General features: G+C 39.4%; 1 protein-coding gene and 1 long non-coding RNA gene across 2 annotated transcripts; one reads left to right on the top strand and one right to left on the bottom strand.

Annotated features, from left to right (window-relative positions):
• Positions 1-55596: 55596 nt before the first annotated feature.
• LOC119774155 lies at positions 55597-59672 on the bottom strand. The gene is made up of 3 exons (XR_005279492.1): positions 59351-59672; positions 58592-58656; positions 55597-56623 (listed from the first exon to the last, which is right to left on the bottom strand). It is a non-coding gene; the product is annotated as an uncharacterized LOC119774155 (long non-coding RNA).
• Positions 59673-61936: 2264 nt separating this feature from the next.
• Positions 61937-64186, top strand: mafba (v-maf avian musculoaponeurotic fibrosarcoma oncogene homolog Ba). Its single transcript, XM_038271460.1, has one exon. The coding sequence runs from the start codon at positions 62434-62436 to the stop codon at positions 63655-63657; it is 1224 nt and encodes a 407-aa protein (XP_038127388.1). The 5' UTR covers positions 61937-62433; the 3' UTR covers positions 63658-64186.
• Positions 64187-72089: the final 7903 nt, after the last annotated feature.

The following is a 72089-nucleotide window of genomic DNA, read 5'->3' as shown; positions in this document are numbered from 1 at the left end:
TTGTTTTACATTTTGTCATGTTGCCACCAAAAATTTCAGTTTTTCATCCATATTTACTCGACATACAGATGAAAGTAGTAAAATAAATTCTGACAACAAATTTGCTGTGAATTCCTCAAACCAAATGTTTCTAAAAGCCATTTTTCAAAATATATAATAGGAACTGTCTTCTGCAAACAAGTAGATACTCTGCTCAGATTAGACCTCCATGGACTTTCCTGTCTTCATGGAAATATGCAGCTTTAAGAAAAAGCAACATCTTAGTATAACCCATAATCTCCACAGAGGTGACAGCATTGTGATGTGGGAACAGGGAAGTTGCACAAAGCTATGAGGAGGATGGAATAGGAAAAACTTAACAAAAAAACAAATAGAAGATGGTCAATTACCTAAGAATAATTTCTGAAGCTGTATTACATTTGAGATTGGAGCAGAAGACCAGCAGGACAATGATCAAAGAGTCTGGTCTAAGATGCTACAGTTTAGATAAAAGCATATTTTTAAGTTAACATGGCAAAAATCTATCTAATGGGGTTATATTTGAATTTGTAATTGAAACAAAATGTGGCTTTACAAACAGTGCAAACTTTTTGAATATGTTACATCATATCAAAAACATCTTCAGTTTTCTATACCACAGCTTTCCCTCTCCTCATATACAACCAGACGAACCTGTGTAGCTTAAATTCCTCTAACCTACCTACCCGCCCACACAAACACACACCTCCTCGACCTCCCACTTCCCCTGGGAGGGTCCCCTTCAACTCCAGTCCCTCATCTCCACCCTGCTTTCCTCCGTCTTTCTTTGAAAAAGTGCCAGTGCTTGCTAATCTGTCAATCGGATGCTGTCCTGTGGTGTCAATGACGGAGGCGGGGGGCTGTGGTGGTGTTGGTTTGACGGTGGGCATACATCTCCAGCAGCTTGCCGGTTGGATTTGCTTGATGATTAACCAGGCAGGTAGTGAGTGGAACTGCTGACAGCAGAAACACACTGACAGCAGATTTGAAAGACAATGGTAGCGCTCCCTCTACTTTACTTGTCACAGCAGTCAAAGCACCTTCTCAATTAACTTGTGACGTATCTGGAAAGATGGAGGGAAATATTGGCTAAATCAAAAAAATGTCGAAATACAATTTTTTTTTCTGAAGGTCTACACATAAATGACCTTTCATTGAATAGATTTTCCCCTAAAGCAATAGCAGAAGTGTAGCTTTGTAAAAAAAAAGTGATCTAAATATGCAGTTGAGATAGATTTTTGTTAATGTTTTGACCTTAGGGTTAAAGCATAGGAGTTTCTGATGGACCTTTCTGGTCCATCAGAAAATCTGAGCCAGAGCAGCATGCTTAACAAAGCACAGCATCGTCTTGTCTAACAGATTGATAGTCCAAAACTTCCCAATTATTAACCGGCCCTGTAGTGTAACAGTTGTTCTCAGAGCTATTTACCTCCCTCTACTTCCTGTGCTTTGTACCATGTGTCTTTATAGAGGGAATGGACGATGCAGGCAGATCTGTCAGTCAAACCACTCCCCCGCCAGGGTGAGCAGTGGCTGCCCACAGACAGCCGTTCACACACCTCCACCAGCTCTGGTTCCTCTTCAGCTCAATGAGTAACTAAGCTGCAGGTACTGAATCAAACTGCTGACAAGCACGTGAAGGGGAGTGGAGGAGCGTCTGTGTGTGTGGTGGGGGGATGTTGAAGATGGACGGACAGAAAAAATAGAAACTAAGGGGAGGACAGAGATGACAATAGCATCATTTTACATAAGACGGGGTCTTACTCTGATCTTCCAGCAAACCTCCCCCCTCCCGCTCCACCACATAATTTCTCCCTCTCACTCCTTAAGTGGCATCCTTTGATGGGATGTCCCCATCTCTAATCTTGAGCTCTTAGACAGATGAGCTCTGTCAGTGCTGTCATCACTGACCAGCTAAACATTAATGACTTACTCGCCTGACAAGAGTTGGTGGGGCAGCGGAGAGGTGAAAAGGGGACAGCTCTGGACAAAACCATGGATGAAAAGGCGAAGTGATGGCCTTATGTGAATGACAGATTGTCTTTTGTCGCCCCCAACATGTGTATATATATGTGTGCCATCAGCAGATTCCTGGCTTGGTGCTAGGCCCTGATTTTTCCACTCCTCTGAAAAGATGAGCGTCTTTGCTTTGTGTTCCTGTTGCCCCCTATTCTTCCATTCCTCTCATTTTTGACATTCTTTCTCCATACTTTGAGGACTTTTATACATAGAGCCTTCCATACTTATTGGCACTGCTTTTAAACATGTATTAAACATTTAAAAATTTGCCATTTTTACCATTGGTCCATTTACTCAGCTTAATAGATAACGGTTTTGAAACAATCGTGGCTTTGCAAACATTTCTGCATTGCCTCATGGAGTTTTCCGAATTTTGCTATACTTTTTTTTAGAGTTTCCCATCTGGCAACATGGCAATAAGAGTTGTCTTAATGCCAGAAAAAGCCCAACAGATTTTACCGTCACAAGTGGAGCATTATCGCTTTCACCACAGTGCTCTGCTTGACTTATATCTATAAATAGTGTTATTATGATTTATGTAGGGCATAATTCATGTTATGTGGACAAGTAGACTTGAAAAAGTAAAAGAGGAAAGAGATATGAAAAGGAAAAAAGGGACAAAAGGTAAAAGAAACGGTGACAGAAGAGAGACTGATGAAACTTCATCAGTCTGCTTCATCACCTGCAAAGACAGATGTAAAAAGAACAGCACAACCAGCTGATGTAGAAATACAGATACAATATAGCAACACCTTAATACCATCACTGACGTAAATACAGTGTTAATCAATACAAAATTTATTAAGTGGTATCTGAAGATAAATATTGGTTAGTATGTAACCAGATCCAGGCATCTGTAGCTGTTTGTGAGAGTTTTGCTATACTCTATGCTAAAACTACAAATGTCGTAAGTATTTTTTCCCAATTAGATACAATGTCTAAATATTGTGACTAATCTATCTGATCTCCAGTTGGATCTCTTACAGTAGCTTCCTGTATTTAGGGCTGTCTACCTCTTCACCACCTTACCTGTGACTGCTAAAGAAAAACATTCCCACAGTGATGTTCACAGATGTTACCTCCACACTGAATTTTGCTATTTTAAACACTTACTTTTATGCTCATCTGTCTTAAATGTTATGTTATTTCTCTTATTTAACATGTGGAACAGTTTTTGAGAATACATGTTATTTTTTATTTCATTCTAATTACCTTTTAAGATTCTCAAAGGTCTGCTTTTAGTTGAATGGCAGGTTTCTGTGTTATTTTATAGCCACAGTCTTTATTTATATTCTGAATGGTTTACTAATTTACAAATGAAAATCTTAACTACTGTATGTGGTATGCTTTTGTACTCAGCTCGTAAAATAAAATAAAAAAAACTTTCTCCAACCAATTCCCCTCTGAAATCCCCTATTTAGTACATAATTTTCAGCTGTGTAATTTAATCTCAATACAAATGGAGAAGCTCTGAAAATGCCTTACAGTTTTGTTGGAGAACATTAGTGAAAAGCAGAGTTAGATTATACAGCAATATAAAAACCTTTGGCCATTTTACAGAACATTGCAGTCATTCATAGCAAAAGACGCAGAAACACACGTTACTGTAACTGTCAGGTAGATGTTTCATAAAAGAGAGCATCAATAATAGAAACAGCAAGGAGGTCAATGTTAACTTTAGAGGAGAACCTGCTGATCAACCTGGCCTTTATTTGGCAATGGCAAGAGGAATTTCATTGTTGAGGAGAAAAAAATATATATAAATATTTTTTTGCAATGTGTGGAGAAAGCATTGGTTTAATAAGATGGGGAAAAATCTGCAGCTTCCTGCTATAGGCAGGGAATGAACTGTCCACATATTTCATACTATTTACAACGCCATTCACCTTTATTGGTTTGATGTATAATATGTTCTGGTAAAAAGTGGGCCCATGTAGAACCCTAAATGTAACTAACATTTTCTAATAATGAAATGAGATCCAACTAAGACTTACAGGGTAAAACCAAGAGAGTCCAATTAAAGAAGCCTACTGAGAGCCACTCTGTAAACTCTGAGGCTGAGCAATACCCGTTAGGGGGCCATATAACTCGTGCCATTTGAAATATCAACGCAATGTTCATAAGCTGTATGTAACGCAATTTCTTTCTGTATGCACTCTGTGCATACAAAATGACAAATAAAGAAGTCTAAGTCTAAGTCTATATGCATACATATTGACTAGATTAGGTGGACCAACTCAACATAAAAGAAACACATTTCAATATTTAAATTTGGTTTAAAACATATCTTTATTGGATTTTTTTAATGAAAAAAAATCTAAGTTTAATTTTTATTTATCAGTGACTGTGGTGTTTTACCTGTGATAGACTGGCAAGTGTCCAGGGTGTACCCCACCTCTGGCCTGTAGATAGTTGGAGAAAGGCACCAGCGCCCCTCTGACCCCAGCAGGGACCAGCGTTACGGAGAATGGATAGATAGAATGGATGGATGTAGTGTTTTCCTTAGTTACATATATCATCACAGGGAAGCATTTTTTTTAAAAACATAAGTGAGAAGTGAGTTCACTCATGTATACTCTATAGATTTTATACAAATGCAGGAGCTTCATCAGTAAAATCTTTCTCCTGGATTATGAGTCTCTTTAGACACTGTGGTCCCTCTCTCTATTCTCCCTTTGGTCTCTATCTTCCTCTCATGCTCTCTGATGTCACTCAGGCCAGTAACCTGTTTTCCTCAGTTTCCTTTAAATAATTAACTCTCAGACTCACTGGCGTTAATGGATGCTGCTGAGCAGAGAAGATATCAGGCTTCTTATTGCCCAGGTTTTGGATGTTAACCTTAGCCTTTGATTCGGAGCTGTTGCATAAATAGATCTTGTTTCCTGCTTAGTTTAAGAAGTTCTTATAAAAATATCAAGTATCTAAAATTTTTTCGTTCACTTTTTTTCAATCATCACAAACATATATTGGGATTACAACAAAAACTTTTTTTTTTTTTTTCCAAATTAGTAATGTACGTTTATGTCCCTTTTTTTTTTTTAGCCATCAGTATTTTTGCTGTTGGAGTTTCCTTTGATACATCTCTTTGCTATATTTGAGTCATGAACCCTCACAACTGAGGCAAATGAGAGCAACGGTCTATTTTCTAAAAGCTGAGTTCAGAAATCCAGGATAAGAGATAAAGCCTGAGTTAATCCCTTTCACAAAGGCCAGGCCAGGCTCAAGGAAGGTATAAGTGATCATGCTAAATGCGCGTCTACAGCTTTCTTCAAGAGGGTATAAGGTCATAAGGTCAATCATAGATTACTTCAAGATGCCTAAATAGGCTAAAATATACATTTTCTAAGGACTTTTCCAAAGAAAAAATCATTATTTGATGGGCAACTTGTCCATTTTCTGAAATGAGAAACTATTAACTAAGAATTTTTGAAATAAACACAAATCTAGAGATTTGGAATTTTTGTCCTGGCATTCAGTTGCTATGGTGTAGTGGTTGAGTTTGTAAGAGCAGTGTTGAAGACTCTACAGTAGGTAGAATCCCAACCCCATAAAGAGTCTCATTAGATGTAAAAAAAAAAGCAGCAGATTTTGTTTTTACACATCCTCTCAATATTCATAAAAAAATAATATGACTGGGCTAAAGAAGATAATCTCCTGACTTTACAGCAGCAGAAAATCTGGCCCTTAGTTTAAAACAAGGGAGGCCTGTTTAATAGGGATCTAGGGAGGGAAAGGATTTAGAGTCACTGACTGATCGAGGCTATTTTACATTTTTGTTGCTGAAATAGACATCAGCATCACAGATCATCTAATTTTATGTGCATAATCAATTCATGTTGTTGATAACAGGCCTAACCATAACTCACTCTAAACTGAAAGTTTGTTTTTTCTGTTAAAAAAAATCCCCTTTATGTGCTCCAAAGGTTTTATCTTACTGTTTGAGCAGTGGAGCAGCCACCTGTTCCAGGGTGTATGTTTGTGATGTTAAGCTAGATTTATGTTACACACAGTATTGTAGAATGAATCCCTCTTTAATTAAGGTCATCCTTTGGTGGCCCTGCAGGAATTATGAAGAAGAACCCAACACTGATCTTCTGTGCACTGGTGAAATTGTGTCTCTGTGTGGTGCTGAACTCTGGAATGAAGCAGCCACCACGTGCAGCTGATGTCATCCCGCAAAAAAGCTGGGAACAATCATGTAGGTAAATGTAGGAAAAAAAAAATCTAATTTGGGCAGGCCATTGAAAAGAAGGGCAGATGTGTTTTGAGCTTTTTTATGGCCTGACTTTATGGAAAACACCTTTGCTTGTTTATTGGCCATTGTTTAAAAATCCCTTTATCACATGTAAATGTCTATTAAAGGAATTTATGTCAAACTGAGAACACCTGTCACTATTTCAAACACACATCAAACTATAACCAGAGATGGCAAAAGTACTCACTTTCCGTACTTGAGTAAAAGTACAGATACTTGTGTTAAAAAATACTCTGGTAAAAGTGGAAGTACTGATTAAACTTCTTTACTCAAGTAAAAGTAACAAAGTACAGGCTTGTAAATTTACTTAAAGTATAAAAGTAAAAGTAGAAACCACTTTTTTCATGCCGTTGCCTACATTTTAAATGGATGTCTGCCAATAGGACTAGATCTCCGTTGTGTTCATTTTCAATCATCTCTTCGTCCATGCTACTATGCTAACGCCACCGCCACCAAGCTGCAATGATTTGCCGCCAATGAATACCGCCGAATCTGTCGATTCATCTTGTAGTGGTGCGTCAAATGCAACGTAGATTCCCATCCAATTAGATTGAATTTGGTATTGATGACGTGAAAAATAATAACGGTAACTCCATTGAAATGATTCAAAACTAAAGTAACGAGCCAATTTTTAAAAATGTAAGGAGTAGAAAGTACAGATATTTGTGTAAAAATGTAAGGAGTAGAAGTAAAAAGTCGCCATAAAAATAAGTAGTAAAGTAAAGTAAAAATATCTGAAAAATCTACTTGAGTACAGTAACGAAGTATTTGTACTTCGTTACTTCCCATCTCTGATTATAACAAAGAAAATTATAAAGTCAATATTGGTATAGGCTACAACACTAAACAAAACTACAGTATAAACGCAAAACTTTTGGTTGAGATTAACCCAAAGATGTAAGAGTTTTGCCACATACACAATATCACAATTTCCCTCAAATATTGTTCTCAAACCAGTCTAAATCTGCGATAGTGAGCACTTTTCCGTAGCTTAGATAATAGAATGAAATAGAATAGAATAAAAAATCCCTAAATTGTACCACCGTGGGGAAATTCTGATGTTTATAGCAGCAAAAAGTTTATATAAAAAAATTGTCACACAAATGTAGACCTAAGAAAAATGTATAAGGATAACATACTAGTGAAGAGTTTAAAGGTGAACGATAAAATAAAAATAAAAGTGTTTCAACAATATAAAACTTTGCACCTGGAGAATAAATAACCAGTATAGAGCTATTGACATTTTTACAGTAATAGATATTTTAAAATATCAGCAACATCAGAGAGGTGCAAAATGACAGCAGCATGTTATTTAACTGACTAATCCCACCTCACAGGTGTACCATATCAAGATAATGATTAGACACCATGATTAGTGCACAGGTGTGCCTTTGACTTTCACAATTAAAGGCCACTCTGAAAGATGTAGTTTTATCACACAGCACAATGCCACAGATGTTGCAAGTTTTGAGGGAGCGTGCAATTGGCATGCTGACTGCAGGAATGTCAACCAGAGCTGTTGCTTCTGTATCAAATCTTAATTTCTGTACCATAAGCCATCTCCAAAGACGTTTCAGAGAATTTGGCAGTATATCCAACCAGCATCACAACTGCAGACCACATGTAACCACACCAGCCTAAGACCTCCACATCCAGCATGTTGACCTCCAAGATTGTTTGAGACCGGCCATAGGGGACAGCTGCTGAAACAATCGGTTTACATAAGCAAAGTTCTGAACAGACTGTCAGAAATCATCTCAGGGAAGCTCATCTACATGCTGGTAGCCCACATCGGGGTCTCCACCTGATTCCAGTTCATGGTCGTAACCGACCCGAGTCGGTAAATGCTCACATTCGCTGGTATCTGGCACATCGGAGAGGTGTTCTTTTCATGGATGAATCCCGGATTACACTGTTCAGGGCAGATGGAATACAGCATGGGTGGCATCATGTGGGTTAGCAGTTTCCTGATCTTAATGTTATGGATGGAGTGGCCCACGGTGGGGTTATGGTACGAGAAGGCATCTCTTGTGGACGAAGAACACAGGTGCATTTTATTGATGGAATTTTGAATGTACAGAGATACCTTGACGATATTCTGAGGCCCCATGTTGAAAGGAACTGTACAAAATTCTTGGAAGCTGAAAATGTCCCAGTTCTTGTGTGGCCGGCATACTCACCGAACAAGTCCCCCGTTGACCATGTTTGGGATGCTCTGAATCGCCGTATACGACATGGTGTACCGGTTCCTGCCAATATCCAGTAACTTTGCACAGCCATTGAAGCAAAGTGGACCAACATTCCACAGTCCACAATTGACAACCTGATCAACTCTATGCGAAGAGGATGTGCTGCACTGCCAGAGGCAAATGATGGTCACACCAGATACTGATTGGTTTTCCGCGTCCCCAGACCCCCCTCAATAAAACAAAACTGCACCTTTCAGAGTGGCCTTCTATTGTGGGCAGTCTAAGGCACACCTGTTTACTAATCATGGTGTCTAATCAGCATCTTAATATGACACATCTATGAGGTGGTATGGATTATCTCGGCAAGTGCACACCATCACAGATTTAGACTAGTTTTTTAAAAAACTTGAGGGATATGGTTATATTGTGTTTGTGCAAAAAGTTTTAGATCTTTGAGTTCATCTCATAAAAAATGGGAGCAAAACCAAAAGTGTTGCATTTATATTTTCTTGAGTGTATGTTGATTTAAAAAAGCAAAGTATTTGACTGTATTATAATACATACTGCATTTTTTAATGCGAAGTGATAGAAAATATAAAGAAGCACAGAGAAGAAAACTGACTCACCGACAAAACTTGGTTGAACGGGTATGGCAGGGTAAGGTAAGTCTGGATGTTCACCTGGTCTGGAGCAAGTTAGCAGTACACCACAAATAACCATGGTGAGTTCTTTGTTACTCCTTTTGTGAAACCAGATTGAAGCTTAATTAATCCAGAATATCCTAGAAAATGCCAACTTAATCCCTATTCCTGGTTACGGTATATAAAGTTCATTTTTGAACAAATGTATATTTGACAGGTTGATGTGGAGACCTTTCTATCCATAATAAGTAAAATCATAGAGTAATTGGAAAATTGGAAAATACTCTGGCTGTATTCAATAAATCTGTGACTGTACTAATTTGCTTGAAGTGTGACAGTAAAGCAAAAACAGTAAATCTTTAATGCTACAAATATTAGATCACAGCCCAGGTTGACCACACTAAACCATATGCATGAAGGACAGCAGGGATGGAGCATGATCCCACTTTAAAGGGTATCATACGGCCGGCGCCTACCTGTACATCTCAACACCATGACCTTATGTATTACTCTGAATTTTGATTAGCATTCCTATACATAAATAAATAACATAATAGTTACCATCTTACATTTCATATCTCATACATTTCTGCGGAAATAAGACATAATATTATTAGGGGATTATTACTATCCACTCTTTACTATTCTTCAAATAACTAAACTGAGAAATAACCTTGTTTTTATTTGCCATATCTTTTTTTACTTATTTATAAAGAATAAGAGTACATGCTCTGTCTCCTAAATAGAAGTGACACATAATTGTAACAAAGGTGGTGTGGTTCTGATGCATCTTTTCATTATTTTGTGCAGCATCATCTTCTACACAGACAAGCTCTACATTTCCTCAGAGTAGAGCTGCAGGCCTCCTGTGGAGATGCCGCCCACTGGTTCTGCCTACCTCTCCCCAGGCAGCCTCTGTCTCTTCTGGGTTCCCAGAGCAATGATTAACCCTGGTTCTGATCAATGCTTCTGCTGACTCTTGATACATCACTGGAGCCTTTCAGCTGCCATGTAAAGGAAGCGTCAGGTCCATGCAGCTCTTGACAGTCATTCCACTCCATCACCCCCTCTTAGACTATATACACACAGATGGATACAAACATTAGTTGTCAATGATGTAAAAATCCCCAAATATTTAAGCAATGCTATGGAGTTGTAATACTTTTACACAGTATGTTACAGAGAGCTTTTATTTTCCCATTTTGTCACCGTTGCTATATATTTTTTGAACTTATTTCTATCAGAAAATATAGAGGAAGTCAAAAATATTAGGGGCAAGACGTTATAAACTTTACGCACAATTGTAGAAATCGTGGAGACAAAATAAATATTAGAACGTATAGAGGGACTGTCACTTATCACCTGGTGGTCTTTTAATCCGACAGCAGGGGAAAACCCCGATTTCCTGAAGATGACAGGAGGCACAATAGCAGAATGTTCTGTCAGCGTATCCTACTCACAGAGCCGGTTAATGATTTAGTGGCCATAGCTGAGCTGGAGAGAGGGATGAGTAGTGTGAAGAAAAAGAGGAGGAGATTGGCATTAGGGTACAGTCATTCTCTCATTACAGCCACATTAGAAATAATGGTGTGTTTTTTTGTCATTTAAATTACCTTAAATCTAATCCCCTTGTTCAGCCATTACATATCTCACATGTTTACCCTGAGTCCATAGAATCAGGCACCCTGTTAGCAACCTGTGTTCACTGGCCTCATGAGTTCCCAGCTGAAAAGTAAAAGAGTGTGCAGAATAATAAGAGCCCAATGCAAATGTGATAGAGATTCATCTGTCTTATTTTAGACATTGTGCATCACATGAATTTGTGTCACTATGAAACTTTCTATTTAACATGTTAGCATTTCTATTTAAATAATGAAAAATAAATAGATTTCATTGATCTCATAATGGAGAAATTAACTCTCAGCATTTAACCCATCCCCTTTGTGTCAGGGGTTGGTTGTGGTTTTTAGACCCAAATGCAGAGACAGGGAGGCAGAGGTGATTTTTTGCTGTTTTAATGAGTGATAACAGTAAACAAAGGCAGGAATCCAAAATCCAACTTAAAATGTAAAACTTAACCAGAACCATGGAGACATTAGGGGAAACGACCACGAGAAGCCAGGGTAAGACGAGGAACCAGTCATGAGGAACTGCACAAGGAGAGTATTTATGGAAGACTGAACAAAGAGGGGACTAACAAGCAGATTGGGAGCAGGTGTGAAGAGAGCAGTCTAGGAAGGAGCTAGGGAAAAGGAGACCAACTCAAAAGAGTCAACAAATAAAAACCTAAGAACTCAAATATATCCAGAAAATAACAACTAAATAGGACCAATAAAACAAAAAAACATGGAGCAAAGTAAAACATAACAAAACCAAGACCGTGACACTTTTGGGAGCAGTGAGCTGTCACTGTGCAATCGGGGTTAAGGGTCTTGCTCAGAGAGCCAGAGTGGCAGTCTGGGGGAGTGGGTTTCAAACTCACAACCTCAGGATTCCAACCCCTATGCCCTATGTCAGGCATCCCCAAACTCGGTCCTCGAGGGCCGCTGTCCTACAGGTTTTAGAGGTTTTCCTGTAGCACAGCTGATTATCATGATTGTAGTAGTGCAGAAGCCTGTTAATCAGCTTTCAATTAGAATCAGCTGTGCTGAAGCAAGGAAACCTCTAAAACCTGCAGGACAGCGACCCTCGAGGACCAAGTTTGGGGATACCTGCCCTATGCCATAACCACTAGGCCGCCACTCCCAACCTCTCACCTTTGATTTAACTTTGAACCAATCTTTCGAAGTCAAGTTTACAACAAGTACGAACTAATACAAGTGACCAAAAATATAATAATTGGGATTAATCTATTATATCATCAATTTTTCATATTACAACATCTTCTTTATTTAGGCCTGTTTGCTTCCCTGATGAATATATTTTCAAAGCTATAAAAGAAGGCATTACGAAAGTGCATCACAATCTCACCGCTAATAAAAAAAAAAAGAAAATCAATCTTCATTTGAGTACACTTCTGAAGTAGAAAGAAAAAAATTCCTAACCTAGACCTTTTTTAATCTTATGCTTCACATTTTTTTTTTTACATTTGATTAAATGAGCTTTAAACTTTAATGAAAGGCTATTGTTTCACTGTCATATAGAGACCTATTTCCATAAATTGTTGTTTAGGATGGGAAAGGAAAGAGAGCAGCCTTTAAGTAAGGCGAATAAGTGTTTTCTAGTGTCCTTAGGTGTCAGTTTGAATGCATATATAATTAGACAAAGCTATAACTGCTGGGTTTAACTGTAACAAACAAGTCCTGTTAAGGACTCATATTTCTCTAGACATACTGTAGAATGAGGGGTGTAATAGTTCAGCACCTTGAGATAACCAGGCCTCTTAGTATTAGAAAAAATTAAAAGCTGTCTATAACAAAAAATATATTCCGTATTTCCGACACAAATGCAAGCATGTACATTATTCTACTGGAACTTCAGCTTAAACTCTTTGATTTGATCAAATGAGACCAATGTAACTTTCTGGGAGAAAACTCTCTAAAGTGGGTCTGTCATAAAACAAATGAATATCTATACAAGCATCTTAAGCTCATTATCAAGCAAGGCGGAGGTGTGTTGTTTCAGTCCCTCTTTGAAGGGTCAACATTTTTTGTTGAGTGCATGATGATAAGAAAAAAAGAAAGAATAAAACAAGGAAATCTAAGTGTACAAAAAACACAAGAGTGAACTACAAAAAGAAGTCAACAATGAAATTAACAGGTAAAATGAGGAATTGAATTTCAAAAGCTTAATAGAACAGAATTATGGCCACCAAACCACAGGTTTATCTATTCCACAAAGAAGAATGGTCAAAAATCTGTATGTGTGCTTCACACTTGCAAAATGTTAAACTATCTAATTCATGCCAATTGTCACAAATTTTTTTTATTATAGCATGTGTATTTGTATATTTTTTGAGAAGTATTACCACTTTGATGCAGAGCTAAAGCTAATGATGTTTTTGTCAGCATGTACAGTTTTATGAACATTATCATCTAGTGTTTTGTGAGGTAAATCTGATGATAAAGAAACCAGATATTACAGTAAATGTCTTTTTTTTCCTGCAGGGTTTTATTCTGACCATGAACGAGTTTGTAATGACTAGAAAGACCTTTCCTCTTGCCTAATGCTTTAAAGCAGTGGTTCTCGATGCTGGTCCTCCAGTACCATGTATTAGATTCTCTCTGTTGCAGCACACCTGATTTAAATGATTACATAGACTCCTCAGCAGACCTCAATGGCTGCAGATGGCCGATTCCTTTAAGTCAGGTGTGTGGCAGCAAGAGACACCTGCAACACACAGGGCAGTGGTATTTGTGGAACAAGATTAATAATCACTGTTCTAAATTATTTTCTGCAAACTGCTAATAGTTTAAATTTTTTTTACATACAATAATAAATTCATCTTCATCAAAAAAAAAAAAAAAAAAAAAAAAAAAGGACAAGGAGCGCCCTTTAGGGATCGGCTGGGTAAAGTTGCCAAGGTGAATCATATTTCTAAAAGGTTATGGTTTAAAAACCATTACAAATGGATAAAAGACCTGTTAAAAGGGCAGAGGAAGTTTTGGCCTGGGCAAAGTTTTGAGCAAATCTTCTACTCAGTCACCCTCACCTATTTAGGTATATAAGCCAGTTCAATATAAAATCATGGCGAGAAAATCACTAGGTTCTGTCCATTGCTGTTATTAGGTAATGCTCATCTGAAAGTAAAACTATCATGGTTAAAGTCTTTAAGAGTATGTTTGTTAAGCTGACTGCGGGCTAAAAAAGAGTGCAGCTAATTAGAATGCTAAGTTTAGCTTTTTCTATGTAGGTCAGAACTAAAGAAGATATATTGTGCACAATAAGCATATCTAAATGTTCCACTATATGCGGATTTTTATTTTATATTTTTGAGTTAGTCTTCCACCACTACACATATTGGTCAGAAAACTTTTAAAATGAGCGATGGAATAAACTTAAGATATATTTGGTTTTTCTACTTGTGACTTAAGTATATTTTCCTTTTATAATATCTTCAACTGAAATGAACTTAACTTCAGTGCGTTGAAACAGTGGAGCTTTCGCAGTGTCCCAGTAAACAAGTTGTTTTTGCTTTAAAAAAAGTTTGATCACTCTGTATATTTGCATAAATACTAGAATAACATAAAACCTTATACTCAAGCTTGTCATACTGTGGGATTCTAGTTCTAGCCTAAGCCTAGTGTCCACATTTCAGCCTCCTCTTTCAAACTTTCTGAAGGTACACAGGACGGTACTTCCACCCTTCCTCTCCAAATAAGGACCAAGTTAAAGTATTAACTCATGGTGCTTAACAATATTGCTGACTGGTACGTGGAAGCAGGAGGTATCAAAGTCATCATGTAGAAGAGAAAAGCCCTTTTCACTGGGTCTATACAGCCTGTCCACTCCATCTTACCAACCCATTCATAGCAGCTACCCAGAGCAACGCTCCAGACACTCCCATCCTCCCACTTATCACCTCCCTCATTCTACCCTCATTTTTCTTTAGCTCTCTTCCTTTCCTGCACTTCCTCATCTGACTTTTTTCACACTCATCATTCCTTGATGAACATGATATTAAATAATTCTTTGATTCAACCAGGAAAGCATCCTTTAGACTCTATCCCCTCCATCAGCCACTGTCCCTCTGTCTCTCATCTGTCACCTGGATGAGAGATCACATCCACAATTGATAAGGTTGGTTAGGTGGGTCATAAAAAGTTTATGCTTGTGATGCTGGAGTCTCATTTATTATCCCTGCTAATGTAGCAGCAGGAATTGACAGGAGGAAGGGGAAAAGGGGGGTGAGGACGGAGAGAGTGCGAGTAGTTGAGGCAGCCACTGCATTAAGGGATCATTACTGCTTTTACTATAGGTTCTGTCCCTACCTTTCAATTCTGGAAAGGTCCTTTTTGTGCTTTATGGCCTTGGTCAAGCTTTCTGTAAGTAAGTGTTTCATAGCCGCTAAGAGCTCAAGATGCTTCTGGCACAGGAGGTAGTTACCGTTCTGTAACCACATAACCATTGGCTCAAGCCCTAAGGATCAGACATCGGAAAGCCGGTTGGAGTAGAAGTAACATAATTGAAAAGTTACACAGAGCAATCTTTAAAGAATATATATCTGCTATATATATAACTTCAGATTTGGCTAAAGCTTCCTTTCGTGGAATTACTACAACCCTAAACATACTGTAAGACCTACAGTAGATAGAAAGGCTGAGTCAACATGCAGAACAAAAACTGCAATTTTGAATATGTAGTAAGATTGAAAATTTCTGTTTGTAGATGTTCTTCATTCAATTTGAGTTTTCAAATTTTTATTCAGTTATATATTTAGTCTATTATAGATAATCCCACATATAGTAATATCCACCTGTATATTATATTCGGTACATATCCAGCTGTAAATTTAGTTCATAACACTAGTTATCTATATATTATATTCATAAGACAAATCTATCAGTAAATTTCTGTTTATAATGACATTCATCTCTATATTTATTCAGTAGAAACCCATATCCTGTACTTATTGAACCATTATTTATCCTGCACTTGCTGCTATTGCACTTCTGATTAGACCTAAACTGCATTTCGTTGCCTTGTACCTGTACCTGTGTAATGATAATAAAGTTGAATCCAATCTAATCTACAGTAAAGTGAATTAAAATGCCTGATGAAATGTGACAAACTATAAAAAATAGTGCAGGACAATGTGCTCTATTCACCAATAAATTGACCCACACCTCAGGCTTAAAATAAAAAAATAAAAGTCAAATTTGTAAATATTTCAAACTCCCAAAGTTTGTTTCTAAATTATTCCTCAGTAAATTAGCTTATCAACGATTGTTGCACAAAAGATCTCAAAATTTACAGTTTTGATTGAAAAAAAAGACCATGAAAAAAAGACGTTTGTGTTTTGGGGGGTGGGTTGGGAACTACCCAGAGGCATACATAGTGATAGATTGGCCTGGGAGCGCTGTGATGCAGATCCACTCATCAAGATTGATGTTCTGCCATTCTGCTTTAAGTGCAATTAAATTGGCCCCTGTGTTAAAAAGCCTGGCTGATAACGTGGCTGAGGCTGGGATTACGCTACATTTCCCCTGCGCTTTCCATCCACCTGCATTTCTTCCACAGCCACTCACAGATTTACTTTACATCCCTGGCTGGGATGGACAAAGACCGAGTTGTTCATCAGCCGCTGATTTACAACTGTATTTGCTGCTTGTGTGTAGTTTTTTTTCTCCACAAAGTAGTTTGTAAATCAATGTTCTCTAAAAGTTTTTAATCACTTTTTAGTTCTTGTCTTGCCGCAGAATTGATCAATTGTACATTAGTGCATGTTTAATGCGTAATAATGCACAGTGATTACTGAGAGAAAGGAAGCATAATGTCTGCATGAACAATTCTAACATAACTCATCCCTGGCTGCCAGGTTGACAAGCTTGTCTTTTTAGTGCAAAAGCAATACTTTGAACTAAAGAGAAGGTCATCCACATATACATCGCTGCTTGTTTTCCTCTCTGCAGTCGATAGGAACATATACAGTTTGCATACAATCAAAGCGACGGAAAGGGGCATAAACATCTGATCATGTTCTTATTTTTCAGCTAAATGAAAATATTTGTAACAATTCAAATTGAATGTCGATCACAGGCCAATCCATCTCTCTTTCTGTCTCAGTTTCCATTCTGCCACGGGCCTCGCCCACCGCCGTCAGTGTCAAGTTGTTAACCCCATGTCAACTGTGGCGCAGGGCGCATTTGGACCCGGGTGATGGATGGGTCTTGGTGGACTTGTCCCACGCAAACATATTCTCAGAGTCAGCTGAGAGAGGTGCAGTTAGTGTGTGTGTCACCCCCTCTCAGCCCACACATGCATGTCAATCCAGGGTAACATCACGCATTCAGGCAGACTCATGAGTTCCCCCCGTCACCTGCTTGACACCCAGCCTCTCCTGTTTAGACACAGATGGGTGGAGCACTGACCCTAATGCTTCAAACAAGTGAAAATATGTTTCTTTCTGAATATGGTAAACTTGACCCACATGTTTTGCATCAATGCATTTTTTCTGTTTAACCATGCAGCAAAATTAAGTCTTCCTGTCCACCCCAAGGGAAACATGGACTAATATAAGTGAGGACCATTACTCATTACAATGATTTAGTAATTTCTGTGAGAAGTAATAAGACCACTTGTCAGTTAACATACCAATAGCCTGTTGTATAACATTTCTCCTGTAATGAGTTTTTCAGATACATTTCTTGTTTGCACAGAGGAATTCTGAAAACATAGAATATTAAAAAAAAATGTGTCATTAGAACCAATAACTTAAAGTTGGTTTCATAACTAAGATAAAGGAGCACAATTTAAAGTACTTATAGGTTTGACTTTTATGGTTTGATATTTACAATTGAGAAAACTTCCTGGATGGGAAGCAAAACGTCTTCAAACTTGGAAAACAAATTCTAATCAGGAGGGTATTTACCATTAGGCAATAAGTTCCTGGGGGCCCCATAAAACGCTGCTTATATTTTTGGTGAATACAACTATTCCTTATTTGTGCACATTAATTATGTTTTTGCTAAAAATACTTTTGCTAAAATGATATGAGAATGCTCATAATGTTAAGTGTGTCTGAACACGCCCCCCTTCAGTGTTCACCACATTGGATCAGTCAATTTCCTGCACTTGTTCAGAAAGGTCCAAACAGACCGCAACAAACCATTTAAAAACAAACGGGGCAAAGAGCAGCGTTGCCAACTTGGCGCTTTTGTCTCTATATTTAGCACCTTTCCAGACCCCTCCAGCAATTTTGTTTTAAAAACACACCTAGTCCAAAATCTAGCGACTTTCTTCTGCTACTGGAGACTTTGGCGAATACCAGTATTATTCTCCAAAATGGCTAAATCTGAATTGGCATAACACCAATCAAACTCTTCTTGTGGTTACTGACCAGCTTCGAAATATGTTTCCACTTGTTTCAGTAAAGTTAATCTTTACCTCCCTCATACCATGGTTTTCATATTTTTTTTTAAATAAAAATGTCAAAAATTTCATCAATAAAATTTAATGAAACCAACTGCCCTTTAGATGTTAATTGTCGAACAGGGTTGGGTTGCGTTTATTGCGTGAGATTAAATTAAATTATAACTACAGATAATATTAAAGTAGCTGTCAGTTTGACCAGTCTATTTCTGGGCTAACTGACATCGATGTAATGCAAAATATGTGCATATTTCCTTTAATAGAAACAGTTTTATTATCTTTTTAGGTGAATGTGAGGCTGATTTGAACTAAAAGACAGCTGCAACCTTACAATACTCTATGCTACTGAGCACATGTTTTGGGGCAGACATAGCATGGGTACATGACTGATCACTCATCAATACCCCGAGTTCGTCCAGAGCCATTAGTCATCCCCACTACGTGCTGTCACTCCCCACAGCTGTTTGGCGTCTCTCTCCTCCACTGCTCATTTTTCTCTTTCTGCCCAAATCACCAGCTTCTGTGGCATTTTTGACATGGTTTATGAGGAGTGTGGGTGAAAGTAAAGATATAGATAAAGAAAGGGAGTGCTGAAGCTCATGTAGGATGATGGGTTTACCTACATTCTGTGTGGTGTTTTTCTCTGCTGCCTCTCCAAATAGGCGGTTGTCATAATATGTTGCAGAGCCGATTCTGGCTTTAGGTCAGAGAACCCAGAAGTTCCTTGTTGCAGTAGCTCTCTCACAGGGCACAATGGGAGGGGCGATCCATCACTTCTGTCCCTAACGGAGTGGGGGTCAGAGAAGGTGGAGGGAGGCCATGGGGCTGGTCCTGACTCTGGCAGCCTGATAGAGGGTTATGAAGAACAGGATGGGGCTGGTTAAAGTTTAACCAGCTATCTTCCTACACACTGAACACACCATTCTCTGTTGTGGGAGATCTAGATGTTTCGTCAACCCAGGCCCCGTGACCTAACGCCCACTGGGACCCCGTCTCGCCCACTTACCAGTCAGCACCCAGCTGCATCAATATGGATCACCACATCAAGGCGACTAACTTTTGCCTATAGCGTGGGAAGAAAAGTGACTCTGAGGTCTCTTCTCCATCTGTACATGGAGTAAGAGGCTATATTAACCCAGCCCTCTGCACGCGCCATGCAGCCTGTTTCGACTTCATAAACCAAAAGGCCTTCACTTCTATAATGGCACCATTGCTGACACATTTTTACAGTGGATCAATCGTCAAGGTTGATTCTTGGGACACTGTGCTTATGCCATGAAACTGATGGCCCGTCTTTTGATAGTCACTTAACCCATTTGCTCACTTCAACAGAATCCCCACCCCCAGCAGGTTAACAATTAACTCTGGAAATCATATTTCCTTGTTGACACCTTCAATCTTTCACCCTCCTGCTTTTTGATAGAAATGCTATGACAAATGGCATGTGAGCAGACTTTGGATGTCTTAGGGTCACATCAGGTGCAGCACAGGTTGGAAGTGTTATAATCCAATGTGTTCCTGTTCACTGGTCCAATCATCATCATTGATTGAAGCAATAATGGAGAGGGTCCCACTTTTTTTTATAGAGCACGAGAAGAAGGTGGGGGTTGAGTAAATAAACCCTGAAGAAAAAAGGAAAACACTGAGCAAAACCTAATACTCTACAAATCACCTTCTATGTTTCATTTTGATTAGTATATCACAAAACTCATGAATTAATATATATATACAGCTTTTACAGGTGATTGTTATTCATTACCTAAAAGAGTACGTTTTTTTTTTTTTTCATCAAAACTTCTTTTTTGTTCTTATGTGGGATTCACATTTATTTTGTAACCACCAGGTCCAATGTGGCACATTAGTTCGCTGTACCTCTGCCAAAAATGGAGTGACTTTGGCATCGTGCACCAAACTGGCAGTTATATGAAAGCATTAAAGACAGTAGGTTGCATTTCCCTTTCCTTTTTCTTTTCATTTTTCTTTTAACTATTTTATTATGATTTTTCTATTGTATCCCATCCAGCAGTGTTGCCCTTAGAACTGTTGCCCAAGTGCCAAGCAGAATCTGGAACATTACAGCTTTTGCTATGTTGCTCTGTTAAATACTATATCTATGTACATATATATATATATATATATATATATATATATATATATATATATATATATATATATATATATATATATATATATATATATATATATATATATATATACGTCTGTGTGAGTGCGTATATACCGGCTTGTGTTTTATATCTGTGTATTAGTAAGCGTATCAATCCAAACCAGTAGGTGGTTATATAAGCCTACTTGTGAGTATTAAATATTCTCCGTAAGAATACATGGACCTGCCCCTATGGGACCAGAGGCAGACATAGATCAGAGCTACAAAAGTGCAAAGGACCCGCAGAGCCGGTTAGCCTCAGGAGGGCCACTGCCTCACCTTCCATATATGAATACACATTTCTTAGAGAACACACCCATTTTAAACAGTATATGCCCAAGATTTGGATCCAATGAATGAGACAGTGGAAGTCATATGATAGCTTGATTTGATAAGATCTGATGAGGGGACTTGGCTTGGCACACATACTTAATAATGCAGCACTTTCTGCCCATTCGAGAAGATAAAATTGAAGAGCTAACATTGATAAGGGCGATGGGAGGACAAGAGATTTGGGAAATTGGCTGAGTGCGAGGGGGATATTTGGAAATGAAAGAAAACACACCAGGGTCGAGACTAGAGCAGAGAAAAGGTGAGAGGAGCAGTGGAGCTGTCCATTCATACAATCCAAAGAATCTGTCATGTGTCACTTTGTGTTTTCTGTGCTGCTATGTTGAGGTGGGTCTGACAGCCAGGACTTTCTCTCCTTTATCTATGCTACAAATGACATTACCAAAATTGTGTTTGTTTCATTGGCTTGATTTTGGACTCCTGGGAAATAGACAGGGTCAGGCGGGCCAGATAGAGAAGGGAAAGACTTACAAAGAAAAGAAATAGGGAATTAAAAAGAAATACAAGAAAGATTTATTCAAACCCTCAATATGTCCAATGCTAACTAAACATACACTATATTGCCAAAAGTATTTGCTCACCTGCCTTGACTCACATATGAGCTTAAGTGACATCCCGTTCCTAATCCATAGGGTTCAATATGACGTCGGTCCACCCTTTGCAGCTAGAACAGCTTCAACTCTTCTGGGAAGGCTGTCCACAAGGTTTAGGAGTGTGTTTATGGGAATTTTTGACCATTCTTCCAGAAGCGCATTTGTGAGGTCGCACACTGATGTTGGACGAGAAGGCCTGGCTCTCAGTCTCCGCTCTAATTCATCCCAAAGGTGTTCTATCGGGTTGAGGTCAGGACTCTGTGCAGGCCAGTCAAGTTCATCCACACCAGACTCTGTCATCCATGTCTTTATGGACCTTGCTTTGTGCACTGGTGCACAGTCATGTTGGAAGAGGAAGGGGCCAGCTCCAAACTGTTCCCACAAAGTTGGGAGCATGGAATTGTCCAAAATGTCTTGGTATGCTGAAGCATTCAGAGTTCCTTTCACTGGAACTAAGGGGCCAAGCCCAGCTCCTGAAAAACAACCCCACACCATAATCCCCCCTCCACCAAACTTTACACTTGGCACAATGCAGTCAGACAAGTACCGTTCTCCTGGCAACCGCCAAACCCAGACCCGTCCATCAGATTGCCAGATGGAGAAGCGCGATTCGTCACTCCAGAGAACGCGTCTCCACTGCTCTAGAGTCCAGTGGCGGCGTGCTTTACACCACCGCATCCGACGCTTTGCATTGCACTTGGTGATGTATGGCTTGGATGCAGCTGCTCGACCATGGAAACCCATTCCATGAAGCTCTCTGCGCACTGTTCTTGAGCTAATCTGAAGGCCACATGAAGTTTGGAGGTCTGTAGTGATTGACTCTGCAGAAAGTTGGCGACCTCTTCGCACTATGCGCGTCAGCATCCGCTGACCCCGCTCCGTCAGTTTACGTGGCCTACCACTTCGTGGCTGAGTTGCTGTCGTTCCCAAACACTTCCATTTTCTTATAATACAGCTGACAGTTGACTGTGGAATATTTAGGAGCGAGGAAATTTCACGACTGGATTTGTTGCACAGGTGGCATCCTATCACAGTTCCACGCTGGAATTCACTGAGCTCCTGAGAGCGACCCATTCTTTCACAAATGTTTGTAAAAACAGTCTGCATGCCTAGGTGCTTGAATTTATACACCTGTGGCCATGGAAGTGATTGGAACACCTGATTCCAATAATTTGGATGGGTGAGCAAATACTTTTGGCAATATAGTGTATACATGTATAGAAACTGTATAATGATGAGGATTTTACAATCTAAGAAGAAACACTTCTATGAATAATGCAGTGAGCATGTTTTCCCTTCAGTGTTAACAAACTACACCCCAAGTGGACTGGGAACTGTAGGGATTACCTCCTCCAGCATAAATACCATGTGTCACGGGTTTCTACTTCTGGACTCTTAGGACCTGCTCAGACTTCTAAATATTTCAGCAACAAAAATGAACTCCTCTCTCAGGGGGGCAACCCATTGCCTGATTGCCTAGACCTAGATTTAATAGCCTGGGTCTGGCCCAGGTCAACCTGGACAGGACATGTATCTCCACCATCTACATCTCAGCATCTTTAATGTTGACTAGCAAGGTCCAAGGAAGCAGCAGGACACAAGCTTTGCCATAAAACAACATAAAACACATTTTCACATGGCAAGGCTAGACAAGGACTTTGTGTCACTACATATGTGACACATTGTGAGACCCCCACCCCCACCCCACTACGCATACACACGCACACACGCTCATACAACACACTTTACAGCTCACAATCAATCTTTAATGAACCACTGAATATTAACTGGATTTGTACCAGCCAAGTGTCAACTCCTATGAGCATGAGGTGGAGGCCCAAGGTTTATCAGACGACATGGGTGAAGCAAACACAGGAAAGTTTTCAAGGTGGGGGTGTGGTGAGTTACATGCGTCTTAAATGTAAAAGGAAGATATACTCAATTACAATTACAATCATTCACTAAGAGAAGGACAACCAGAGTAATTGTAGTCTTCGTACCACCCTTGAAGCTACACCACTCTGTGCATTACAATAGAAGTTACAGTGCTGGAAGACTGATGACAACAAATGTGATGTGAATATAAATTTAGGAGATTTTAAGTTATTTCTTTTTTTACTTTTTAAAGCTGTTAAATCACAACTGATACTGATGAGTAACACTGACAAAAAAAGTGTCCCTTTTGCATACCTGGAGCTCAGACTAGCCCCTGAAGCAGTGAAGTTGCCCTTCCCACCCCCCCAGACAGTAACCCCTGCCCGGCAGGTTCTTTGTCACTATGCTGTCTGCTACTGATTAATGGACATGGGTTGTGATTAGAAGACTAAGACATGGCTGAGGTCCTGATCTCAGTGTGTATCAGGGCTACAGATAGCCCTGTCATGAAGTCATGGATCAGACCCTGATACTGAGGATCAGACGTGGGGGGCATGGGGATAATGGGACCTCTCTCTTACCATTTAAAAGAGAACATGTTTATGGCTACTTTGAGGAAATTGATTTGATTGTGCCAGGAATGTATGTGTGAACGCTGCTGGCACTTTTATTGGCTATTAGTCTTTTAGGTCACAGCTGGAGAAATGTATGCCAATGTTGGGGGTCAGTAGAGTGGGTGCTGGGCTTAGGTTTAAGTGTTTGAAAGAGTTAATAATAGTATGTGTGTGTGCACAAGAGCAAGTGCATTTCCCAGTTGTACATGAGACCAGGTTGTGATAAGTGAGGCACTAGAGGTGCACTTTAACAGGGTGTCCATCATTATGTATGAGCCAAATGACTGAAAGCTCATAACCGAGGCACTGTTAGAAATAAAGCTTTAAGATTTGTTAGGACACATTTATCCTCTGAATTAATTTCAACAAGCAGCTGCTTTTATCTGCTTGTGTTTTTTTACACTCATGTACTTTGACTCCACTAAATGAGAAATGTTTAAACTTGAATCTAAGCTTACGATGGCAAGGGGCCAAAGAAACAAAAGGAACTTTGTTCAACTGGCCTTTAAAGATGCCCTTAAAATATGTAACTATGGTTTACAGCAATTATAATTATATAAATATCTTGCAACACTCAAATGTTTCCTGTAAGTCTGCACCAGCTTAGCATATATTGTAGCTGGTATTTTGGCTCATTCCTACATGCAGATCTCCTCTAGAGAAATGATGTTTTGTGGCTGTCGCCGGGCATATTTCTATTGTTTGAGGTCTGGAGACTCATTAGGCTACTTTGTATACACTTTATGGATCCAACCCTTTCTTGCCCCAGCAGTGTGTTTAGGATCATTGTCATGCTTGAAGACTCAGCCACGTTTAAGGATCAGTTGTCATGTGCCTTTTGTAGACAAATAACCCAAAAATATGATGTTTTTACTCCATGATTCAAAGAAGCTTCTATAGTGCTCTTGGGAATTGTTCTTTCTCCAAACGATGAGTTGGGTTTAGGCAAAAAAGTTATATGTTGTTTTTTTTTTTTACCACATAAAATCCCCCCAATCCTCTTCTGGATCATCAAAATGCTCTCTGTCATTCTTCAGAGAGGTCTAAGCATGTACTGGCTTAAGTTAAGACAGGCCTAAGATTTGATTCCCTCTCAGGGGGTTTACTGGTGGTAGCCTTTGTTACTTTGGTCACTGCTTTCTGTGGGTCATTCATCAAGTCCATCTGTGTAGTTGTAGTATTTCTGCTCACCACTATCATGATCAAGAGATCTTGCCTGAGGCCTCAGATAGAGGGATGTTATCACTGGTCTTGAATGTTTCTTTCAATAGCTCCCACAGTTGATTTAATCACACCAACTTATTTGTCTAGTGTAGATTCATTCTTCCCAGCCTCATTAAAGTCTACAATTTTCTGAAGAGCTTTTATATAGCTTCCTTGTTTGTTTTTGGGTGACCAAATATCTATTTACCAAGATAATTTACAAATAAATACCTTAAAATTCGTACAATGTGTTTCCTCATTTTTTAAATACTTTTTTATATTATGTCTCATAGTTGATGTGGACCTGAAAATACAGAGCACTCTCATCTTTCTAAGCAGGAGAATTTGCAGAATCAATGATTATGAAATACCTTCTTGCCCAACTATATATTTCTGATCATAAGGAGGAAGCTAAGAACACAGACAGAATTAATAAGAGTTTTACATTGGAAAAACCTTCAATCTCTAGCAGAAGGGAACCTGACTTCTTTGTGCTTCAATGCGGTATATAACTATTACTGTAACATCCTTCAAGCAGTGTTTGGGAGAGCCCTCTGATTTTTTTCCCAAATTTTGCTTGTATTTAAAAGAGTTCGCATTACAACTCACTCTTACAAGGTTTCCAATGGCTTTGAGAGACCACAGGCCCACCGCATTGCAAAAACACCACAGTGCATGACAGCAGGAATCAAGTGTTTTTTTTTTACATACTCAAAATGTTCTGGCCAGACCAACTCGGTGAGGTGGCTGCTGCAATTCACACTCTTGTTCTAATTTGAATACAGGCAGTGGTTTTAGTTAAGGTCTGCACGAATTAAGCAAACCACAAAAAGTCAATATCTTCAATGCCCACTGCCAAACAACTGGTTATAAATGGGCTTAGGGACCCCAAGTTGCACCTCCATGCTATAGTCCACTAGTTGAGTTTTGGCCTTTCCTTTTGCCTTTCTCACTATCAGAACTGCCCGAGGTCCTCATCCAGCCTCAGGTACACAAGCCAAGAAAGATGGGTACGTTAAGACTACTTGCAGATTGATGCGTGTGTATGTTTCTACTTCCTCTGATTTGCAGGTTGTTAACTTACAGCTGGAGCTCCTCAAGTCCAATCTGGAAAATATTAAACAAGAGGGGAATTTACTCAGGCAGAAACCCGATTGTTTTGCCTCATAACAGGGTAATCAGTTCAAGCAATGCTGAACTCCCGTGGAACTTGATGTTCCATGTCTTTGCTTGAGGAGAGTTTCTGCCTCCTCACTGTTGAAATTTGTTGAAAAACTCACAAAGAAAAGAGCTTCCATGATTCTCCTAATTTCTCCTAAGGTTGGTTCTAAGGCTTATTTTGTCATGACCACCTGCTGATTTAGCCACTGTCAGCATACTCATCTTCCTCCTGTGGAACTCCACCATGAGTCTGTTAGTAAGTCCAGTGCATCATTCACAATTTTCAGTATTCCTCAACCATAATCTACACCTTACATAAGGACAGATTACTTCTACTTTCCCACTATTGCACTGTTTTTTTCCTTTGAAAGCAGAGTAACTATCCATTGATTATTTGTTCTTGATGTCCATAATAGCTGTCTCCAACTTAGCCAATATTCCAGATTGTCTGTATCACATCATTTTTTGCATTTCCTGAAAATAGAAAGTTGTGGATTACTGATGGGAATTTCTCAGACACTCTCAGACTGTCACATAAAAAGGCAAAGAATGACCTTGCTATATTACTTGAAAGTTTTCTTTAGGTGTTTGTATTTTAACAAGATCGTTAGAGGTAACAACAATACTCAAACCTTCATATATATATAGATGGAGACTGGAATAATAACAACATTAGTTAGATGCACAGAAGAAGCAGGTAGAGCAATAACCAATGACTAATTCAGATGACATTCAAAGGAACATTATTATAAGGTAAATGCCATGTACTTTGATAGCACTTTCTTAAGTCCAAGGTCCTGAGCAGTTTACTCTACTTTCAGTCATTTACGCTTTTATTCACTCACTGATAGTAGTAAGCTACATTTCAGCCAAATCTGCCATTAGGTTTACTGACAGAGGGGAGCCCGCCATACACAAGGGCCAAAAGGCCCCCTGAAGACCATCAGTAGGCGATGCGGGTTAAGAGTGTTGCCCAAGGACACAATAACTAAGACACATGGAGCCGGGGTTTTGTACCCGTGATCCTCCAGTTGCAGGATAAACACCTGCATCCATCGGCACACTCACTCTAAGTTGAATACAATAACAATTAAAAGATCTTTGTCTTTTGAACATATTACACTTTTCAAGGAAGAAAACAGACAAAGTGGTTTAATATATTTTAACTGAAAAATGTATATTCATTTTTCAAATTATATACAATCCTACCTGAAGTCATGATTGATCTGTGTAAGGTTGCTCCACATTGAATGCATCAAGGCAAATCTAATTCCTCTGTCCATCTTTTCTCTTGCTACCGCAATCCATCAGCTTCATTTCATCACTGCTGACATCGGTGTGCACGCTCACAGGAAGGTTCAAATGCAGATGTAGCTTTTTTCTGTCTAATTTTTTTTAATGTTTTAGCTGTTTGTGAGATACTTGTAGTTATACACAGAAATACTCAACCTGTATTTTGCTCTATTATCTCTAATCTGTATAGTTTATGTGTATTTATGGTTTTGAAATATTGATTCTATTATCTAGCTGGTAAAGGAAGCTGGAGCTCATGTTCATTTTACGGTTGTAGTGTATTTGGAGGAACACCCACCTTCTGAGGCTTCAATCAGATTAAGCCATAGAGAGTATGTTAATGTTTGTGTGTGAGTTATCTGTCCAGCTCCAGGGGGGAAAGGCCTCCTGCTCCTCTCTTTAGGTAATGGAAGTAATGTGTCCATAATCCCAGTGAATGACTAATAAAAGAGAGTAGCGCCTTGGGCCTGTTCCCTCAGCAATATTATGGCTAGGTATTAAACTGAGTGCCTGTGTAATACTGTCAAGTCACTGTTTTCTCAAACATCCCTCACACAATTCATTTATTCCTTCTGCCCCTGCATATCTCTATATTTGCAAGTGAAAGCTGAAGTGTGTTTTTTATGAGCTCAGATTGTTCTCATCTGAGTGAAAGCTGTTTATAAAGCCTCGGATGCGTGAATCATCAGATCGCAGGCATTGTATTCATGGACACCCAAGGCACTCATGAATGCTGCTTTAATGGAAACCATACGCTGCTTGAATACTAATAAGCCATGACACGCTAACCCACAGCCCTCTACCCGATACCCCTGTGCTCTTTTTAAACTCTCTTTAATGGCAATGTAAGTGTTATACAAGACCCTCATTAGACACTTTAATTGGTTTGGTTGGTGTTGACAGCGGCGTTGAATGGCTAGGCTAGACTACGAAGTCTGTGGGGTGGTTTGTGTTGGTCAGTGATAGGGTGCCGTGGGTGACTAATGTGGTTGTAGTAGACCCTGCATTTGTGATGAGTAGCTTATTGGAATGGCGGTGGGTTGGGAATGTCCCTGTGGCCGTATGAGGTCATTATGCTTTGGTCTGAACATTATGAGTAAAAATCAGAGAGTGGGTTGCAGTATACTAATTAGAGACCATCTGAATTTTTCACATTACAAACCTCCTGGTTTGTATTGATTACTTCAGCTTTATGGGGATGATGTCACTTGGATCTGTTGTCATGAGGAAAGCGTACTGCTAATGCTAATTTCCAACATCATTCAAATGTTTTCTTTTGGTGCTTACAGAGAACAGTAACACAGAGCAGATCACACATACTAGATTTTGAGTTCTTCAAAAATATTTTACAAATAAAGTTCATGAAATAATGAATGAAGAAATTTCAACTGCTGAAAAAGAAGTCATACAAATTTAGGCATATACTTGCAACAAAGGTGAGCATAACAAATCTACAAGGTTCTCTGGTCAGAAGAATAACTTTTTTTTGTTATATATACAAAATGCCATGTGACTACAACTAATACTAAACATACAGTCCTTACCATGAAACAAAGCAGTGGATACATGATGCTATGGGCAACAGTGCCAGAGAAGCTGATCATAATTGATCGATGGATAGATAGGGCTACATAAACTACTTGTCCGTACGGAAAGAAAACTACACATCAATACTGTTAGGCTGTGTTCACACTGCAGCCTGAAGTGACCCAAATCCAAATTTTTGGCCCATATGTGACTGCAATTGATCTTTTCATGGCAGTCTGAACAACACAGATCTGATTTTTTCCAATGCGACCCTGAGCACTTGCCTATGTGGTCTTGAATCCGATACAAATCTGATATTTTCAAATGCGACCTGTGTCTGAATGGCCAGGTCTCATTCATCCGACCTGAACGCCATTAATACCCGACAAAGGTCACTATTCTGGGTCTTGCTATAAAGAAGCGGCAAGAAAAACAACAACCATGGCAGACAATGATGCAGAGAGCAGTATTTATGTTTAACCAGCTTGAAAAGATTGTGTTTTTAATGGTTGAGAAAGATCGCTACATGCGCTCTGGCACTACCATCCATGTTTACTTCCGTAAACACAGAGTACGCTGGCCTGTGAAGCCATTGTGTCATTGCAGTTCACACAGGAGATCACATACAATTCGCATATATTTGGAAATGTGAACGGCAACGCAGTAAAATTCAGATTTCACAAAAGAATTGGAATTCAGCATCAAGGCCTGCAGTATGAACGTAGTCTAAGAGGCTGTGAAGAACTTGAGACTGGGAATGAATTTTATCTGCAACTGAGAGGGCATTCTTTCACACAAAACAGGACATGCAATTGATTTGTTTATTTTAAATGTGACCCTGCTAATTAATGTATGCCATTAGCTCTGCAGATGTCTGGTTAGGAACCATAATATCATTTAGATGTTGAGCCAGGAAAAAAGTTTGGGGACCACTGTTTTAGATCAAATAATATACATGTGTTACAATGACCAGAGGTAACTAGAATCAAGAACCTGGTGCAAGACCTGAACACTGATGTCCACAGATGCTCACCTCCAAAACTAACTTGATTTGAATTATTGTCTAAGAAGAAATGCTCCTGTCTGTAGATCTACACGAGTAGTAGAGGCCTACTCAAAAAACTTAATTGAATTGAATATGTAGTTAAAGGTGGTTCCTCAAAGTGATAACTCATGGAGAGCAGGGCAAATACAAATTCATGCTACATTTTGACCCACCTGTTGAAGAAACCATCCATCCATCTGCTCCTGCTCATCCATCAGTGTCACAGGAGGCTGGTGCCCATCTCTATAAGCCAGTGGTTCTCAAACTTTTTCTGTCATTCCCCACTTTGGACAAGGGGGAATTTTCAATTTTCCCAACACAATGCTAATGAAATATGCAACAATCTTAAAATTTTCCAATTTTTTTGAAGTAACAAGTAGTATCTAAATACAAACTATCTACATCAAATAACAGCAAGCTCAAAAATAAAGAAAATAAAAATGCAGCTGTGTCAAAATTTGTATCAAGCTCAAAGATAGAAAAAATTAAAGTGCCACTCTGCAATCTGTTAATAAAAGAAAAGAAGTGAAATCCATCTGGCAATACAGGTCTATTTATCCCTGCATTAGTGGCTGCAATGAGCCTGTTTTGCATTGCACAGTTTCTCAAAACGGGGTTGCAGGCTTGATACTGCCACTCTCAAGTCATGCTCAATGTTCAGCTGAGATCTGTATTTTGTTTTCAGTGAAGCAACAGTTGAAAAGCCCATCTCACAGAGATATGATGTGGCAAAGGGAAGAAGAATGCACACAGCTCTCTGCCCGATGAGTGGATACTCCCTCTCCACTCCAAACCAGAATTCACTATTAGTCTGAGCATTAAACCTGAGCCTCAGGGTGGAGTCAGACGTCATTTCAATAAACTGGTCCTATTTATTTAAGATAAAATATTTCAAATTCAGTTATTTATGATCAACCTGCGCCGTCAATCCCGGCGCATGTGCGCTTTATTTGCAGTCTGGACGCTGAGGGTAAACATGATGTGTCTCTGCAGCGCTGAGAGGGACTCCTGCGATAGCGGGGGAGAACGGGGTTGGGACAGAGGCGCCCCACGGCAGCACCTGCCGCTGGAGGACAAGAAAAGGAACGATACGTGCTTTCACGTAAGAGTCTCCAAAAGTCGCTAATTTGTCGCTAGTCCCTTTTTTTTAAAAAGAGTCGCTGGAGGGGTCTAAAATATAGGGACAAAGTCGCTGAGTTGGCAACACTGGGGCGCGAAAGTTTATTCCGTTACAAATCTAATATGCCGACGTCACGTCAATCATTATTTTGGCACTTCAGTTCCAGGTGAAATTTTTCTCATATCTAATGTTCTTTTAATTAGACTGCATGTAGGCTATTAATGATTACTTTGTGGGTTTGATTGGTCTAAAAAGCGGCAACATACAGCTATAAGGACAGTTTGCTCTCACACATTCTACATTTATAGTCACACACACACACACACACACACACACACACACACACACACACCGGAACTTGGCGCGCCCCACCTGTCACGTCTCAATTCCCCACCAGTGGGTCGCGCCACACACTTTGAGAACCGCGGCTATAAGCTATGGGTACAATCTTGATTGGTTGCTAAGGCACACAACATATGCACACACTGACGTTAAGGGGATATTAGAGTCACCAAATAACCTAATAGCCATGTTTTTGGACTGTGGGAGGTAGCTGGCATAGAAAGAGCCAACAACTCCAGAGGGAGAGAATGCAAACTCTATGCAGAAAGATCCTAGTCTGTGAATTAAACCCAAGACCTTCTTGCTGCAAGTCAACGGTGCTACAAATTGCTCTGTGCAGCACTGTTGCAGCAACTGCATTCTGAAAACCATGCAGTTTCAGCATAAAAAACAGAACTGAGTTTAATTCCTGCATTTATTCTCAGTTAATACATTGAATAATATTTAAGTGCAAGACTTTAAGGTCAAATCTGTGCTTCTTTTTTTTTTAGAAGGGATTAATCAAAATTTGTTTTCTGAAGGACCTGCATCTAAAGATGAACATATATTTTAAGACGATGAATGAGTCATAGAAAAAAAAGTACAAAAAATGATACATGCAGACACTAGTTATTAGAAACTACATGTGAGAGGGAGGTATGGTGAGGGCCCACTCAAGCTGATTATACAACCATCGACAGGGATCCAGAAAAACAGGCACTCACTTTTTTCTTGATTGAATTAAACACCTTTTATGGGACAAATCGATAGGACAGAGATGATGAGGGGTGTGCTGCTGTTGTGGGTAAAGAGGAGGGGGGATGTCAAGTGTTATGATATGTGGAGGTGCAATCTGCCTGCACTTACTCCCCCTCACACCAACTCACACACGTATGCTCAGACGGAACCTCAAGCAGACAGGTGAGAGGTCTGATGTTGTGTTGTAATTCAGGCAAATCAATGCTTTTAAAGCATTTAGCAATGCTTGGTGATGAAGAACAGGCAGAGCAGGCCTGCTAAGCAATATACATCCCAGACTCAAATCAATCATAACAGGCTGAGACAGTGCAATAAATGAAAAAAATCAAAATGGGACTTCACTCATTCACTTTTTATGGTTTGATCAAATAGGATTATGAACTGCATATAGACAAAGAAACAAACGAACCTGTAGCATACCCAGTTTCTAGAAAAAGTCTTTAAAAAGGACCCATACAAGACAGTAACACAGTTTAAAATTCATTATGCTGTGTGGTTAATATTTGATTAAAATTTCTAGAATTCTAATATTCGTAAGGTTTTAGGATCATTAATGCATTTATGGCTGAAACGAGGATTTGCCACGTTGAAAATAAAGAACCAAGCACCCTTTCTAAAAAAACACAAAAAAAAAAACTAAATATTCTTGTTCTTGTAAAGTTGTTCTAAAACTTTTGTAACATTTAGTAATGTTTCAGCCACAGTTTGCATGACTATTTCCTAGATATCTAATAATAGATCAGCACAAAGTAGTCCATAATTCTAAAGTGGAAGGACAAATACACAGACTTTCAGCTTTAGCAGTAAAAATCTGGTAAGTGTGGAGTGCATTTGTATGAAACCCCCTGGGTCATTGTGATGCTTGCTAATGTATTTCGCAAAGGGTTTGGTTCAAAGCTTATCAGGATGTTGTCAGGTTGAGTGGAGGTTTGAAGAGGACTGAAATGCAGAGAGAGAGGGAGGTGGAGATGAGTTTTTGCTGATTTAATGTAGATCCAAAAGCAACAGAAGGTAAAGTCTAAAAATAAAACACAGCAAAACCAAAAAACAAGAGACATTAGGGAAAACACACAGGAGGACCTAAGGAACAATGAGGAACAAGCAGTGAGAAACAGCACGAGAAGTTTATACATGGGAGACTAAACAAAGACTGGGCTATTAAGCTGACGAAAAACAGGTGTGGATGGAAGCATCTAGAAGGGATCTAGGGGAAGGAGACTAACAGAAGGGGCAACAGAGGGTAGACAAGAAACACATACTAAGAGCTCAAATACAACCAAAAACAAATAGAATGGCACAAAATGAAAATGAAACCCTTGAAGATTTAAACAGAACCAAAACCATGACAGTTGTAACTATCCTGTAATATCATGTAACTATCCTGTAATATCATGTAACTATCCTGTAATATCAAATGGGCTGAAGAGAAGGAACGTTGCTTGTCAGGATCGATCAGTGATGACAGGGGTGACTGTGGAGAAAGGATCCTTATAACTTAATGCTGCCATTGTCAGAGTTAATAGTGTAAATTATCTTCTAAGAATCGGTTCTTAACACATTCTTTTAATAATGTATTTCTTCTTGACACAAATTAATAAAGGTGTTCGTCCTATTGGTCTATAAAAAAAAAAAAAGAAGTCATCTCGATTTCTGGTTGGAGGAGACCCTGTTTGAAATCTTTCATGAACGGGGGACCCAGTATTCAAGGCAGACAGACAGACAATTCAAAAGGGTTTATTTGAAGTAACAGCAGCTTGTGCATCTATCATATCTGCTGCATCTATCGCATCTATCAGAACCCCTCTGATGTCATCACACTAAGCACAGGCTCCCCTCAGGGCTAAGTCCTTAGCCCCCTGCTGTTCACGCTGATAACACATGACTGCATCCCCAGGTTCATCACCAATCACATCTTGAAGTTTGCAGACAACACCACGGTGGTGGGCCTCATCACACACGACAACGACCAGGACTACAGAGAGGAGGTGGAGCAGCAGGTGGGCTGGTTCAAAGACAACAACCTGATCCTGAACGTGTAGAAGACGAAGAAGATCATCGTTGACTTCAGGAACAACTAACCTAACCATGCTCCTCTGCTAATCAACAGCTCAGCTGTAGAGGTGGTCAGCAACACCAAATTCCTGCATGTACTTCCTGCAAAGGATGAGAGCCCACCTGCTCCCACCCATCCTCACAGAAGCACCATAGAGCATTCTGACCAGCTGTCTCCCTGTGTGGTGTGGAGGCTGCAGCTCCTCAGACTGGAAGAAGGTAAGGAGAGTAGTGAGAACTGCAGAGAAGATCATCTTGGCTCCTTTTCCCTCCATAAAACACATTTCATCCCAGCGCTGCCCGAACCCTTAACACTATAAATGACCCCTCACACCCCCATCATGGACTGTTTTCCCTGCTGCGCTTTGTGAAGAGGCTACGAAGCATCCGGTGTATGTCCAGCAGATTAAAAAAAACAGCCTTTTCCCCATTGCCACTAGACTGTTCAATGTTGAATTAAAAAACTGGAAAAAAAAGCTGAATGTTGGAAAAAAAACTGTATATCACATCACAGTCTTATGGTTACATTTGATTACCATGTTTACATGTGATCACTGCTGCACTTTAAGCAATGGAAATGTCTTGAGAGCTGTACAAAATAAAATTTTGTTTTGTATACACAAGTCTAAGGAGAATAAGCAGGAGACCAGATCCGGGCAGACAAAGGAGGGCAAGATAATCCAGAGGGAGAAGACAAAGCTGGGTTCGAAGACATGCTCAGGATTCAAAACCAGAAAATCAGAAGTCTGAAGCGGTACCGAAGGGAATTCCAGACAGTTTCAGGAAGCAGTTCCAGGTTAATTAATCAGGCAGGATCCAGAAGGGGTCCAAAAACAGGTCAGGCAAACAGGTCAGATGGGAACAGGAGGGCTCAGTGGTTGGGAGACAGAACAGCAAATCAGAAACACCAAGGTAACGCTGGGAACACTTTCCCTACTGGCTCAAAAATAATCTGACCCTGATGACTGTTAGAGAGCTGATTAAATAGAAGCTGGAACAGGTGGATCAGATTAACGCTAATGAGAAAACTGGCGGAGCTAGGCAGGTGAATGAAATGAGCAATCTAGCGAGTCATCAGATCATGACATTTTGTGTATTCGGTTTGTTCTTACATTTCTTTGGTTTGGTTTTAAAAAACAGAATTATTTGGCTCTAAAAGTAAAAAAAAAGAAGCTGCAATTTCACAGTTGATATTGCTTAATAAAATTGGAAAGTAGCAAAAGCTACGAAAAATTTTTGATTTCAGGGTACATTTCCTTGAAAGGTTTCTGTCATACCAAGGTTCGTCAGAAAATTTAAATTAATTTACCCACTCAAAAAGCTGTTCACAATGTTTTACTCTTCAGTTTTCTGTCTAAATATGTGTCAAAGAGTTAAGGGTTGTTTGTTTATTTTTTTTGGAACTCTGGGTGATTTTCCACATGTAGGGAAAACAAAAAGTCAGGGGTAGATTTTAGATATCACTGGTTTCAATAAAGTCTGTGTCTCAGTGGAATAGCATTTATTTTTTTTCTAAGGTTGTATGCTGTTCTCAATTCGCATGGGAACCAACAGAGCATTCAACCAACTTTAGCACATAAACAACTGACCACTAGACAATAAAGGGAATGAAGAAATAAAAGGTTCGATTCATCAAAATCACAAAAGTCTCTACCATCCAGTAAATTAAACAATATTTCATAATCACTCTGACATTGAGACAAGAGACAGCAATTTGGAGCTGAGAACCCCTTTTCAGGAGAGAAGCATAAACAAGCCACAGACACACATACAGGGGTTCACGCACATAGACACACAATTGTACATAATTATCAAAGCGGACATGCTCTAGAGGCCCAAGACACTCCCTGAGTACCTGCCCAATCAAGTGTCCAACAACACACACCCACCCAGCCTTCATTTATCTTGTCTGTGAGTGTTCGTATTTGTGTGTATCAAGATAATTACCACCATGAACCATCCCACACAGAGACCTAACCCAGACTTTGTGGCGCTGTCCAGGGACAGGGGAGGTGGGTAATTAGCTTTCCATTATTGCAACACATAGACACTCACTGAACAAGGTGGTAGGAGGGTTGGGAAATCAGGCTTTAGGACTTATTTTGGGTCTGAGGACACAGTAGGAGGTCATAGTTGAAGATGTGTAAATTAATGAACTGCTGAGCCACTGGCAGGACTGATATAGAGTGACTAGAGGTTTTTACTTATTCATACCCCCTGATTTGTCACCTATATATCTTATCAACTTAAAACCTGGCCATTCTAAATAGTCTAATATTAGCCTATTGCAGGTTATTAACAGTATTTTCTTTTCTTGTAATTTCAAGTTTTCAAGAGTAATTTAAAAGTCCATATAAAGACTGCAGTACATATCAAGCATTCTAAAATTATTATTATAATGGGAGCCACTAATAAAACATTCAGTCCTTTACTGATGAAATTGCATCCATATAAAGTATCTGGCTTGGTGACCTCAATGTTCTTTGGGGCAGATAGGTCAAAGAGAACAATACAAACCCTGGGTGCTTAGCCATCAAAAAATTTGATAATGTAAAGGAATCATATTATCACTGTGAAACTGAGAGGCTCCTATATGGATATTTTCCAAATGAAGGGATGCAATTATACCTTCTAATATTCTTTAATGGACTTTGGCACTTTGGACCAATTGCAAATGTTGGAAAGCCAGTTATTGGAGATTGTGAAATGGAGAAGCACAGAGGTAGATGAAATTTTGCTTGATAGCTTATAAGAAATAATACTCAATTGCTGTTGAGATGCAAAGAAAACAACTAAACAAAAACTATCTTTCATAAAAAAAAATGAGAGTCAAGAAGCCTAATGGTTTCCATTTGTACAGTCAAATACAGTTTCCAAATAAAGTATTTTTTTCTTGTTAAATTTAAGAACATTCAGGAAAAGTTTTGTTTAATGTGTAATAGTAGGATAAATAATATTTTTCTAGTATGAGCGATACTGCAGATGATACTAAGCCTTATTTATTTGTAATAACAGAGTAAATCTTCACCAGCAGGAATAATAGGTTACTTGAGGCTGAGCTCAGAAGTGGCTTCTTCTATGCACTTCTATGGGGGTGAACGTTGCTCGAACCACCTTAAGTAAGTGGAGTTACTAAGGACAGGTAGAGGTTGTCGCTTTCCTTCTCTACACTGCCTGGCAAACAGTACAATTGAAGCTTGAACTGCATGTGGGAAGGTGCAGCACCTACCTGCCGAGAGGAGTTTAACTTGTAGCTATCGCTTTCAAATCCAAACTTGAAATCTCTCTAAATATCATGAATAACTAAAACGGTGTGAAGTCAGTCAACAGAAGCATTTCCAAATTTCAGGACTCTACATGTAATCTAGGGGCCTGTAGTTAGAAAGTACATTTTTGTTTATATATTTTGTGGCAAGTCCATTAACAGGGCACCAGAAAGACCATGTCCTTATGATGAAATAAATGTTGCTGCTCTTTAATTAGGTCCCATTTATCTCACATTATGAGAAAATCAAGCTTGGGGAGGAATCCAAATGAATATAAAAAAAAAAAATGTTGAAAGCCAAATTACCGGCGGTGTCCTCAGTAATTGTCTGCTTGTCACATATTGTTAGTTTTGGATTAGTTGCTGGAATAATTGTGTTTATACTATAATTGTGATAATTGTGTCCAATTACACAGTTACCGTTTATCTGCCTGAAGGGAGAGTAGATAGAGGTGGGTATGGCGAATAAGACATTACTCATCCATGACAGTCTGAGTCAAACACAGTTTTGTTGCTATCCAAGAAATCTGTCCTTTGGTAGTGTTAATGCCACAGTGGAGCTTTGTGGGGTGTGCATGTGGGTTTAAAATGTTTTAAAAGAGCTCATAATTTCAAGCTGCCCCCCAAAAAGTTCTCCAACCCATCGCTGGTCCAGGTGTTATCTGGAGGTGTATAATTGTGTCAAAACCCTCTACACTGTTCCAAGTGTACCTCCCTAAAGCAGTTAGACACCTCCCCCCACACGGTCCTGGGCATCATCATTTTTCAGCAACCATCCATCTTCGGTCTGCGATTAATTCTGTTCATTTCCAAGCACAGGCCATAAATCCTGGCACACTTAATTAATTTCACGGCCAACTTGGGGCTCCCGTAAAGCGGGGATTGTTCTCGCAAAAGCCCATATTAATTATGCTATTTTACAACCATCTCATTTAAGGCTATGTTTCATCTTTCATAATTACATTTTCAACAACAACAGGGGCAACAAAAGGAGCGTAATTATACATTTCGTGGTACAGTCTCCTGTAATAAGTCAATGTTAGCATCCTGCTTGCACTTTGTGGCGCAAAGGTGTTGAGGCATGGGGCAGAGTTGCAGGATTTGCAGGATCAGAATTAGCCTTGGTGTTTTACAGTTGTTAACTCAGTTTGGGTGAAGGATTCATTAAAATGCAGAACATATTGAATGCAGGTGTAAATTGTCCTGATGAATTTAGACAAGATTATTGCCACATCCAGAACCTGGTGATCATCATTCTTATGTTAGAGCTAGTTTAGTCTCTAGTCGAAAATGTCAGAAGCTTTGCTGATCTTCTAGTGGTGGCCAAACTGGCCTGTCACAAGTTCACCAGGTCATAACAAGTGCTGGTGCTTGTACTAACAGCCGCCTACACATCCTGCCCTCTGCCCAGCTGTCCACCCACACACATTGGAGTTGAGAATTAATAATGAACTCAAACACATATGTTCACCACAAGAGCTGCTATAAACATACTATGATGGCTGCACTCATGTGGCCATGGCTGGCTGGTGGTGGGGTTCTTCATGCTTGGTCATAGTGTGTCAACTTTGACTAGTGATCAGTTGCAGTGCTGCTGTTTTTAATTTCTGGTCTGACCCTTTTTTCTTAATGATAAAACCAAAGTAGGTTTTGTTAGGTTATTATGGTCATATAAAGGGCATTGGTATCTGAAAAGTTGATAAATTGTCACTTCATTTGCATAAAAACCCTTGAGATGGTGATAGAAATGAATATAAGCATAATATTTTATTGCAGCTAAGCATACTTTCTGTGTTCATAATGCCTAAAAAGTAACATTATAAATGTTTTTGTTTGCACTGATATTGACATCTAAATCATCATTTCATGGTATAGATATATGCTTCTTTAAATTCAGACATATTACAACCAAAAATAAGTAAGTACATTATTAGCAAGCAACACTGCATAGGGAATAAGAAGGAAATTGGTATATGTCATTAAAACTTTATGTTACAATTAATTTGTCCTCTGCATTTTAACCATCCCTTTGAGGGTAGTGAGCAGCACCCAAGGAACCTTGTGGGGTTAAAGGTCTCTCTCACAGACCTAGATTGACAGTCTGAGGTTTGAGAAAATGATCTTTTGGCCTCTCCAGGATGCAAATGCCATGCTCTCTCACCACTAGACCAATAACCCCTACTGTATCTGAAGCATTTATCAACAACTGCTAACCTTAAAGACTAGATCTTCAAAGATGTTTTCCTGATTATTTTACTTAATCAGCTAAAGCTCAGGTAAACTATATGGAAAGGACGTTTTGTCTGTGATTAAGCGGTTCTAACACAGAAATATACTTTAATTTATATCCTCAGGATGTCTTAAAACCAGCAGGTTGCCAGTTTGAACCCAACTCCGGTTCCTTTTGTTTACAGTATTTTGTTGGGACCTTGAGAGTGACACTGCACCTCCCATGCCTGCTGTTATCGTGCAGAGGGCCTGGTGGTGCCTTTTGAACATCAGCCTCGACTGTGTCTTTTTTGCCCTTGAGCAACCATAGGTATAGTGTGGCTTAAAATCATCGCCAAGTGAATGACTGAATATGTGAGGTGCTATGGGGACCTTGGACTTTATCAATTCCAAGTTCCCCTATACATGAACAGGTCATTTATCATTCCTACAAGATGAAGCTGCCACCACCGTGCTTCACCATGTAAACAATGTACTTAAAATACTGTTCTATAGTAGTTTTTTTTGCAGTGTGTGAAGCATGACCTACGTACATCTAGTAACTAGGATTAAAGCACATCATTATATTAAAATAAATCATTTATCCACATCAGGTTTTATTCATTCCAGAGTGAGCACTGGCCCAGTCTAAGTCTAACCTAGGTGTGTATGCAGTGCAGGTCCGATGCAGGGTGTGGCAGACCAGACTCGGAATGGGTTCATGTCTAATAACCTGTTGTACCACACTTACTTTCTTTCTTTCACAAAAGAGTAGACAATAACTAAAGCACTAGTCCTCTATTTGAAGATAACTGTAACCACACGGTATATACATTTTAATTAGATAAACTAGGCTTGTATCACATGAGGGCTGCTCATTAGCGCATTGAGTAGCACTGCTGCCTTCAGCAAGAAGGTTCCGGGTTTGATTCCGGGGTCTTTCTGCATGGAGTTTGCATGTTCTCCCTGAGCATGCGTGGGTTCTCTCCGGGTACTCCAGCTTCCTCCCACAGTTAAACATGACTGTTAGGTTAATTAGCTTCTCTTAATGCTCTTTAGGTGTGAGTGTGTCCGTCAATGGTCGTTTGACCTGTTTGTCTCTGTGTTGACCTGTGATGGATTAGCAATCTTTCAAGGGTGTCCAGTCCTCATTACAGCTCATCTGATCCTCCTGCTTTAGGCTTTATATAACCAGCTTTCAACCAATTATCAGAGCTAGATTATTTGAGCCTGTGGTGAAAGTTCTCTAATGTACCTGTGTTTTCTGGTTGCCTGATCCTGACCCATTCTGCCTTTGGACCTCTGAACCTGTCTGTCCCTGTTCTGATCTGTTTGCCTGACCTGTCTTCGGACTCCTGCCGTATTTCTGCCTGTCTGTGAACCGAACCAGGAACTGTTTCCCCACTCCGTTCTCAATTTCCCTTCGGCACCTTTTCAGTCCTCTTACCTCCTGGCTCTGAGTACTGAGTATGTCTTCAACACCGGCTTTGGCTTCGCCCTGGGGAATATCCTGCCTTCCTTCGCCTGCTTGTATCTCCTGCCTGTTGTTATATCTGTTTGGAGTAATCTAACCCTCTTCCCTCCTCAAATCGGTCCTATTGTTGTAAGCCTCACAAACTGGCCCAAACATTTCGTCAAGCTAGGGCACAGGCATAAAATGTTTACTCTTATCTTATATAGGTCTTGATCTTTACAAAGATGTTTGTTTCCCAGCATTGTCTGTGGTCTTTGTATTTTAAATAAAATTAAACTGGATACAGTTGTACTCAGTTTAATACTTTTAATGGAGTTGAGCCTTACTGTCATCTTTCTCCTGCGAAGACTTACCTAGCTTTACAGATCACTTCTCAAATGTTGGGATCTAATCCCTGAGCACTGCGTTCATGATGGTAGTTGTAATGGCTGCCCAGATGACCTGAAAGTGCATCTGTGTCACCTCTGATCAGTGGCGTTACAGTCCACTGCCAGATAGTCCTTTCACTTCCTATTAGGCTCCTAACACTGAGCGTCTGCGTGCCGTGGCAAGGGCCATAAGTCCTGTGACAGTGACCTTGAACGAGTGTGTTCATCCATGTGCAACAATTACCAGCATTTTGGCTGTGTGTTTTTCTGTGATATCTCCTCGCTCTTCCCCCTGCACCCCTATCCTGTCAAGGCCATCGGTGATCAGTGGAGGTTAAAAGTTACAAATCACCCCTCCTGCCCCATCCTCTGTCCTCCAATCTGCCTCCCTTATCCCCTCCCCTCTCAGACTTTCCTCACCCTCACGCAGGCAGTGGCCTCCAGGGGCTCAGGGGTCTCATTCATATTTGCTCCTGTTGAGGTTCTGCAGGGATCAGAGGCAACAGAGGGCAATTACTCGTCTGCTTTAATTGGCATTATCATTTTAGCAGGTTGACAGAGATGGATCACCAGGGCAAACCAAGCTCTGGTATTGTGAGGAGTGAACAGGGTGGAGACAAGCTTAGGGTGGTGGAGTGGGTTTTTGTTTTTTTTGGTAGCACTATTTCAGAATAAACAAGGGGATATGAAAAGAAAGAGGAATAAAAGAATGAAAAACAAATCATACATGTTACATAGAAAAAATGTTTTGGAACTTTATTGGCTAGTGCAGCTCTATCAAGATTGTATTTTCTAATGATTTTATGCTTATGTGAGGTGGACGCTATTAGGGGGGTGTACAAGTGCAACACTATGTGAATACTGGACAGGGCCTAACAAGCAGTTCAGCCCTGTCTTCATAACTCAGGACCTGTAAAACTGTCAGTAGAATGAAGCACGAATAATTTGTGTGGGTGCTCATGTAAACTGCCTTGCTTTTCCCTATAGGCCAGCAGCCGCAGATAATTTTAACTACTTAGTGAATTATTTTTTAAAGCAAAACATGAGTATCATCAACTCTCTGAACATGAGCTACACTTTCATATTACATGCTCTTTTTAACTTGATTAAACCTTCGTTCTTCCTCTATTATGAACCTGGACAGTTTTATCTTCCAACTTGTTGCAAAAATCAATATGGAATATATTTGCAAGGCAGAAATTTATATTTCAAATACATTTTTTTCTTTTTTTATACCAAATATATATATTGATTTCGTACTAATAACAAAATGTACCTATTATCCCCCCAATTGATAAGTTGCTAAACTGAGCGTTGGGGAAAAGGGGCTTGCTTCCTATCTCTGTTAGGGGATGAAAACACTTGAAAGGGAATAGCGGAGTCTATTTTCCCCCCTTTGCCTGGTATGAAAAATGAAAACTATAAGGGAGACAATAATAAAAATAGCAGTGTGAGTGGACAGGCCAGAGTAGTCCATTACTCACAGCTGCTTTGGGCTGTGTGGTAAAAATGTGCTGCTCACTGCAAAAGCATGCATCACCACTGGCCTAAAACAAATGGGCTGTCTCCAATGTATTTACCTACAATTGTTCAAGCTTTTGGAGGGGGGAGCCTTGGCCTGTCCAGACAACTCACGCCTGTCCGTCCGCGGAACATGAGAGAAAATTATTAGGAAAAAAAAAAGAGATGGATAGAGATGCTTGAAACTCTGCATGACAAAAACAGAGGTGAGAATGAATGACTAATATAAATGTCTTTAAAATGAAATATATGAAAATAGCAGCAAAGATGGCAGCACTCATGGAATGCTTTCTCCTTTTTTGATCACTTCCTGTAAACGTGAGAGATGGTTGTAGGTGAAAATGCCAAGAGATCAGCAGTTTCTAAAATACTCAGAGCTGCTCATCTGGCCCCAACCATAGCATCACATAAATCCCCTACATGCTCATTCTGATTCTCGATTTTAAACATCAACAAGTCTTTTTAAACATGTCTAGATACTGAAAAGTGTTTAGTTACCCCTCCCAATTAGATCAGTGGTGGTCCTGTGCTGGGAACCACTTTGGCAGTTGTCAGGAGGTTCCACTGAACAATAGAAACTGAAATCTTTACATTTATCTTCATGTAAAAAGAGTTAAATAAAAAAATAAGTATAATTCCTCCTATTGCATTACAGAAGACCATTTAAGATAAACCTACTTCATTTTTCTAGATGTGAATTAATTGATTACTTTTATAAATATCCTTGATGTAGATTAGATAATGTTGACACATTTGCAAACTGAAGACTATATTAAAGATTAAGAATCTTAAAAGAGATAATTTTAAAGTATTTTAAACATAAAATATGGAATTTTAATTTCAGGTCTAGGTATACACAAATTGCTTAGTCCCTGAAAGTCCACACAAACAACTAAAAAGGTTCACTTGAAAAACATTTTACTGCTAAACTGCTTTTAGTTATCTTCAATATGTATGTAAAAAAAAAAAAAACAGCAAGATTATTGACCTGAAAAGAAAAGCAAATCCTCCTGGGAGATGTTATGTTTGGTCATGATGTGTTTTTCAACGAAACAGTACAGATTTTGAAAAGGGAGACAAAAAGAAAAGGGGAGTTTTGTGTATAAACACAACAGAGGAGACAGAAGGAGCCAGGGAGTACATGCAACATAAACTACAAATTTAACTCTTCTAACCTCTAAGCCTCCAGAAGGAAGTTAAGAGTGTCTCTTGTATTCTTTTTCTTGAGCTATAGTAATCCTTTAATGTTGCTTGATGATTTTTTTAGATACTTATCCTTCTATTCCTAATAATTTCAGGAATAAATGGCTAATCAGACAAGCAGTGGATTCCTGCAGAGCTTGGGGCTGAGATGGAAGCCAGCTTCATGGTGCAGCTTTACAGCTCAGCAACTCCCATTTCCTAGTGTGATACAGCTGTGCTTAATGAGAGAGCCCCACTTTTAAACAGCCCCGCTGATGAAGATGCCTCTCCACCTCGCTCCTGTTTATTTCCAGCTCGGTCGTTAGCTGGGATGGCTTTACTAATGATGAGTAGTTTACAATATGTCGCTCCAATATAATCGGCCTCCTGTCATCATCCAGTGACAGAAAGCAGCTGAGGCAACTCCAGCCTGTAGCTCTTTTATTCTCTGTCCATCTGAAAGGCAGCAGATTGAAAGAGTTACACCGTGACTAACATGAACATGTAGACACACTTTACTGAAAATGATCCTATCATGAGAATGCCATCAAAGGATAACTCGCTGGAAGTGATAATCTGTGAGATACATATTCACAGTTCAAATGAAATAAAATAGAAATTATTGGTTTTATTTGTATTATTACTGTTGCAGAACAGCAACTCAGTTGCTGTATGTTCCACACACAAGTTTGCAGCGCGGTTCAACTGTATTTTTAGTTCTTGAACTTTTCTAGTTTGTCTATTAAGTTTGTGTCATTTGTAATTTAGACCAGAAAGTTGTGCAGAATTGTGAAGCAAAATAAAAATGATTAATAGATTTCAAGATGTCTGACAGGAAAATTAAATCTGGAAACTTTTGCACTATTTATGAGTAAAAATGTAGCCATATACACTGCAACTTCCAATTACTTTGCACACTGGCTGTATAGGCTCGTTATACTTTTGAAATGTGACCACCTCACTCTCAAGTCCTTTGTTGTCTTCAACAGGTCTCCTTATGTAGTTCTCTGTGTGATATCTGGCTCCTGTGTTATTACAATGGAATCTTCTCTGAATAAGGACTTAGTGAGTTTATATTTTTTCATCTATTATTTTATGATCCATTGAGCAGTGGGGATGTTGTGGTAGGATAAGCCTATTTTTATTTTGTTGATTTAACAGGAAACAGAAGAATAATTAAAATATCTACTCTTCATTTGATTTTTTGTCTCACAAATAAAATCTAAGAATGAGTATGTAACAACCAGCTAAATGTTAAGCTCGAACCAGTCTGGCCATTCTCCTCTGACCTCTGGCATCAACAAGGCATTTCCGCCCACAGAACTGCCGCTCACTGGATGTTTTTTCTTTTTCGGACCATTCTCTGTAAACCCTAGAGATAGTTGTGCGTGAAAATCTCAGTAGATCAGCAGTTTCTGAAATACTCAGACCAGCCCTTCTGGCACCAACAATCATGCCACGTTCAAAGTCACTCAAATCACCTTTCTTCCCCATACTGATGCTCGGTTTGAACTGCAGGAGATTGTCTTGACCATGTCTACATGCCTAAATGCACTGAGTTGCCGCCATGTGATTGGCTGCTTAGAAATGAAGTGTTAACGAGCAGTTGTACAGATGTACCTAATAAAGTGGTCGGTGAGTGTATGTATATATGTATGTATGTATGTATATATATATGTATGTATGTATGTATGTATGTATGTATGTATGTATGTATGTATGTATGTATGTATGTATGTATGTATGTATGTATGTATGTATGTATGTATGTATGTATGTATGTATGTATGTATGTATGTATGTATGTATGTATGTATGTATGTATGTATGTATGTATGGTTGGATGGATGGATGGATGGATGGATGGATGGATGGATGGATGGATGGACGGACGGACGGATGGACGGATGGATTTTTAACTCTTTATTCCGATGTGGCGCTCACTGTACCTGTCTCAGAGTGAATTGTTGAGTTGTTTCAGATAGGAATGCTGCTTTGCTAGAAAAAACTAATATTTCAAGTTGAATCAGTGGGTTAATGTAACCTATGGCCCTTGGCTTACTCTGCTCCATAGCTGACATTTTGAACAAAGTTGTTATATGTAGGGAACTCACCAACATATAACATATGCAATAATGCTTTTAAATAATTTTACATAAACATTTAATTAAACATGAAAGACTGAACATGAACTTAGACATGAAGAAAATACCTATTTGTGGAAAAAATTGAATTTTAACACTTGTCATGTGTGCTGCTATTTTTAAGCTGATTAAAGCTATGCTTTACACCTAAAAGGGGGATTCCCTTGAACCCTTCAAAAGCATACACCTCCTGAGAAGGGTGGGTCATCTTATTATTACTGTGACCCTAAAATGATAAAATGGAAAAGAGGCATGTTTAGTAGAGTTATACCAAATGCATCCCTCTAGAAACTTCAACAGGGGTTAAAATATTGTATTTAATAGCCACAGCCTCTCTTATTCTATAGCTTATAGATTATTTTCTCAAGATAATTACGCAAAGCTAATAATTATTATGTAAGACTTATGGGGAAGGTTAAAGGACACCTAACACTCCTAGAGAAGATAGAGAAGATATATTTAAATGTCTAACATTGGTTTTATGTCTGACTGCTGTAAAATTCCCTTGTAAATTAGTGAGTATATGTATGAAAAGAGACAAAGTACCCAAAACACATTCAATATAATACAGCTTAAATGTGTAATAAAAGGTAAAATGGGAAACAGGGAGGTGGAGCTGGGCAAAATGTAAGTGCTAAAAAAAGAGAAATGGTTATTTAATTTATATGAGAAGTGGGAGAGAGTGGCAGTGATACATGAGTTTGTTAGTCAATTGATAAAGGAGAGGAAATTTCTAAAAAACATTCATCACCAAGAGATATGACACCATACATCACCTATTTGCAAACAACATGGGCTAATATTTATTCCTGGGAGGGACAAAATGACCCTGCATCTCTCTCTCTTTTTTACACATGCACAAATCATCTTACCATAACCTAATTAAGCCAAGAGAATAGAGCTAATTACCAAAACAAAACAAAAGTGCTAAACAAAAGAACAAAAATGAATACATTTTAGTCCTAAATTGTACAAAAAAAGGCTAGTTTTATGCTGTAGTTATATGGCTTTCCTTTTTTTTTTAAAGACGGGAGTTTATTTCCTTTATAAAAGTGGTAAGAGCTGCAATAGTGGCAATGGTATGGTGTCTTGCAGAGGAAGCCCAGATAAAGTGAAGATAAATCTGGTGGCACTATGTGGATAGTTGAATATATTCATAATGGCCTATATGTCTGAAAGAGAGTGTTTTTGTATATGCATCATGCCCATAGTCGAAAATGAGCACACCCTTGTAATAAACACCCCCTGTGTAACATAAAGGATGTTGAATGCTGTTGATACATTGCTGCAGGTGGAATCTTTCATCTCCCCGTCTGCCGTGGTGTGAGGGAGACTTTTAAATTGTCAGGCAGAAATTTAATTATTTAATCCTATGTGATTGATCATTAGTTAAACCCCCAAATAAACTCCTGCTTTTCATCGCCACCCCTCCAATGCTCCCTTAAGACACAAAGCATATAACAGATGGAGGGTGAGAGAAGAAAGTTCATGTTTGATTTACAAAAAAGCACCAACAAACAAACAAACGTGTAAATGAACATGGCTGCTGTGTGGGATAGTTGTTGGTTGTGTGCGTGGGTGTGTGTGTGTGCAGGGGATGTATCGGGGCCGTCTTTGTTGCGACTCATAGCCCAGATGGATGACTTGTACAGGGGATTGTATTTATTTTGCGGCGCAGCGACATCAGGAGATTTGTTATTCCCTGGCGTTGCCGAGTTTTTCACATTGCTCCACATCCCTTGGACCATATTTCATCCCCACACCCCCAGTCCCCAAACAGATTTATTTACAGGCTCTCTTCCTGTTCATATAAACCCCCTTCCAGCTCAGGCATACATGCTCCTACACACACACACACAACAACACATACACTATCCTCTCATGCGTATAAACAGATATGCTCAAGCACTGAGAAACCACAAATGCACTCCGTGTAATATCAAATGTATAAACACACACAAACGTATGACCAAATGCACATGCATTTATTTTTATCTCTACATGAACTACTCTAGTTTTTTTGTTGTTTTTTTTCAATGAGGCTGTTTAAGTGTTTTCCTGTTTAACTTTACAGTCCTATTCTGATGGAACTATAATCACTCTTTCTTATATTAAAGTCAAGGAGCACAAAGAAAATAAATAAACGAAGTGTTTAGTTACCCCTCAAACGAAGAAATATATATTTAAATTTTAAATATATCAAGTGTAGTATCACTTTTTTTGGGTGTGTCTGTGTATGTGTAGCTGATAAAATATTAGCTAGAAAAAAAATAGAGAATAAAGAATCACCTAAGAATGAAACCTCTAAATCTAACTACCTCTCTCCTTTTGATATATACATCTATTTTATATGATATAACTCTGAGGTAAAAAAAAATAAATAAATCAGACTGCCTGCCAGTTTTTGTCAAGGTCCTATTTTCATATACTTATCAGCCACTTAATTTGGTACACCTTGTTTGTGATGGGCTGGAACTCCTATTTAAACTTTCTAACCATATTTTCTCTGAATTCGTCTTTCATATTGACATAACTGTAATATACAGTTTTTGTACATATATGTCCAATGCTCTATGATTCAAATCTCCCTTTTCATCATCCCACTGGTGCTCTACTAAATGACTGTGAAGACCAATGGAGATTTTTCAGGCTCCCCAAAATGATGCTGTATCCCGGTGAATAAAACCTTTGGAACATACAACAACCTAATGTTTTTCTCCAAATGAACATTGTCAGCAAATTTAATTAGACTTTAGTTTTCATATTATATTCCATTAGTACCACAGGGGCCAAAAGTATACCAAGACTATTTCTCCCACATCATTACTATAATGTAGGTTGGGTTTTTTCTTTGTGTTGCTTACGCAAAATTCTGACTTTACCATTTGAATTTTGAAGTTCAGAGAGATTTAAGTCACAGGGGCTGTACAGTGGTGCAGTTGGTAGCACTGCTGCCTTGCACCAAGAAGGTCTTTGGTTTTTCTAACTGGAGTCTGCATATCTCCCTGTGCATAGGTTGTCTCCAGGTACTCCTGCTTCCTCCCATAGTCCAAATAATTAACTGTTAAGTTAATTGGCTTCTCTTAATTGTCCTTAGGTGGCTTTTGCTGTAGCCCATCTGCTTACAGGTTGGACATGTGCATTCAGAGACCGCATTCTGTATGCCGTGGTTTGTGATGAGTTATCACTTCAGTTGGGACAAACAATAATGCTTCATTTGAGGCCATGTAAATCCCCTTACTCCTCCATTTTAATGGCTTAATGCAAACATATAAAGGAATTTGGTGTCTAATGAAGTGGCGGGTGAGTGTATTTGTTTACCTACAGATGCTAAAGGTAAAATTTTTATAGAAAGGGGGAAGAACTTGTATTCTTGCAGGGTCTTTGGTCAATTTTTATTTAATTAAGCCTGAGAAAGACTGTCATCAGTTTTGCAGAACTGTCAATTTGGCATATGGGATCAGGACTTATACCAAATCATGAACCTTCTGATAATATCCATCCATCCATCCATCCATCCATCCATCCATCCATCCATCCATCCATCCATCCATCCATCCATCCATCCATCCATCCATCCATCCATCCATCCATCCATCCATCCATCCATTATAAAACAAAACATAAGGAATTAGCAGAACATTGACAATCCAATGCAGATGCAAATGCACTAGATACAGACAACTATACAATAAATATATTTTTAAACATAAATATGGATATCAATTCAGTTCAATAAATCTCAAAGTCACTTTGGTTCAAATTATTTAATTTATATTTGAGATTTTCAATTTAATTCAACTCACTAAAGGTCAGAGCAGTTCAGCAATATAGCTTTAGCCATTTGATTTTTTCTATTATTTAAATCTGAACCAGTTAGATAAGAATTACATTCTTACCAACATTGTTCATACCAATACAAGCTAGTTATAATGTAAAATTCTAATTCAGGAAGAAGATCTTGAAATTATAAAGCCAAAAGTAATAAAGTATATGAAAACCAAGCTGAGTGTAAGTAGCGAATGTGTTTCAGTGTGGACTCTTGTTTCCAGTTAATGGTCAGTTTTAACAAGAATCAATGTTTTAAAGAATCACACCAAAACACTTTCTTTAATGTGCCACAGAATCTGATACTTCCACAACATTCTGATCACTGGACATTCATTTCCTGGTTATAATTACATATTATTGTTTGTCCGGACTGATGTGGCACCTTTAGGCTTCTGGTTACTAATGAACCTGACATATGGAAGTCTATAATCCTTTCTAAGACTTTGAATGGATTTATGGATACTTCCACAGTTATTTTTTCATTCATCTTAAATTTGGGTAGTTAACAAATGACAGTCCTACAAAGCCACAGCAATTGTCACTTGGACTTTTCCAAAAAGTTCAACCCTGTCATTCGCATCATCATATTCTGAGTTCAGAAAGAATGTATGGATTCTTTGTCAAAAGTAATATTTATTCAAAGAACAAATGTCTCTCATCTTACCCCATACAGGTGAATCCAAGGGTCCAGGATTCTAATAAAGAGTGGAGGATTTAGTGAAATGCCAGGCTTAAAATGAATAATCCAAAAGAAACATGTATGGGGTGGGGGATGGGGGGGTTGTGTCTGCACAGGACGATGGAGGATGTGTTAGGGGTTTCTTGGCCCTGGGTCTCTCCCTATCTGTGTGAGTAATGATTCACACTGCCAGTGTGGTGGTGTTGTCCCATCTATAACCATTTACACAGAGTCACACATACAAACAAACACACACACGCAGAACATTAATCAGACAGGAAACAGGGCAGGTGGATGGACACAGCGGCTGGCAGGGTTCATCCATTCAGGCTTAAAACAGACATGCTGTAAACAAACTGGGAGTTTAAGGCTGCCTCACTGATGCTACTCCATAGAAATCTTCTTCTTGATTTTTTTTTAAGAACAGACACAATACCCTCCCAACAAGAACACATGCTTTACTATACATTGTCAGTGTAAAAATTGCATTTTTAAGTAATAAAAACATAACCTATGAGTTTAAAACATGCCCTCTAAAGGAAAAGATATAATTTTTTACATTCTGAATTTTTTTCTGTAGACTGAATCTTTACATTAGCTGCAGCTGTGTTTAACAGTTTAAAAGTACCACTAATTCTAATATTTTCAGACTAATATGGTAAAAGATTCACTTAAGTAATTTCAAAATTAGAAACTGTTCTCACACATAAAGTGCCCTTCAAGGTATTCCCCCCTTGCATTTGTTGAAAGATTGACAGGCATTGTAAATGGGCTGGTACCCCTTTACTATGCCTTCAGTTATCAGCCTTCAGTTAATCCGCAAGGGTTGCTTATCATATACAGCTACAGTATCCATCCATCCATTATCTGAGATGCTTGTCCCGAGTGGAGTCGCGAGGGGTGCTGTTGCCTATCTCCAGCAGTCAATGGGCGAGAGGTGGGGTACACCTAGGACAGGTCGCCAGTCCGTTGCAGGGCAACACAGACACAAACAGGACACACAACAATTCACGCACACATTCACACCTAAGGAGAATTTAGAGAAGCCAACTAACCTAACAGTCATGTTTTTGGACTATGGGAGACCCTGGTCTGCATGGAAAGGACCATGCAGACCAGGGTCTCCAATAGTCCAAGGGTCTTTTCATGCAGAAAGACCCTGGGCCGGGAATCGAACCCAGAATGCTGCAGTGCTACCCATTGTTTCACTGAACAGCCCACACAGCTACAGTAGGTATTATTAATTATTATCTACTGTAACTGGGATTTTTTTTACCTAAAAAAACAAAACATGGCTTTTAAAGTCTTTCAGAAGTATGTTAAACGTGAAAAGTATGGCATGTATGTGTTGTATTCTATTGGCGCCTTAGTTTTGATACCTATGAATATAATCCATCAATATAATCCACCATGGAAACAACACCATAAAGATGAAAGACAAAGGACATAGCAAAATTGCAAACTGACCAAGACAAGGTCATTTATGTGAACTGACAGTCCAGAAAATGAGAGCATTATCAGAAACAAACACCAGAAAGTCCACAGTAAACGGATGGGCTGCAGAGATCCACAGGTCAGCTTGGAGAATTCAACGCCATAATAGTTGTAGTTCCTGTAACTCAAAAACAACAACTTTGTAGATGAATGGTAAGAAAGCCATAGTTTTAAATAAAGCTACAGGGTGCTCAATATACTGTTTGCCGAAGTCATATACTGTAGATAAATGAGCAAACACATAGGGGAATGTGTTATCTTCTCTATGAAACATTATGGTGGCATCTTTCTAATGTTGGGAATCTGTCAGCATGAACAAGGAAACTGGTCAGAGTCTCTGAGATCAATGGTTATCCAGAGCTATTGTGAGAGGAAAACCTGTGGCAGCCTGAAAAATCCCCAGACAGAGGAAATATTTCACCTTCAAGCAGGAAGGATTCTAAACGTATGCCCAGAGTTACAGTGGAGGGCTTTACATCAAAATGATGAATGGTGTTAATCTGAGTCTTTAGATGTACAATGCTGGTGAAGACAAGTGATTCTACTCCTTGATTGCCTGCCTTGCCTTCATCACGCCCATCTCTATTCCACCAAAAGGTGCTTCCTACAATCAGAGACTAACTTGCAGAAAATCCACAAGGGTTGCTTATTATGTAACTTTTTTAATGTTTTTTGTCTGAGGGACCAGGAGATAATGGCAAACAAACCATGGCAAACTGCTAACACTGCTAACACCCCTAACACCACATCCTTATGAATGCACATACACAAAAGTCAGATTCTTGTGAAAAAAGGTGATATTAAAGGGGTCAGAGTGAGCTGTTAATTTTTTTTCTCCTAAAAATGGTTAAACATGAATTTAAAGACAATCTTTAAAGGATTGTATTTGGAAAATTCTAGGTTATGACTCCTTCGGGTGCATTTTACCTATACTGATTTTTTCACAATAATGAGCTACTTTTTCATATATCTGAAATAAATTTAAATTTGTGGCATTACTATGACAAATTGTGGGACATTTTCAAAGGGGGAGAATACTTTAGAAAGCACTTTATGCTTCATTATACTTGAAATGGTTAGATTCAGGATACTGAAGCGTCTCTGTATAAGCAGCCTATTCTAAAGATTAAAAGTTAAATAGGAGTTAAAAACATTTTAGATCTCTGGTTGAATAAGTAATACCATAATTTTTACAAAAATAACCAGGTTATTGCCAAGTTTTTGAATCACTAACCAAACAAAACAAATGCTATTCTGAGATGAGCAAAGCATATTGTGTCTCTGAACTGTTTTGCAAAGAAAAATCTCCAAATATTCCATTTTATCCATTTTGTTTAAAGTATTTCATACTGGCTTTCATTAAATTCAAAACTCTCGACTCAACCACATAATAAAGTGTTTCAGAATACTAATCCACCAGACAATCTAAATCAGTGTTAGTTTAATTTACTAAAACCTTGGGTCTTCGCAATTAAAGATTACTGAGGAACAAATGAGAGAAACATTAACAGTAGCCAGTAATATTATAAATGAAAAACATATCTTGAAGAAAAACTTTAAAGATCTACTGTTGAAAAGTGTAATGTACAGGTGCTGGTCATAAAATTAGAATATCATGAAAAAGTAGATTGATTTCAGTAATTCCATTTAAAAAGTGAAACTTATATATTATATTCATACATTACATACAAACTCATATATTTCAGATGTTTATTTTGTTTAATTTTGATGATTACAAATGACAACAAATGAAAATCTCAAATTCATCATATCAGAAAATTGGAATATTACTGAAGACCAATAAAAACAAAGGATTTATAGAAATGTTGGCCAACTGAAAAGTATGAACATGAAAAGTATGAGCATGTACAGCACTCAGTATTTAGTTGGGCCTCCTTTGGCCTGTATTACTGCAGCAATGCGGCGTGGCATGGAGTCGATCAGTCTGTGGCACTGCTCAGGTGTTATGATAGCCCAGGTTGCTCTAATAGTGGCTTTTAGCTCTTCTGAATTGTTGGGTCTGGTGTATTGCATCTTCTTCTTCACAATACCCCATAGATTTTCTATGGGGTTAAGGTCAGGAGAGTTTGCTGGCCAATTAAGAACAGGGATACCATGGTCCTTCAACCAGGTACTGGTAGCTTTGGCACTGTGTGCAGGTGCCAAGTCCTGTTGGAAAATGAAATCTGCATCTCCAAAAAGTTGGTCAGCTGCAGGAAGCATGAAGTGCTCTAAAACTTCCTGGTATGTGGCTGCGTTGACCCTGGACCTCAGAAAACACAATGGACCAACACCAGCAGATGACATGGCACCCCAAACCATCACTGACTGTGGAAACTTTACACTGGACTTCAAGCAACGTGGATGAAGTGCCTCTCTTCTTTTCCTCCAGACTCTGGGACCTTGATTTCCAAAGGAAATGCAAAATTTACTTTCATCAGAGAACATGACTTTGGACCACTCACCAGCAGTCCAGTCCTGTTTCTCTTTAGCCCAGGCAAGACGCTTCTGACGCTGTCTGTGGTTCAAGAGTGGCTTGACACAAGGAATGCGACAGCAGAAACCCATGTCTTTCATACGTCTGTGTGTGGTGGTTCTTGAAGCACTCACTCCAGCTGCAGTCCACTCTTTGTGAATCTCCCCCACATTTTTGAAGGGGTTTTGTTTCACAATCCTCTCCAGGGTGCGGTTATCTCTCTTGCTTGTACACTTTTTTCGACCACATCTTTTCCTTCCCTTCGCCTCTCTATTAATGTGCTTGGACACTGAGCTCTGTGAACAGCTAGCCTCTTTAGCGATGACCTTTTGTGTCTTGCCCTCCTTGTGCAAGGTGTCGATGGTCGTCTTTTGGACAACTGTCAAGTCAGCAGTCTTCCCCATGATTGTGTAGCCTATAGAACTAGACTGAAAGACCATTTAAAGGCTTTTGCAGGTGGTTTGAGTTAATTAGCTGATTAGAGTGTGGCACCAGGGGCCATCAATTTTGAACCTTTTCACAATATTCTAATTTTCTGATATGATGAATTTGAGATTTTCATTTGTTGTCATTTGTAATCATCAGAATTAAACAAAATAAACATCTGAAATATATGAGTTTGTATATGTATGAATATAATATACAAGTTTCACTTTTTAAATGGAATTACTGAAATCAATCTACTTTTTCATGATATTCTAATTTTATGACCAGCACCTGTATCAGTTGTAATGTGCTAATGAAACACACATCAGTCTGGACCTGTCTTTATGCAAACAGTTGAGCCAGTAAATAAAACTACCATTACATTACGTGATGGAAGTAAATGCGCGCCGCTCATAAATAGTGCTTGTCCTGTGGGTTTAAAGTAGGTTGGGGTGTGGTCCAGTGGTCAGAGAAATGGCCAGATGACCTGAACTCTGCTGAGTCATGTCCCAGGTGAGGGATTGAGCTGCTTCCACTGAGCTCCGGGATGTGCACTTAACCTGCAGTAATTACTGGAAACTACACTGAGAACATGACAACATGGAAGTTGTGGAAGTGGCTCTAGGATTTCAAATTACTCTGAGCCTCTTGAGGGACAGTGTGGGGAAACCTGCCGGTGCAGTAATGTGGATAGTAGATCTGGTTTCTAAAAGTCCTTAGGATTTATGGCAGAGGAGTCCATCACTTCTTAAACAACTAAAGCAAAAAAGTATCTATAGATCAAGGGCAACTTTGAGAGAAAATGGGACACAGTTGTATGGACATATTTTATAAGTACAGTGATGACTTCTTGATATTGAGAGGTAAAATAAGGAAGGATGCAGAATTGGGAAATTAGGAGATAAGGAAAATGGATAAAACATGAGGTTGGAGGAAAAGGTAGAGAACTCAAGAAAAGGGAAAAGGTGGAAAAGGAAAGACAGAGAGAACCCTGTGAATGAAACCCAAATGGCTGCTAAAAATCATTAATCTTGTGGGGATCTGTGTCAGTGAACGGCGGCGACACAAAGAGCTCTCGGAGCAGCAAGGAGAGCAGCTCACTGACCCGAACCCAATTGGCTGAGAAAGGCCCACCAGGCTTTAATAGACTTTTGCTGATCCTACACTTGTTTGCTGGGAGCCACAATGAGCCGATTGCAGGGGCTGACAGAGGCCTGCAGGCCTGTGGGCTCCCCTCCTGGCCCATGATAAATGACCAAGGGTGGGCAGGGCCAGGGCCGGGAACATAGGAGAAGGGTGAGGGAGGCGAGAGGCGACGAGGTCATCTGGAAAGGAGAGTGAGCATGGAATGAGAGAAGAGAAATGTAGGGGAAAAAGAAGAGTAATTAGATGATTGTTTTATGGATGTATTGATATAACAAACTGTTTGAATTAAGCTTATAGAACTTTTTCAAGATAACAAAGCACTTAAATAAATGCAAAAACATATTGCTAATATATGATTATTAATACTAATATATATTTTTCTCTAGATTTTTAATTTAATTAAAGGGAAATTAGCCACAACTTTGTCCTGTTGACTTACCTTGGAAACAACAGGCATGACTTCCAGATTAGGTACATAGTATCTTCAGGATAATAACAGGCATATAAAAGCACTTAATTCAGAGACTCTTTTTAAAATACATTTAACATTACGAGTCAAATATCAAGAAAACAATCAATTCAGACATGCAGTCATTAGTGCACATAAAGTGTTATAAATGCCTCTTTTAGGCTATTATCTGGTTAGTCAAGTGTGTAACTAATAGATAAATTTAGCCAAGATAAATCCTTGATTATGATTTCTCTACAAGATGCTTTCCATCTAAGAGGTTTACCTGACCCAGTCCTGGGGTCGGATCAATAATTTTTGTCTGCATTATATGCCAACTTTTCCCTTTTGTCTGCACTTTTGCACATATTTTAAGCCTTCAATAACTTTTCTTTGTATATCAGACAATTCAGATTGACTAGGGAACATCCAGACAGAAAGTTCTGTGTTGAAAAATAACGCTGGTCTATCTTAAAGTCAACCTTCTGTATGAGGTTTTTTGCAATACATAGCAGGTTAGCGATGTGGGTTCCCAAATGAGGGAGGAACAATAGCATTTACTGGACATAAAAAAGCACTTCAAGTTGTTGCTGTGTCGCAAAACTCTCAAATATGTCAGTCGCACAACATTGACTGCTGGGAGTCCAACAGTCTTTTAAGAACGCCTTTCATGGAACAAGTAGCCTTTGCTAGGGAAACACCATTCACAGCAGAAAACTAGAACAAAGTAGTTCTGGTCATAAACATTATTGCATTGCATGCTTGACAGCAAAGAAGTATCTTTAGATATTGCGCAGAGCTATCTGAGGCCTATTAAATTTCTCTCTTTACTTTATTAGCTTAATAACATCCAGGTGCTTTATAAGCTGTGCAGAAGATATTTTCCAGAATATTGCCTGAACTCTTTCTTTATGTAACCCATGTGTATGGACTGACAGGTTCATGTACAGAAACTGTCCACAAACAGTGGCATGTCATAGAGATTTTAAGGACAATTTAGGAGACTATTTAAGAGGAAGCATGAAAGTGTTCGGAAAAACTGACTCTAGTTAGGTTTTCAGTACAACATAAGTTTCTTTGGCGTTTCAGAAGCCAATCCCTAGCTTGGAGAAACACAGATATAAATTGTGATTATGACCAAGAATACCGCCTTTAATTATGTTATGCCTGCACACTGATATTTGGTTCTTGTGGTGTCGCCTATATTTTGTGGTCACACTGTGCCAATTCATAATAAAACCTAATATCATGCACAAGCCAGATCGAGGAGCCAACTGGAACAAAGCCAAACTATCATATTCTGCATTGCAATTTACATTAATGAAATGACCACAGCAAAAGACAGATTTATTGTCCTTTTTCTTCTGGGATTAAGCCAGTGCAGTGCACACTGACATTTATTTGTTGTTATATTTACTACATGCCAATCAGAGACATCTAATCTAAGAAAAGGGTCTACAATTATACCCTGGCCTCCCAATCAACTTTATATATTCCCCGTGTCTATTTGCCATTTCAAGACAGGAATGAAAAATAAATAAATAAAAACATTCAGTGCAGAATTTGCAGCTAGATGTGCCTACTGAAAAAGAGGCACATCAAACTTTCCGCGTTGAGTAGAAGCGCCACATGGGGCGCCCTGTCACAACAAATGAGACCTTTTTTTGTTTCCTGCAAACGTATGCATCCAACTTCTTACCCACTGAATGCTGAGGATGGAACTGCTGCCCTCCATGCAGAGAAATCCGAGAATGAAACTGAGGCCTGTGCAAAGAAATAAAAAAGGTTGTTTTAAAAACAATGATGCACATTTTTAGATCAACATTGTTCACATATAAACGGGGTGTTTTTTCCCACTTTATTACATATTACTTTGTATCTTTAAGCTTCTACAGATGTTCTGTCTGTGTAAGCAGACATAATATATGCTTTAATAGATAATCGATCAGTTTGGAGTCTAGCAGCTTAGGTGATATAAACTGATAGGCTACTTAATATTCGACTTTGATTTTTAGAAGAAAAAAACTAACGACATATAAATGACGTTATAGCGCTCTGTATGTAATAATTAAATTAACCCAAAGAAAAGGCATAACTACGGGTATAAGTGTAAAATTATTTACTATAAATAATTAACTAACAAAGCATAATGCAAGGGTACTTTGATAATTTAACAAACCAAACTGTTGACTGTGGAGTAAAGTAAAAATTTTTAAGTTGTAGAAAAACTTAATCCGCAAGTTTTCCAACTTAAAACGTGTTTTTGTTAAAGCAGTCGCTTCGGCTGTGCGCATCTCTCCACTGTCTCCGTGCGTCAAAGCGCGTCAAAGCGCCACTCCAGCGAGGCTCCATCACCATCTCTCATGATCCCCTTTTATTTGCCTGTCGTGTTGGCTTCCTCTCACCACTTTTTAACATTTCAGAAAACAATTGGTTAACAGGTAGATTCATTTATTACCCCAAATCGGCCGATAGATATTAAAAAATTGGAAAAGAAATATATCTTCATCACAAAAAAGAAAGAAAAGAAAAAAAGGAACTCCTTGTCAGAATATCCACAAATAACGTTTTAGTTTAGATCCATGAGATGTAAGTGCGCATGCATGGATAAGTCCTGAAACAGAATAAAAATCCACATAGAATATCTGAGAAGTAAATATCTCCGTTCATCTTAGACCGGTTGAGACAGGCGGACCGCGGGCCTCCTCCTTGTCTCCATCTGGGCCCGATAGGTGTGAGAGGTGTGAGCTGTGGGGAGCTCCGCGGCCTCTCCAGCATCCGTGCCTCAACTGTTAAATGTAACATTTTAAAGGATGATTTTATTTCTGTTATTCATTCCTAAAATCCGTAGGATGGGACTCTCATTAGGGGCCGAATAAGCAAGCATCAACACTTTTTTTCGCTGTCCGTAAGCACACGGATCACTTAATAGATCATTAACCACCAATATGCTGCTGACATGGACGCTTTTTAACATCTCGTCTCTCCATTACAGCTTGTGATTGCCAAGGAGGGAGGGAGAGAGCCGCCGAAAGGCCTGCCTGGGTCTATTAGACGGCGGAGTCGGGTGATAGCAAAGAGCATTATGACCCAATGAGGCTGCCGCCCGGTCGGCCTCGCAGGAGGAAGGTTTTCTGGGCGGCTCGGCGCGGCGCGTTGCGCTCTGAGCGCTTCTCCTGTTGGAACTGCAGCTTTGGAAGCGCGCCTGCAGGTGGAGGGAAATTAACTGATAAAGATACAGACGGTGCTTTTTCATTCTGGGGTTAGGAAAGAAAGAGAAAAGAGTGATGAGCTTGGAGATGATAACAGGGATAAAGTTAGTGAAACGTTAGAAATAGTGACGCTCAATAGGGGAAATATTAGTCAGTCAATGGCCTCAAAGTAAATGCAATGACAGGTTAAATAATTAGTAGTTTTGGTTTATCAATAATTATCATAACTGATTAAAGTATAATTATTAATAACTGATTATTAAATACATGATTATTTTATTATTGCTCTTCAGACTTCATTTTAACATTACTTTAGCCATTAGACTTAGCTAAATCTAATTTATTTTCTAACCTAATATTTGTCCTTTTTTTCTACTTCATTTTTTGTGTTCAGGTTTGATTAGTTTTTGCAAGGGTTAAAAAAAAAAGGCTGAGCCAAAACTTTGTCGGGGTTACCGTGGAGTAGCAAGCTCGTGGAGGGCTTCGCTGCCTCAAAGTGATTAAGAATTTAGGCTGAACAAATGAGCCCTTCATTATCGGCTCTTATCTTTGGCAGCCTCCTCCTGCAGCCTGACTGATCAATACCTTCTGATCGCGGTCGTGCTCAGCCGTGAATATGGCTTGGAAACGAAATTATAATCCTATTGATCCTTTAAATTGGCTCATTTACTCACACTTTCTTTTTTTTTGGCAAAGAAGACAGACACATGCTCACATTTCCACATTTGCGCATTCCCTCTCCATTCTTAATTGAACTGAAAGTTTTAAATCAAACCGTATGAATGTTTGCAGGAAAAAAAAAATGTTTGTTTTTATTTCAACTGACTGAGATTACGGTAATAGCTATTTTTCTAAAACACACGACGTGACCTTTTAAATGGATAAATTAGCCATAGATAAAAAAGGAGATTTCCCTGTTCAGCAGCATCCTTTCAGGCAGCCTTATCCGTGCTTGTATTGTCCACGCAGGGGCAGCCTTGAGCCTGTTTCCTTTGATTTTAGTTTGATTCATCTGTGTGTGAAAATCACGGGTCAGGCCAAAGGCATTTTTAAGCAATAACATCCTTTTGTATGTGTGTGGGTGTGTGCAGGTTTTTAAGTGATTTAAACAAATATGTTTGACAACAATGACAGTATGGTTTTGAAATCATTCAGAAACAAAGTAACCATGCACACGCGCGTATTATATTGTATTTTTTAGGACTCTAGTTGTTAAAAGGAAGCTGATGTATATCTTTGGAAAAATAAAAATGTGCGTCTTTAAGCCGTTTGAGAGATAGATGATAGTTTGGCATAATGTGCTGCACAGCCTAGATGATTTGTATTAGAGGGAGATCTAACCTCAAACTTGTTTTTTTTTTTATATATAGGTGATATGAATGCAGTGGTGATTATCTGGGAGATAAATTAAAAAACGCGTTCCTTTTAAACTTTTACGCACGCGGCGCAAGAACTCTTACATGTTTCTTTTGTGGAACAGCTGGATGAGATTCTCTGATCAACTGGAAAAAACTTTACTTGGACGTTTGTTTGACTCAGTTTTTAATTGATCTAATATCTTAAGCAGTATAGAAGAAGAAACTCCATATAATGAAGCATGTCTTTCTTCCTCTGTCCTCCCACCTTCTGCTTTTAGGGAAGTCGGTCAGCTGACTGTCTCTGCCTGTCAAGCCTGAGATGCCTCCTCCTCCTCTTTCTCTCTCTCTCTTTCCCGTGTCGTGTGGCTGTGTCGGTTTTTTCATCCTCAGCTTCTCTCTCCCATTGGAGCGCTCCTCGCCATAGAACCTGCCTTCCAGTGCGACGTCACCGTGCGCTAAAAGGATAAAGCGTCGGTTGGCTCTGAGCGCAGACTGCTGGATACCAGAGAGTGGAGGGAGAGTGAGAGAGAGGCGAGTCTTTAAACCTCTGCGGTGCAGAGCTGGAAAAGCAGCTTCTCAGCGAAAAAAAAAGAAAGGAAAACAGACGTTCTGTTCGCTTTGCTTCCTGGCTCCTTTCTTTATTTTCATGGAGGAAAAAAGGGACTGATTAGGCTACCAAGAAGTTGCGACGTGGACTGGTGCCCGTCTCAGCGCGCAAACCTGGTATTTTTTCTTTTTATTATTTATCGTGTTTTGTTTTTTTTCTTTGAACTGACTACTGCTGAAAGGACTAAGAAAAGTTGCACCGAGGCAGCACTGTTTTCTACCTCTTGCCCGGTTTCTGCCAGATTATTCCAGCAGAAGTAGGCTATATGACGCAAACACCACGCTGAGCAATCGTCTCAAAGTTTTTCTCCACAACTTTTTTTCTTTTTCTTTTTTCTTTCTGCATCCACCAATCACGGTGTTTCATGCTACAGCAAGTCGGTGCAGATTTGTGGAGGAGCCAAAAGAACAATTGCATGAAACAAGAAAGAAAAGAAGAAACTTTGATTAATAAATCTGTGTTTGCGACGCTCACATATCTGCAGAAGAGTCGCGACAACAGCATGAGCGCAGAGATGAGCATGGGCCCGGAGCTGCCCAGCAGCCCTCTGGCTCTGGAATATGTCAACGATTTTGACCTGATGAAGTTTGACGTGAAGAAGGAAGGCCTGGTCGGGCTTGATCGCAACGGGGTGCGCCAATGTAACCGCCTCCAACCCCAGGGCTCCGTGTCATCCACTCCAATTAGCACGCCCTGCAGCTCGGTGCCCTCCTCGCCCAGCTTCAGCCCCACAGAGCAGAAGCACCACCTGGAGGAGCTGTACTGGATGCCGAACAGCGGGTACCACCAGCAGATAGACCCGCAGACGCTGAGCCTGACCCCTGAGGACGCTGTGGAGGCCCTGATTGGTGCCACGGCGCACGGCCACCCGCAGGCTCCACACGTTCAGCAGCAGTTGCAGCAGCAGCAAGGCGCTTTCGAGGGCTACAGGGGCCCGCACCACCACCACAGCCACCACGGACACGGCCAGCAGCAGCATCATCATCCGTATGCGGGAGGCATCCCGCACCACGCCGAGGAACTCTCCGGACACCCGGGGGGACACAACCATCCGCACAGCCAGCACCATCACCACCACAGCCAGGACCCCGACAGCCCATCTCCAGTGTCCCCAGAGTCCCATCAAACTCTGCACCACCACCGCCACCACCACCACCACCATCCACACGGTCACCTGAGCCAGGCGGCCGCGCACCACAGCGGCGGAGGCGGCGGGCTCAACGTGGAGGACCGCTTCTCCGACGAGCAGCTGGTGTCCATGTCTGTGCGGGAGCTGAACAGACACCTGCGGGGCTTCACGAAGGACGAGGTGATCCGCCTCAAGCAGAAGAGGAGGACCCTGAAGAACCGCGGCTACGCGCAGTCGTGCAGGTTCAAGCGCGTGCAGCAGAAGCACGTGCTGGAGAACGAGAAGACCCAGCTGATGAACCAGGTGGAGCAGCTGAAGGCAGAGATCAGCCGGCTGGCGCGGGAGAGGGACGCCTACAAACTCAAGTGCGAGAAGCTGACGGGGTCAGGGGCCGGGAGCGGGTTCCGCGAGGCGGGCTCCACCAGCGACAACCCCTCATCACCAGAGTTTTTCATGTGAGTCGCCCTTTCTACAACAAACTCTCCCCTTCCCTCCACCTCACCTTGATTGACTCTTCTGCTGAACACACAGTAGAAGTCCACGCACCCTGTTTGATTCTTACTAATAACAGTGAAATTATATTCATAATAGAAGAATAATCAATCAGATAGATATTATTCTCATATATAACCATCTACAGATGCCTCCATGTGTCAAAAGAGAAGCAAAGAGCAGAGCAAAGCCCGATCAGTCGCTGTACTTTTTTTGTAGATTAGTTGCTTGTAGTGAAGAGACTCTTTGGGGGAAAAAGAGGAACCTCTGCTGAACATTCTTCTCCTCTGAGGCTGCAGCTTTTTAAAACTTACCTGTGCGTAAAGCGTGAGCCACGGGATCAAGGCAGAAGTTTTTGCTTTGTCAAATTCACGACACTGTTTATGCAAAGAGAAACAAACAGGCCTGGCTCCCCAACAGCATCGCAGCCTGCAAACCTGATCCCCGAAATTTCTTTACCCTCTCCAAAAAAAAAAAAAAAAAAAAAAAAAAAAAAAAAAAAAAAAAAAAATGGAAAAAGCGTGACTCCACTTTATGCAAATTCAACTCCTGTCTACCAGGGAGGGGGCGGGGGTGGGGGGTGACATTTTATGCAACATTTCATTGATTTATTGCCTGCTTGGTTATATTCGAATATATATAGAAATAAAAGCAAAAAAAAAAAAAACCTGCATTAAATATTAATCCTGCATGCTGGACATGTACGGTAATAATTTCTATTTTGTATTCTCATCTTCTCCTGTATATTAAAAGCATGTCTTTGATCTGCGCATCTCCTTTTTTCCCCTTTTGTTTCATTTTTTTAAAGTTAACACAGGACTGCCGGTGCAGTGCCGTTTTGGTGAGGGGGATTTGTGATTTTTATTTTTATTTTTTTCGGGGAGGGGGGGCTTGTAAATATTACAGAACTGCACAACAAGACTGAGGAGGCTGGATGAACTTCTTTTCTTTTGTGTTTAGGTTTTTTTTCCCTTCATTTATTGTTCGTTTCGATTTATTTTCTATCATTTGTGGCGGAGTGGGCCGTGGTAAAGAAAGAGTGCATTTTCTATCTAATTGCATTTAAATACACAAAAAATGTGTGTCAAGTGCACTTTTGGATGATGATTTAAACAGTTTTCATTTTGAATTTTGCAAAAAAAAAAAACCTCCCTACAGGAACACTTATCATGCTGAAGTTCTAAAATGGGCCCAGTTTTTTTCCAGTTTTAGTGTGATATCTTCTCAGTTTCCTTGTCAGAATTTCAAAAATGATAAGATAATGGTGTTTTTATTTAACTTGAATTGTTTCAATTAAGTTTTTTTTTTTTTTTATGACTCATCCCTTCATTCCGACTCGCACCTGTTGCTCTTTCTAACTGGGCCCAATAATGGTGATTTGTATTTTAAATATCTAGAAATCATGCTCTCTAAAAGTTTTAAATTAAAGATAATATTTAGATAAAACAACTTTTGATATGAAGTTTAATGATCTATGTTATCCTGGTTTTTTTCTGCCGGTCAGTTAAAAAAAGGGATTCAGGTTGTGCAAATTTTCAAAATGAAAACGGTGTTTGTTGATTATGTTATGTCATACTGTTTTGTTTCTGTTTGTGTGTTTATGTCAGGTTTATTATTATTTGATTATTCTGGTTCTGCTGGCCAGATGCGTAGTTTTAAAAAAAAGTTTTTATTTTAATGATTTAAATTAAAGTGTGTCAGATCATATCAATTGAGCATGGTGCTTGCATTGAAAACATGTTGAAAAGTCATTGCATTTTTTAAAACAATCTTGGTTTTTTTGATTCAACTGTGTTGAAATCGAACTGAAACTGCAGCAGCAGCGGGATGTTTTTTTTTTTTTTTTTTTTTTCTGTTTTTCACCAGTTCCATGTATACCTACTTCTATATGATGTGGGGGGAGGGGAACACTTTTCAATCCTGTTTATATATATATATAAATATAATGATAAGTAACACTTTAAAAAATTGAACTGTTGCATTCAGGCTGGTTTCTGTTTTGTCCTTTTGTTGTTGTTTTTGGAAAAATAAAAGTTTCATATTTTGCTTATTAAAGTCATTGAAATGGCGTTTATGATCTCAGACTTTTTTCTTTCCTCCCAATTAACAGAATTAGACGCAGATTGTTTCTCAGCTGCAATAAAAACTAAAATGAATCATAATAGCTGCTAAATTCACCATTGCATTATTGTATTATTTATCGCCTGATGTGAAACTGAAGTGTGAAGTTTGGCTTGAAGCCCGCTGGTCTGCAGGGATTAGATCACCGGGGTCTTGCAGTTCAATGCTCCGCTGCTGCAGGGAGATTCCTATAGCTGCTGCTCCGCCTGCATGCTGCTGACTCCTGCAGAAAGCCCGTCGTTGCAGGCGCGCTCAGTAAAAGGAGATCTTTGACCTTGCAACACACTGGAGAAAGGGAAGCAAATCTTTTACATTAGAGCAATAAAATAATGCACCTATCACCATGCATTGCTTGGAGACACCTACAAGCTAAATAGCAGGTGCTTCTAGAACATTAATATTATTATTATTGTCTGCAAGAGACTGTCGCCAGCTGAGCCAACCTCAGCTTCATAGGCACGCGGCTGACGTTCACAGTTAGTGATTATACCGATAGGTGTCATTACATTTTCACTCTGGTCCCTGCATGCAACCGTGAGTATAAGATGAATCGTTATTTGCTTTAAAATAACAGAGATGCAACTTTAGACACGTGAACTTGTCCAATAAAAACACAACGCACATGTCGCTCCTCAGTCCTCATAACCCCGATTGTGTTACAGTTGAAGCAGGAGAAGAAGGGAGTAAGTGTCGATCTGGTCCCGCTCTAGAGTTTCTGGTGTCAGAACATTATCTGCTCCATGTCTGCACATTGTCAAGGACAAAAACTGCCATGCAGAGAGTCAACCAATGAGACCGAGGACCGGTGGGCCCTGGTTTACTTTCTGCCTCCTTTCCGTCTGCAGCCTGAGGGCAGGAGTGCAGCTGAGGTGAAGGAGCAGAGAGGGGCATCGATAAGAACCCAAAACAATAAAAAGAAGACTTTTAAGGTTTAGATCTTCTGTTTATTTATTTTTCAAGTGCGCCTGCAGCGAGGAAACTAAGACGACATAGGTGTGTATCTTTGTGCAGCATCATGTTTGATTCAAGATGTCAAAGTAAAATGTCAGCTGGGTGCAAACAAGTGTCACCATAAGATCTTTGTAGAGGTCAAAACCCTGCTTTTTTCTTTTGCATGACAAGAAAAAAATATCCTTCATGATAAAGGTGACCTTATGAATGTTTTATAAATGATTAAGTAAAGCCATATGGAGATCACTCATCAGAGATAAGCTCTGTTACAGATGCACCAACATCAGCGAAAGGTCAATTTGTTTCTGGAATTCTAGTGGAAAAGGCAAACTTACACACTAAATATATGCATCATACACAAAGTGACATAAGCGTTTCATTATGTTTAAATGAATGATTGAGATGTGCAGCAAATGAAAACCTCAGGTAATTTGAATAATACAGAGAAAAACAATGATTTTTATTTTTTTATTTTACAGCACCTTTATCACCAGAAAGACGACTGATCAGACAGTTGTCCAATAGACAGCCATCATTACCCTCCATAACGAGGGTCATTTTTTGTTCTTGAATATTTTAATTGAAAAGGAATTTGCAGGAGTACCAATAACTAATGGGTTCCACAGATATAAACACTTAAAATGCCTCGCTCTCTGTTTCATGAACCCACCACATGTAAGTTTCACTTCCTTTAGTGAGTTACCAAAACTTTGTGTTTCATTTGAAATCACGATCCAATTGTCTGGAGGAAGAGTGGAGAGGAGCAGAAGAGGTTCAGTCAGTCGTGATTAGCGCCACGCCATCTGCTGATGTGGGTCGAGTGAGATTTTTCTAATCTAAAGTCAGTGTAGCCATCTAAAACAAAATCCTTCAGCACTAAATGCTTCTCTCTGCTTACAAGCATGTTGGAAATTCATTTTTCAGTTTCGAACAGGACTTGGCTCCTGCCCACTCCTCAAAAAGTATGAATACCTGCTTGACTGACCAGTGAAGCTCTCTTACCTAAACACAATAGACTGTGGAGAACTATCAAGAGGAAGCTACGGATGGGCAACCTTACCTTCCATAAGACCTCAGTAGAGTCACAGACTGATTGTCTCCATGCGTTGACATATTAAGGAGTGCTTAATCTTTACAGTGCATGGGCATACTTCCATATCTGTAATAAAAACATAGTTTTTTATTCATTTCAGTGGGGTATTCAATTATTTCTAAAATCTGGATTATGGGTTTTATTTATAAACCATAAGCCTTGATATAACAGACATAAAAAGTTTAAACATGTCCCTCCATGTTTAATGAATCTATTGATTACACTTTTCCCTTTGGAAGCTTAATTGCAAGAAAGAAACCTCCTAACATTTTGCTGCTGAAGCTTAAGTTGGGCTTCTTCACATTGTTAATCAATGAATTTATACAGCCCTTTTTTATGTAGCTGCATTTGTAAAAATATATATATATATATTTAAGTTCACTACACAACTCAACCTAGTCTTGGATAATAGGCTTTGCAAGAGGCAAGATCCCAAATTAAATTCAGCATGAGAGTTTCATGTAAACTTGGATTGGCTTTTGACAAGGCTAGATGGAAACAACTTTTTTTGTGGCTTCTGGCCTGTAGATCCTGTCTAGAAGGAAGGTTTTCTCCTTGCCGAGAGTTAGCTTTTGCCGAGAGTGAAGGAGAGAGAGAAGAAAGGCAGACGGTGATGGTATAAGAAAGCCTGAGCCTCAGCACAGCGGAAGAGCCAAGGACACAGTGACCAGGCGTACTGTAATGATTTTAGTCTCCAATCACACGTTTGAGCTCCCCCACCTCACCCATGGAGATCCTATCTGCATTCAGCTCTGCCAGCCTCCACTCTCAGCTGCTTCTGCAACAGCAAAGACTCCCCAGGCAGTGGCTTCAAACCTACCCTGTTTCTGTTCACTGACTGAACCCCACAACATTTCTAAGATCTACAGGTGCTGGTCATAAAATTAGAATATCATGAAAAAGTAGATTGATTTCAGTAATTCCATTTAAAAAGTGAAACTTGTATATTATATTCATACATTACATACAAACTCATATATTTCAGATGTTTATTTTGTTTAATTTTGATGATTACAAATGACAACAAATGAAAATCTCAAATTCATCATATCAGAAAATTAGAATATTGTGAAAAGGTTCAAAATTGATGGCCCCTGGTGCCACACTCTAATCAGCTAATTAACTCAAACCACCTGCAAAAGCCTTTAAATGGTCTTTCAGTCTAGTTCTATAGGCTACACAATCATGGGGAAGACTGCTGACTTGACAGTTGTCCAAAAGACGACCATCGACACCTTGCACAAGGAGGGCAAGACACAAAAGGTCATCGCTAAAGAGGCTGGCTGTTCACAGAGCTCAGTGTCCAAGCACATTAATAGAGAGGCGAAGGGAAGGAAAAGATGTGGTCGAAAAAAGTGTACAAGCAAGAGAGATAACCGCACCCTGGAGAGGATTGTGAAACAAAACCCATTCAAAAATGTGGGGGAGATTCACAAAGAGTGGACTGCAGCTGGAGTGAGTGCTTCAAGAACCACCACACACAGACGTATGAAAGACATGGGTTTCTGCTGTCGCATTCCTTGTGTCAAGCCACTCTTGAACCACAGACAGCGTCAGAAGCGTCTTGCCTGGGCTAAAGAGAAACAGGACTGGACTGCTGGTGAGTGGTCCAAAGTCATGTTCTCTGATGAAAGTAAATTTTGCATTTCCTTTGGAAATCAAGGTCCCAGAGTCTGGAGGAAAAGAAGAGAGGCACTTCATCCACGTTGCTTGAAGTCCAGTGTAAAGTTTCCACAGTCAGTGATGGTTTGGGGTGCCATGTCATCTGCTGGTGTTGGTCCATTGTGTTTTCTGAGGTCCAGGGTCAACGCAGCCACATACCAGGAAGTTTTAGAGCACTTCATGCTTCCTGCAGCTGACCAACTTTTTGGAGATGCAGATTTCATTTTCCAACAGGACTTGGCACCTGCACACAGTGCCAAAGCTACCAGTACCTGGTTGAAGGACCATGGTATCCCTGTTCTTAATTGGCCAGCAAACTCTCCTGACCTTAACCCCATAGAAAATCTATGGGGTATTGTGAAGAAGAAGATGCAATACACCAGACCCAACAATTCAGAAGAGCTAAAAGCCACTATTAGAGCAACCTGGGCTATCATAACACCTGAGCAGTGCCACAGACTGATCGACTCCATGCCACGCCGCATTGCTGCAGTAATACAGGCCAAAGGAGGCCCAACTAAATACTGAGTGCTGTACATGCTCATACTTTTCATGTTCATACTTTTCAGTTGGCCAACATTTCTATAAATCCTTTGTTTTTATTGGTCTTCAGTAATATTCTAATTTTCTGATATGATGAATTTGAGATTTTCATTTGTTGTCATTTGTAATCATCAAAATTAAACAAAATAAACATCTGAAATATATGAGTTTGTATGTAATGTATGAATATAATATACAAGTTTCACTTTTTAAATGGAATTACTGAAATCAATCTACTTTTTCATGATATTCTAATTTTATGACCAGCACCTGTACTCTCAGTCCCTGCAGCCAGAGATTCTTGAAGCTTCTGCATAAGCCCTGCTGCAGGTGTTTAGAGGTCTCTGAAGTGAGTGCACTCCTGGCTCCTCTCTCCAATCACATCTGACAAACCACAAACTAATTTGCATCGATGCATATTTTGAAGGAACACGAGTTGTTTATTTTCTCACTCATTGCATTCTCAGGTCGAACAGCTCTGTGTTTGATCTGTTGTTGATTTAATTACATTTTTATAAAATGTTCATTTTGATATTATTGCACATGTGAAGAGAAACCCACAACTCCATGCACTCAAACAACAGCATTCCATTTACTTTTATTGGAAGTGATTGCCCTGTTCCCCTAAAGCACGGAGATTTCTTGTGGAATTACAGCAGGGTTTCCTCAAGAGAGACACTCATATACACAAGAAAACACTAGCTATTTAGAGCTAGTGTTTTTCAGTTTAAATAAGAGGCAGATAAAGTTTTTATTCTTATTTTATGATGGCTAGTTTTGTAAAAATAGTATGCATACCCCCTGAACATTTTCCATTTGGTCATGTTGCCACCACAAACATTCACACACTGGCATTTTTCGGGAGGATTCTATCATACAAATATAAAGTAGGAGTAGATTTTCATAGAAGTATATTATTTTATGTTATTAAAAATTTGTTTAATAACACAATAATTGCCTAATAGAGTCTACCATGTTCTTCCATTTTCAATTTAGACGCACATGTTCTTTATAGCCTTGTAGCTTTGTTAGGGAAAAAAGAGAGAAGTTAAGTGATACAAAGTATCCTTAGGATTGAACATATCACAGAGAACTTTTTAATGTAACACCTGGAAATAAAAATAATATGGCAGATCTTCAAACATATATAAACATGGATGCTTAGCTTGACTATAAGCTTGGAGAATCTATCTTGAGGAACCAATAGCAGACACCGGAGTGATGTGTGAGCAAGAACGCCATTACTGAAAGCAAACCATAAAAAGTTTACCTTAAACCTTGTATGAGAAACAGCCGCTAAACAGTGAAACATGTAAAGGAAGGTGGTCTGCTCAGACGAGGCCAAATTCAAACTTTTTAGCTCTTATGTAAAATATTTGCATTAATGCAACTAATTTGTTGACAGTTGTCCTTACTTTCTTCCTCTCCTAAACCTTTTCTCATGTTGCTCCCCATCTTTCTCTTAGTCTTTGCTCCTTCTATCCCTCAACAAGCACAGCCAACTCTAGAGAGTTCAGATCAGATCATGGCAGCATCTGGTCCTCATCTTCAGACTGTCACTGCACACATGCATAAACAGAAAAACACATTCTTTTATTAAAAAAGAGATACACACTTTATTAAATTCTAATGACAGTGCATGTAAAGCAAGTCTATTCATCAAATACACAATGTCAACATACACATTAACTCCAGAATAATTAGCAAAAATATATAGGAAAAAAGTTAACCTCCAAGTCATTCTGTATGATGTTTCTCAAATTCCAACTCCAATAACACCAAGACAGGCTAAATTCCTACGAACGCTTAACTCATTTCCATTGTTTACATTTCTTAATAATACATGTGCATCCTTATGGTCAGAGACAGTCAATGGTCTGCCAATGACCATGGCTGCTGCAAGTTGATGAAAGTGACCCACATGGACGCCTTTGCTTCCAGGATGTGAAACCTAATTCTGGGTGGGATTGATCCTTGTCTGGCCACAGTGGGAATAAGACCAGAGGGAGAAGATAAGAGAATGCGCTGA

This window comes from Cyprinodon tularosa, unplaced genomic scaffold, assembly GCF_016077235.1.
Source record: "Cyprinodon tularosa strain WSP-4 unplaced genomic scaffold, ASM1607723v1 ctg8, whole genome shotgun sequence".
Taxonomy (NCBI): domain Eukaryota; kingdom Metazoa; phylum Chordata; class Actinopteri; order Cyprinodontiformes; family Cyprinodontidae; genus Cyprinodon; species Cyprinodon tularosa.
The sequence above is the reverse complement of the archived record's forward strand: the minus strand, read 5'-3'. Positions and strand labels throughout refer to the sequence as shown.

What these genes read in the sequence shown, in the direction of transcription:
- mafba (XM_038271460.1), top strand. Translation starts at nt 62,434, where the DNA reads ATGCTACAGCAAGTCGGTGCAGATTTGTGGAGGAGCCAAAAGAACAAT.